The sequence below is a fragment of the Akebia trifoliata genome, chromosome 10 (assembly GCF_017979445.1).
Source record: "Akebia trifoliata isolate Shusen 1 chromosome 10, ASM1797944v1, whole genome shotgun sequence".
NCBI classification, from domain to species: Eukaryota; Viridiplantae; Streptophyta; class Magnoliopsida; order Ranunculales; family Lardizabalaceae; genus Akebia; species Akebia trifoliata.
Window position 1 is genome coordinate 3203939 of NC_141384.1, and position 71571 is coordinate 3275509.

Sequence of the window (71571 nt, forward strand, 5' to 3'; positions counted from 1 at the left end):
CTTGAGAAATCCTTCAAATTTAACGTCCCCGATATTTCCTAATCATAGTCCATGTGCTTCTTCAGAGGATGTAGACTTCCACACTTTGTCAAAAGCAAAATTTTCAGTTAGTAAGGGGACACGTTGGGACCTTAAGGTTTCCCATCTCTACTGCGGAGGCAGCCGCTTCGATCACCTATGTTTGTGCCTCGTTGCTTAGGTTGTTACCAAACCTGCCAACAATTATCTCAACACATTGCCTCAAATCAAGTCCAATTTCTCCAATTTTTACCATTTCGAATTCCCCCTTACTTGGTTCAATCCTCCGAAATCATCCTTAGAAATTATATCGATGCGTTTTCAGAATGATTCCATATTTAAGTATGGAATGGCAGAATGTTGTACCTTCACAATGAAATTGAAATAACTCGGGGGCTTCGAGCGACCTTATATGAACAACATCTAAGTTGTGCAGGGATGCATGCGTACCCACTCTTTGTACGTGTACAATCTGCATTAGAAATCCCGGCCGAAGAACTTCTTAAGCTTTTGAGACATCGAATGATGAACCGAGAATTGAAAACTCTGGGTGATATAATAAGAAAATACGATGGTGGTAATGTTGCCGAGAATGAGAAGAGGATGACATGGAAGTATGCGAGGATATTCGATTCATCTTTTTTTAAGTCGATTCAGACTAAGAATTGTACTTATTTGGTATGCATCTTAGCAAATTTGTCAAACATGGCTGGTGTTCAAGGTGAAAGTATATGGGGGATCGTTCAATTACAAGGTCTTGGTGATTTTATGAAGGATTTCTGTAGGAATTTCGCTCAACAGGTATATGATGCAGTAATGACTAGTAAACGTTCGAAGAACTCGACATTAGATTCAGATGAGGAGCAATGATGGTGTTACTCGTTTGGTCGATACAAGTAGTGGTTTGGTCATTTTATGAAGAAGTATTGGTTTGTGAGTCTATATTTAACATCTTTTCCATCTGTTTATCAAGCAGAAGCAGTGTGATGTATTTAGCTAAGTATCTAATGGGGGATTGTATATGTTATGTGGTTGAAGACTCAAGATATAATGGTATTAGGTTTGTATGTTTTATTGAATCTCATCTGATGATAATTATTGTTTTCTTGATGTTTTATACTCTATCAAAGTTCTGATTTGTTTGAGTTTAGTCCACATCGGACACTCATGGGAATTGTGTCCCACAATTGCTTTCTCAACAGTTTAAATTCCTAGGATTCTTACTTAGTGGAGACAACAAAGGAAATTAGGAGAGCAGGAATTTCCCTACTCAAATGTGTGCTGTTCTTTCAATGAGTTCATGTTTGATCTTTCTTTTTGCTTAAAATGTGGTTTAGTTATTGAAATTTAATTTTCGGTTCTGAATTCTAATTAAAAAAAAAAAATTGGATTTCAGTATGTCATGATCATATATACTTCATTATAATCATCAATATCTACGATCTTATCGGCACCATGAATCATATTTCACCATTTAACTCTATCTATCAAAGAACTAATGCCATGATAATAATAAAAAAAATAAAAAAAAAACAAAATAAAAGGCAAAAATTCTTGATTTTTCTACTCAAAATTGTATAATCTTCTACTTCCCAAAAAAAAAAAAAAATCCTAACGTAGTACATTGGTACTCGAGGTTTGTAAGTTAGGTTAAAGTAGGAAGAATTTTAAGGTTGAAGATCACTGGATTTGGTAAGAAAAATTAAGGATACTTTTTACGCTATAGGTCGAAGATGAGGGCATTTAGGTTATTTTTATTAATTAATTAAAAAGACCGAGGTCAAGGGTTTGCATGTCGTCTTCTTCTCTTTTAAGTGATTTGTCTTTTTTCATGATTTTTGTTTGTTTTTTGTTTATTTTTTTATATCTTATTTTATATTTTATATTTTATTTTGTGGGTTCGGTGATTGGTCTTTCTTTTGTTTTATTTGTTTTTATCTCTTTCTTTGTTTTTTGGAAGGGGAATTTAGATATGACCCTCCTTGTTTTGGTGAATATTTGAGATACCTCCCTCCTATATATTCAAACTTATGATATAATTTTGATTGTAGTCTTATATGGGAGAGTGAAGAAAATGACCAAAATACCTTCATCTTCAATCACTAGCTAAAACCCCTTAATATTTCCCCCAAACCCTTATTCAACCTTGAGTTTTTGGCAACCAGATCACCACTTATTCTCTGTATTTATTCGATTTTCTCTAAAAAATGAGAGAAAATTATTAAGAGCCAAACCAATGGTCCAAAATTTCCTGGGCATTGATGGAGTGGATAGTTTAAGTCTTAACGTCAGGATCATAGCATACCCCACGCTTCAAGGCTGCCCTTGTTGGCCTAGTTTATGGTGACCTTTTTTTAAATTTTTAGAACTCCTTCCATATCTCATACTATAGAGGAGCCCATTTTTTTTTTCTCATAATCGCCTTCTGATGAATCCTACACGTGGGGTTACCTCTGAAACCAAATGTTAAGACCCAAGCCAATGCTCCCAAAATACTTAATTGATGTCTATATCCCTAATTTGTGTATGATACAATAATGGTGTGTAATAAGTAAACTTTGGGGGTGCCAATAGCAGCTCTCTTAAAAAATTGGGTTAGCATCAACTTTTGATGTTATGGTGAGACAGCGAATTGTATACGAGGTATCAAACTTTTTTGTGTGATAGAGACAACCAAATTGCTTTTCCAACATAGCTTTTGGGCCCACCATTGCTTTTCCAACATCACTACAATGGTTTAACAAAACCCTGGGATTCGCAATGGAAATCAAGAGGGCAGGAATTTTTTGTTGGCTGAAATTCTGATTAATCTTGCTTGGATTTTGTTGGGAAAACTACCACACAATGTGTAATATAATCACAACGAAAATTAAACATTTTCCCTCTTTGAGTGACAAAAATAGGCTAAAAGTATCCAACCATTATCAACACTACCATTATACCGAATAATACCAATCTAAGTGCAAGATAATCCAACCAAGAAAAATAAACAATCACAAGCAACAACACAAGATTTTTAACGTGGAAAACCCTTCAAAGTGAAGGTAAAAACCACGGGACTTGTCTCGGTAGTCCACACCAAAATCTTCCACTATCAACAATAATGGGTTACACCAAAGTTCTCTCAAGATCAATCTAGAGGCTCACAAGATTACAATCAACATCAAGAATACATATTCTTGGTTCAACAATACAATAAACATCATCTAATAAAGATGGATTTCACAAGAAAACAAAAAAGGGGAAGGTTTAGGTCTCACCAATGAAATCTCTAAATAGAGATGAGAAAGAGAAGCTAATCTGGAAAAATAACTTGGTAGAGTTGTAGAGTATATTGCAAGGATTCTCTACTCCAAATTTGAGCCAAATCGAGCAACGTTTGCCCTTTAATCTTCTTGCCCTAACTCTCCAAAGTCCACCCCCTTCCTTTTCCCTTTCTTTCAACCTTGCTCTTTTCTTTTCTCCCTTCTTGTAACCCAAAAACAGCAGCCCCAACTAAAGAACTAGTTGCTGTCCCCTATTTTCCTTTTTTTTTTTTTTGTGTTAAGTTGAATGGGCTTTGCCCTTATTCTTTTATTTTATGGGTGGCCCACATGAGGTGGACCCAGCCCAACAAATCTCCCCCTCCATCTCATGTGGGGGGCTCTACCAAGCCCGCTCTTCGCCTACAAGCTTCCAGCTTCTCCTTTGGCAAAATCTTTGTAAACATGTCCGAGCCATTCTCATTAGTATGCACTTTCTCCAACTGTAACTCCTTAGCATCAAGCATATCCCGAATCCAATGATAACGAACATCAATATGCTTGGATCTCGAATGAAACGTCAAGTTCTTGGAAAGATGGATTGCACTTTGACTATCACAATAAACAATGTATTTCCCTTGTTGCAAGCCTAGTTCTTGTAAGAACTTCTTCATCCACAAAGCTTCCTTACAAGCTTCAGTCACTGCAATATACTCAGCTTCCGTGGTGGATAGAGCAACACACTTTTGTAACTTGGACTGCCAAGAAACTGCTCCCCCTGCAAAAGTCATCAAGAGTCCTGAAGTAGACTTCCTGGTATCAACATCTCCTGCCATATCTGCATCTGTATAACCATCCAATACAAGTTCACCATTTCCAAAGCACAAGCACACCCTTGAAGTACCTCTGAGATACCTAAGTATCCATTTCACTGCTTCCCAATGCTCCTTACCCGGATTAGATAGGAATCGACTAACCACTCCGACTGCGTGAGCAATATCTGGCCTCGTACACACCATAGCATACATCAAACTTCCAACTGCGGATGAATAAGGAACTTTGCTCATTTCTTGTTTCTCTTTCTCATTTGAAGGGCATTGCTCGATAGTAAGTTTGAAATGACCTGCAAGTGGAGATGACACGGCTTTGGCTTTACCCATGTTGAATCTTTCGAGAACTTTTTCAATGTAGCTTTCTTGAGATAACCAGAGCTTCCCATTTCTCCTATCACGAGAAATCTTCATGCCAAGAATCTGCTTTGCCGATCCCAAATCTTTCATGGCAAAGGACTTACTAAGCTCTTTCTTCAACTTTTCAACTTTAATAGCATCATGGCCAACAATCAACATATCATCGACATAAAGCAAGAGAATGATGAAATCATCACTAGAATAATGCTTTGTAAACACACAATGATCAGTAGTTGTTTTCTTGTACCCATGGCTCACCATAAAAGAGTCGAACTTCTTGTACCACTGCCTTGGTGCTTGCTTAAGCCCATATAAACTCTTGTTCAGTTTACACACAAGATGCTCTTTTCCTTTGACTTTGAAACCCTCAGGCTGCTCCATAAAAATTTCTTCTTCCAAATCACCATGAAGAAATGCGGTTTTTACATCAAGTTGTTCAATCTCCAAGTTCAAGCGAGCTGCTAAACCAAGAACAACTCGGATAGAGGACATCTTCACCACTGGTGAGAAAATTTCTTCAAAGTCAATACCTTTCTTCTGACTGAAACCTTTCACAACCAACCGAGCCTTGTACTTTTGTGAGCTATTACTTTCAGTCTTCAACCTGTAAACCCATTTATTCTTTAAAACTTTCTTGCCTTGAGGTAACTTTACTAAGTCATAAGTGTGGTTCTCATGTAAGGAATTCATCTCTTCTTGCATGGCTTTCAACCACTCTTTCTTCTTCTCAAGTGAGATAGCTTCTTCGTAAGTTTCTGGCTCTCCTCCGTCAGTAAGCATCACATACTCATGAGGAGGATATCTAGTAGATGGCTGACGCTCTCTTGTAGATCTTCTTAATTCAGTTTCAACAACTGGTTGTGGCTGTTCTTGCTCAATCTGATTTGTTGGCTCAACTTCTTCATCAGCTTGATCATTCTCATCAACATTACCATCATTGTCTTCTTGACCACCTCCCCCATAATCAACATGCACTGGAGGTGGAGCAATTGGTGTCAGATCAACAGAAATGCTAGTGGAGGGATTAGACTTCTCAGCCTTTTCAACATCTTCCCCAACTTGATCTTCAAGAAACACAACATCTCGACTTCTAACAATCTTTTGTTTACTGGATCCCACAACCTATACCCAAACTCTTCATGACCATACCCCAAGAAAATACACGGCTTTGCTTTACCATCAAGCTTGGATCTCTCATCTTTAGGAATGTGAACAAATGCTCTACAACCAAACACTCTCAAATGATCATAAGATACGTCTTTTCCTTTCCAAACTCTATCGGGTACATCACCATTTAGAGGAACTGATGGAGAAAGGTTAATTAAGTCAACTGCAGTTCTCATAGCCTCCCCCCAAAAGGACTTAGGTAGCTTGGCATGTGACAACATACACCTAACCCTTTCTTCAATGGTTCGATTCATCCTTTCAGCTACACCATTATGTTGAGGGGTCTTTATGACAGTCTTCTCAAGCCTGATACCATGATTCTTGCAATAACTCTCAAAAGGACCTCTGTACTCACCCCCATTATCTGCTCGAACACACTTCAACTGTTTTCCAGTTTCTCTTTCAACCTGAGCATGAAAATACTTGAAAGTCTCGAGTACCTGGTCTTTGGATTTCAAAGCAAAAGCCCAAACTTTTCTAGAATGGTCATCAATAAAAGTCACAAAATAAAGAGCACCGCCAAGCGTTCTAGTTTGCATAGTACAAACATCCGTATGAACTAGATCAATAACATTTGGCCTTCTAGTTGGAGGATGTGTATGAAATGCAACTCTATGAGTCTTTCCAATTATGCAATGATCACAAGTCTTCAGAAATGTCATACCTTGCAACTGAGGTACAAATTTCTTTCTAGCAAGAGTTTGAAGTCCCTTCTCGCTGATGTGGCCAAGCCGTTTATGCCAAATATCAACATTTGCTTCTTTCTGAATAGCATTCACCTCTCTTTGCAAAGTGTAGCTTGCGTGACATAGAGAGTATTCAGTTTTTGTCCCTTGGCAACCACTAGAGAACCCCTGGTGAGCTTCCATTTACCTTCACCTAAATGGCTAGTAAAGCCCTCATCATCAAGTTTCCCCAATGAAATCAAGTTGAGACGAATATCTGGAACATGTCTGACATTGCTGAGAATTAATTTGTTGCCGATGTTGGTTTCTAAGTGGATATCACCAATGCCCACAATCTTAGATGCACCACTGTTACCCATTCTGACATTCCCAAAATCACCACTAGTGTAGGATGTGAAGAATTCACTGTGGGAGGTTACATGGAATGAAGCACCCGAATCAACTACCCAATCACTATCCTGGTAGACAAGGTTAACACAACCATCATCGTAAACAATCACTGTATCACCATCATGAATGGCTATGTTTGTTTCTTTTTCATTATTCTTGGCTTCACTTTGTTCCCTTTTCCAGAATCTACACTCTTTCTTCATATGCCCTTGCTTGTTGCAGTGAAAGCAAGTAATGTTTCTTCTCGGTCTAGACTTGGATCTCCCCTTAGAATTATTCCTTCTAAAGTTTGCACGTGGGTTCTTACTTTGGCTTCTTCCTCGCCTATCTTCTTTTTCTGTCATGAGCACCTTAGAAGAAGACTCACCCATTTCTTTTCTTCTAGCATCTTCATTTAACAGACTGTCTTTAACCAAGTCCATGGTCAGTTTGCCATCTGGTGCCGAATTGCTAACTGTCACCACTAAAGTTTCCCAACTCTCAGGCAACGAACTAAGAAGTAAAGATGCTTGGATTTCATCATCAAGATTCATCTTCATGGCTACCAACTTGTTCACTATGCTCTGAAACTGACTTGTATGCTCAACCATGCTGCTCCCATCTTTATATTTCAGGTTAACAAGTCTTCTAATCAAGGCAGTCTTGTTTCTTGCAGTTTTCTTCTCAAAGAGATTTTCTAGCTTTTTCCACAAAACATCGGCTTTAGTTTCATCACAAATTTCCTCAAATACATTTGGATCAACCCACCGTCTAATGTGACCAACAGTTTTTCTATGCATAACTTCCCAATCACCATCAGACATTTCGGCTGGTTTTACATCACCCAATTTAATTGGCTTGTACAAATCCTTGCAATAAAGCAAGTCCTCCATCATACATTTCCAAGTGGAATAGTTGGTTGAATTTAATTTGATCATGCCATCTGTCCCTTCCATTTTTAACACTCAAGAAATTAACTCCAAACAACCTTTGGCTCTGATACCAGTTGTTGGGAAAACTACCACACAATGTGTAATATAATCACAACGAAAATTAAACCTTTTCCCTCTTTGAGTGACAAAAATAGGCTAAAAGTATCCAACCATTATCAACACTACCATTATACCGAATAATACCAATCTAAGTGCAAGATAATCCAACCAAGAAAAATAAACAATCACAAGCAACAACACAAGATTTTTAACGTGGAAAACCCTTCAAAGTGAAGGTAAAAACCACGGGACTTGTCTCGGTAGTCCACACCAAAATCTTCCACTATCAACAATAATGGGTTACACCAAAGTTCTCTCAAGATCAATCTAGAGGCTCACAAGATTACAATCAACATCAAGAATACATATTCTTGGTTCAACAATACAATAAACATCATCTAATAAAGATGGATTTCACAAGAAAACAAAAAAGGGGAAGGTTTAGGTCTCACCAATGAAATCTCTAAATAGAGATGAGAAAGAGAAGCTAATCTGGAAAAATAACTTGGTAGAGTTGTAGAGTATATTGCAAGGATTCTCTACTCCAAATTTGAGTCAAATCGAGCAACGTTTGCCCTTTAATCTTCTTGCCCTAACTCTCCAAAGTCCACCCCCTTCCTTTTCCCTTTCTTTCAACCTTGCTCTTTTCTTTTCTTTCTTCTTGTAACCCAAAAACAGCAGTCCCAACTAAAGAACTAGTTGCTGTCCCCTTTTTTCCTTTTTTTTTTTTTGTGTTAAGTTGAATGGGCTTTGCCCTTATTCTTTTATTTTATGGGTGGCCCACATGAGGTGGACCCAGCCCAACAGATTTGATCTTGAACTTCATGCCTTTTTCTTTGAACTGTGAGGTATTTATAAGCCTCTTCACTAGTCGTTATCGAGACATTGGGTCCAATGTCCGAACTCAACCAACCCCAATATGTAAGGTGTTCATCTTCGATTGGTTTCTTGACCATGGGTGCCTATTAGCTGACCCTGTCATGGCCACACGGCCTCTATGCATTTGCCGCACACACCATCTGTTCGACCGGGCGCCCGTGCCCCTCCCGCATTGGGGTGGTGAGGCTTTGTTATCTCATCGTGCCATTTGAATAGTGCCACATATCACCTCAGGACAACATGTACCCTTAGGTAATTTGCTCCATCTACATTTAACCCCTGTTTGATTGTGCGAGATATTCTCTTTGTCGCAATCAAATAATGCTAGCGAGACGATCATATTCGAGGCATCAAAGGGCCTCGTCCAAGTTACTTATATCTCATCGAGATGCGACTTGATGTTGCATACACAATTCGAGGATCGTGGTGGCTTCCCATTTCCTTTACACATAAAGGGTATGGCCACTTTTTCCTTGATAATAACATGTCTCAGATTCAGTCGTCTTATCCGAGCAAGCTTTTAATTGACGCCTTTAAAAATCAGCACAGTGTCTTCTTGGTTAGCAGTTGTTGGTGGTCATTTAATCCTTATCATGTCGGTGAAAAGTTTTGCAACATATGGCCGAGGCACCTATGACTTCGAGTGACCTTTTATTGGGGACAAAACTATCTTCCGCAGATGCTACTAATTTTCTAGGACCCTAATGTTATCACCAAAACTAAAAACCAATTTATAGTTATCAAAAAAGAAAAAAAAATGTGACCAAATTATAGGCAAACACATAATAGATATATATGGAATAGGGTTAGACATTGTTGTAGATTGTTAGAGGCCTAAAGCAACTCCAACGGTCACTCTATCCACTCCTCTTATTTATACTAGAAGGCGGTATGTGCAAATGCACAGCTGCCCTTGCCACACACAGTCATTTTTCTTCCTCTTGGGTCTTCTTGTGAAAGACAGATGTAATGGTGAAAGGCCCATCTTCTACTATTGATTCAGATGATGAGTACGACAACAATGATACTCGTAATCAAAATATCCACCATTGGACGTCTAATTGAAGTAACAACAATGGAGGAAAGAGAGAAGAGTTCTTGAATTGATATCGATTATTACATTGTTTGTGAAACCGCAAACCTGTAGCAGAGTTGTTGAAAACCTTAACCCAAGATTTTTTTTTTGGGATTGACTAGTTGCACGCCACTAATCATTGGTTGGACACCAACCTTAAAAAATTTCTTAATTTTTGTTTTTTATAACCACTTTTCTAACATACTAATTGCACTTCAATACGTAATCTTTAAGGGTTTAAAATTTATTCATCTTCTTGCAGCTTTGTATTCTCTACTCGTGCTCTACTTTGCTTGTGATTGATTTCACTTGTGTTTGCTTTGGAATCAAAGTATTTCTTTCAAAATGTTTCGAACACATGCAATTTTATTGTAAACATGGTTTAGAATTAGTCAAGTATTCCTTGCAAAAATTACTGAACCAACAAAAACTTCTATGAACATGATTGAGGAAAAATAAAATAAGAAAGAGTGCAATATTGTTTAATTAATTTTGGAATGTAATAATCTAAATGTAGTGCAAAGGAAAATTTTTAAGTGATGGAATGCAATTGGTAATGGGTGGTGTGAAACTAGTTGACCTCTTTTTTTTAATAGTTACTCTTGGTTGATGTCAGATTTGCAAGGAGTAGGGGGAGATGGAGGTGGTACTGGTAAAAAAAAAAAAAAAAAAGATGGATCTAGTTTCTGAGATGTTGGGAGAAGGTCATGTGAAGATGAAGCAAATGAAGAGAGATATGGTAAGGAGATGGTACAGATGCAAATCATGATTTTAAAACTTGTTTTTGTGTCTCATCTCATCCTTGCCGGATACTGAGTTGTCTAGGACGAGTTTTTCGATATGTTTGAGATGTCTCGATCAAAATTTTGAAAAATAAAGGTGGGGTTTTAAGCCTCTGTTTGATAAAATTGACTTGTCTGTCCATCTCATCCATGCTTAATATTGAGATGACTTAGGCAATACGTCTCAGCCTCAGACGGATTTTGAAACCATTATGCAAATGAAGATGAAAATGAACCTATCTTTTACTACTTCAAAATCCCATTTTTTTGGGAAGAAAATGAGGGGGTTTTAGTAATTAGGGTGTGTGATACATAATGGTGTGCAATAAGTAAAATTTGGGGTGACATTAGCAGCTCTCTTAAAAAAAACTGGGTAAGCATCAACTTTTTATGTTATGGCGAGACACCGAATTGTATACAAAGAATCAAACTTTTTTGTGTGATGGTCTGATGGAGAGCCAAATTGCTTTTCCAACATAGCTTTTGGCCCACCATTGTTTTTTTTTAACATTATTACTACAAGGGTTGAAACCTTTGGATTCATAATGGAAATCAAGAGAGCAGGAATTTCTTAGTTCTTACTCAAGAGGTATGCTTTCTCTAACAGATATTTTTTATTTTTAATTTAATGGGTTCGGTGTTTGATCTCCTTCTTTCTTTGTTTAATTCTTGGAATGGGTATTGCTTCTTCAACCCAGCTAACCCGACCCAAAATCCAATTGGATTGGGTTTCTTTTGTCCCCAACTTGCTCTAAGTGCACAGAGGGAAAGGAAGACTTGGGCTACAAACTCGGTTTGGAGTCACTTGGGTTGGGTTGGGTTTGCCTTAGTGAAGTTCAGACTCTAGACCATGGTTTTAAGAATCCGATTATGGGATCGGATCGGTACCCACGGATTCCGGTTTGGCCCACCTATCCTATCCGATTTGGATGGGTCAAGCCCTCTCCAAGCAGTTCAAATTGTTTTGGATGTTAAATTTATTTGGATTTTAAAAATAATTCATTTTTTATGTTATAACATTTATATAAATTCACATATCTCATTTTATATCAATTACATTCTCAATAATTATTTATTACATAGGAAACGATGGTAAGCTAACTTTAATATCATGTTTTTTTTTATTCTTGTCTTCGGGTGTTGACATACCTTTGAAAAGTAGGTAATAAAAAACAGGGTTTTATCCCGACTTATTTAGTATATGTGATTTGTGATGGTATTGCATTTAGGACTGTCAATAGATCGGCCGAACCTTTTTACGTTCAAAAGTTAGAACATAATCCAATCCATCTAAATATCAGGCCAGGCTTAGTAAATAAAACCTTAGTCCAAGCCCGATCCACTTTTACCTACATTCGGATCATTTGCGGGCCGGGCCAAATTCATTTTCAAAAACTATAAAGGTTAGGGGTCATTACTAATTTATAATAAAATTATTATATATTGTATTTAATATGGTACAGTGGGTGGGGCCACTCGCTGGGCCTACAGTAAAAACCCAAACCGGCCCTATTATTAAATGGGCTTATCAAACCCCATAGTTAAATGGACTTAATAACTAAACCTGGTCCATAGCAGACCGGGTCAAAACTTGGCCCATTGACAACTCTAATTGCATGTACAGGGGATTTGGATGAGATATGGTGCTCTAAGAGGCCAGTTGCCTTGCCCCTATTGGTCGGCCTATGGGTCCAGACACCTATCATAAAAATAAAAGTCAATAACAAAACCTTAAAAAGTTATTTACAAAAAATACTATTGATAATGACAAAATATCCATTGCTTTTTATGCGCTAAAAGATAAAATATGTGTGTATATATATATTTGATATCGTGGGTGTCCCCACCCTTCGGATGAGACTATTCTCACGGTCACACGCACCGTCCTCTCAAAAAATCCTATATGCAACAGTTTGAGTCAAGGGTCAACATGACCTTGGAGGGTGGCCCCAAGAAATTCATAGCTTCATGGGGTTTCAAACACAAGAGCTACCTCAATGGCTTGCCACTAGACCAGCCCCTTGGGGTTAAAATATGTGTATATATACATATGACAATAATGTTCTTTAGACAAAAAATGTTTATTTTATATGGAACCAATAAGGTTTTGGAGGTTACTAACATAACATCTATGCTTTTTGTGTGTGTGTGTGTGTTAAAAAACACTAATAACCTATCCAAATTGTTCCAATTGTCAAGCTTTCTGAAAAGATTGGCCGATTTAATCTGATTCTTGGCCGAGTCAAATTCAGCCCTGATTCATTGAGAAAAAACTTTTCCAGTGCCTTCAGATTCAATCAACAATCTCACTTGAGTCAAATCATGCTAAAACCAATGGTCTGCTCAAAATTTAGCCAATTGATTCAACTCTTGAGTTGAAAAGTGAACTTTTTGTTACTTTTTTTCTCTCTCAAGGAAATGGTTATTGTCAATCGACCCTTTTTTTTATATCCTGTATGCAATATGTCATGATAAATGCCATTTTGACTATAGCCGGTGACTTTAAATGCATCGTAACCATCTTTTTTTGCTGAATTATGCTACAATTCATTTAAATAGAAAACAATGGAAATCAATCCACCATAAACCTTCATATAATGCATCATATTAATTAGCTTAATCACTTATGTACCATGTTGAGCTATGTTCTTTGTTTCGATGTTTTATTTCTATATGGAAGTAAGTTTTGAGTTACAAAGTTTTACAATTGGTACTCTATGGGAAGAAACTTCTAACTACTGGCATTGTTTCATCTTTCAATATTGTAATCCTTCTCAGTCTCACAAATCCCTTAATGTCAATGGACCTTCCTCAAAGTATCCACAGTCGGTATGCTGATCTTCCAGAAATAGATCTCTTGGGTTTAAATCGGGAGGATTGGGACGACACTATGTTATGTGGACAAAATAAAGGGATTCGAGTTTACACAATGCTTGATAAGGATGTTGTGGAGTTAGGATCCAAAGTTTTAGGAGAAATCATGCAATTTGTCACAATGGAGAACATGGGTGCCATTATTTTACTCGCGTGGAACTTGAGAAATCCTTCAAATTTAACGTCCCCGATATTTCCTAATCATAGTCCATGTGCTTCTTCAGAGGATGTAGACTTCCACACTTTGTCAAAAGCAAAATTTTCAGTTAGTAAGGGACACGTTGGGACCTTAAGGTTTCCCATCTCTACTGCGGAGGCAGCCGCTTCGATCACCTATGTTTGTGCCTCGTTGCTTAGGTTGTTTACCAAACCTGCCAACAATTATCTCAACACATTGCCTCAAATCAAGTCCAATTTCTCGAATTTTTACCATTTCGAATTCCCCCTTACTTGGTTCAATCCTCCGAAATCATCCTTAGAAATTATATCGATGCGTTTTCAGAATGATTCCATATTTAAGTATGGAATGGCGGGAATGTTGTACCTTCACAATGAAATTGAAATAGCTCGGGGGCTTCGAACGACATTATATGAACAACATCTAAGTTGTACAGGGATGCATGCATACCCACTCTTTGTACGTGTACAATCTGCATTAGAAATCCCGGCTGAAGAACTTCTTAAGCTTTTGAATCGTCGAATGATTAATCGAGAATTGAAAACTCTGGGTGATATAATAAGAAAATACGATGGTGGTAACATTGCAGAGAATGAGAAGAGGATGACATGGAAGTATGCGAGGATATTTGATTCTACATTTTTTAAGCGCATTCAAACTAAGAATTGTAAGGAATTGGTATGCATCTTGGCAAATTTGTCAAACATGGCTGGTGTTCAAGGTGAAAGTATATGGGGGATCGTTCAATTACAAGGTCTAGGTGATTTTTTTAAGGATTTCTGTAGGGATTTCGCTCAGCAGGTATATGATGCAGTAATGACTATTAAACGTTCGGAGAACTCGACATTAGATTCAGATGAGGAGCAGTGATGGGGGTACTCTTTTGACCTTCGGGTTGGAAAAGCCCGATATAACTGGATACAAGTAATGTTTTTGGTCATTTTATGAAGAAGTCTTGGTTTGTGAGTCTATATTTAACATCTTTTCCATTTGTTTATCAAGAAGAAGCAGTATGATGCATTTAGCTAAGTATCTAATGGGGGATTGTATATGTTATGTGGTTGAAGACATTATATCAGGTTTGTATGTTTTATTGAATCTCATCTGATGATAATTATTGTTTTCTTGATGTTTTATACTCTATGGAAGTTCTGATTTGTTGAGTTTAGTTCCACATCGGACAATCATGGCAATTGTGTCCAACAATTGCTTTCTCAACAGTTTAAACTCCTCGGATTCTTACTTGTATCCACTAGATCTAAAATCTTAAAAAGAGTTTAAATCCAACGACTAGAAATCATTCTTAAGAAAATGCTATTATCAATAGATTCACATCATCAATTAAATTGATCTTTTGTGTGCAAGTTCATTAAGGGGTGGATCACATATCCATACGGTCAGTAGGTCCCAAAAATACACATGGCATACAATGGGGGTGCCAACTGACGTTGATTGGATACGACAAACTGTATTGGATCCCTACTCTTTCTTTCTCTCCCCTAACCACTCACTTATTTTTTTTAATACACGTGGCATCATGCCATTGAATCATCGTAATACAAAAATCCCTTAATGGCAAATGCGCACTCCTTTAAAACCCTTGGATTCCTACACCAAAGGAGAGATTAGAACAACAAGAACTTCTTCCTCCAAATGTAATAATTGATCTTCTTCTCTTTTAAGTGATTTTATATTTTTTTCATGATTCTTTGTTTGGTTTTTCATCTTATATATTTTTGTTTTGTGGGTTTGGTATTTGATCTTTGTTTTGTTATACTTTATTTTATTTTATTTTTAGTTTTTAATCTCTTTCTTTGATTCTTGGAAGGGGAATTTAGACATAACCCTTCTTGTTCTAATGAATATTTGAGATACCTCCCTATATTTCAAGCTGATGGCATACCCTTTGACTATATAGTCTTATATGAGAGAGTAACAAAATTGACCGAAGTACTTTCATCTTCAACCTCTTGCCAAAACCCCTTAATATTTCCCCAAAATCCTTATTCAACTTCGAGTTTTTGGCAACTAGATCATGACTTGTTATTTGTATGATTTTATTATTTATTCGATTTTCTCTAAAAAATAAGAGAAAAATTGTTAAGAGCTAAACCAATGATCCAAAAATTCCTAGGTGTTGACAGAGTGGAAAGTTTAAGTCTTAATATAAGGATCGTAGTATACCCCACACTTCAAGGCTACCCTTGTTGGCCCACTTTATGGTGAATCCTTTTTATTTTTAGAACCACTTTCATATCTCATACTATAGAGGAGTCCATTTTTTTTTTTCCCATAATCGCCTTCCGATGAATCCTACACATGGGGTTGTCTCTGATAGCAAATGTTAAGACTTAGAACAATGCTCCTAAAATACCTAATTGATGTGTCTATATCCCTAATTGGTGTATGACATATAATGTTGTGCAATAAATTAAATTTGGGGTGTCAATAGCAATTCTCTTAAAAATTTGGATTAGCATCTGCTTTTTATGTTATGGTGAGACAACGAATTGTATACAAGGTATCAAACTTTTTTTGTGTGATAGAGACAAACAAATTGCTTTTCCAACATAGCTTTTGGGCCCACCATTGCTTTTCCAACGTTACTACGAGGGTTAAAAAACCCTTGGATTCACTATGGAAATCAAGAGGGCAGGAATTTTGTCTTGGCTGAAATTCTGATTAATCTTGCTTGGATAAGATCTTGAAATTCGTGCCTTTTTCTTTGAACTGTGAGGTCTTTATAAGCCTCTTCACTAGTCGATATCGAGACATTGGGGTCCAATGTCCGAAAGCCATGTCGCTCTCTTAGTCTATTGGTTTCTTGACCATTGGCGCCTATTGGCTGACCCTGTCATGGCCACATGGCCTCCATGCATTTGCCACACACACCATCTGTCCAACCGGGCAGCCGTGCCCCTCCCGCCTTGGGGTGGTGAGGCTTTGTCATCTCATCATGCCATTAGAATAGTGCCACATATCACCTCAGGATGGTGTGTACCCTTAGGTATTTTGCTCCATCCACATTTGGCCCATGTTTGATTGCACGAGATATTCTCTTTGTCACAATCAAATAATGCTAGCAAGACGATCATATTCGAGGCATCAAAGGGCCTCGCCAAGTTACTTATATCTCATTGAGATGTGACTTGATGGTGGATACACAATTCGAGGATCGTGGTGGCTTCCCATTTCCCTAACACATAAAGGGTATGGCCACTTTTTCCTTGATAATAACATGTCTCAGATTCAGTCCTCTTAACCGAGCAAGCTTTTAATTGACGCCTTTAAAAATCAGCACAGTGTCCTCTTGGTTAGCAGTTGTTGGTGTTTATTTAATCCTTATCATGTCGGGTAGGGGAAAAGTTTTGCAACATGTGGCCGAGGCACCTGTGACTTCGAGTGACCTTTTATTGGGGACAAAACTATCCTCTGCAGATGCTGCTAATTTTCCTAGGCCCCTAATGTTATCACCAAAACTAAAAACCAATCTTGAGTTGGACACTTTGCCATATGGAATCAAATAGCGAGATTCATTTTCCATGCAATTATGTGCTATAGGTTCCCTTGTCAACAAACACACAACAGGGATCATTACTACCCTTCAGTTGTTGTTCTTTGATTCTGGTTTTCTCTATTTATGAAGTTTGATTGTTTGGGTTTTGTAAATGGAAACAAACTGTTTTTATTGATGATTTTGTTTCAACTTTTAATATCGTAATTATTCACAGTCTTCAAATCCTCAATATCAATGGACCCTCTTAAACAATTCTCTCATTTGTACCAAGATCTCCCAGAGAACTTGTACCCGGAAGGGTTAAGTAAGGAGGATTGGGAGGACACAATGCTATGTGGAAAGGAGAGAGGGATGCAAGTTTACATAATGCCCAATGAGCATATCATCGATCTTGGATCCATAGTTCTAACCAATATCATGCAATCCATAACAGAAGAAACTGTTGGTGCAATAATTTTACTTGCTTGGAACTTGAGAAACCCTTCAAATTTAACGAGTTCGATATTTCCTAATCACAATGGATGAAGGATAGTAGGGGAAACGTTGGGTCCTTACTCTTTCCCATATCTGCTTTGGAGTCGGCAGCTTCGATCACCTATGTTTGTGCCCGCTCCTCAGATTGTTTATGAAACCTGCCGACACTTATCTCGATGGATTGCGTCAAATCAAGTCCAATTTCTCCAATTTTTACCATTTTGAGTTCCCCCTTACTTGGTACCATCCTCCGAAAGCATCCTTAGAAAAAATATCGAGGCATTTTCAGACAAATTCCATATTTAAGTATGGAATGGCAGGAATGTTGTACCTTCACAATGAAATAGAAATAGCTCTGGAACTTCGAACTATGTTATACGAACAACATCTCAGTTGTGCAGGGTTGCATGCATACCCACTCTTTGTTGGTGTACAATCTGCTTTAGAAATTCCAGCTGAAGAACTCATTAAGCTATTGGATCGTTGTCGATCGACAGGAAGAGGTTTGAAAACTCTAGCCAAGATAATAAACAAGTATGATGGAGATAACGTTTCAGAGAATGAAAAGAGGATGACATTGAATTATGCGAGGATATTTGATAAGTTGTTTTTTTTGGGCATTCGAACTAAGTATTGTGCGGAATTGGTATGTATCTTGGCTTATTTGTCGAATTTGGTTGGTGTTCAAGGTGAGAGTGTCTTGGGGATTTTTCATGTAGCAAAAATTGGTGAAGAAGATAAGCAACACTACAAGGCTGTTGCACAGAAGATATACAATGCAAAATTGAGTAGCAGAACTACGGAAAGCTGAAATTCATTTTCGGTCAATAGGTCCTTGGAACTGGAATATTATAGACGCAGTATGATGTATTTAGTGAAGTATGCTATGTGGATGTTATATATGTTAAGTGATTTAAGACTCAGTATATAATGGTAGTAGGTTTGTATGGTTTCTTGAAACTCATCTGATGATTACTAAATTGTGGTTTTCTTGGTGTTTTATGGAGATAAGTTCTGCTCTTCTTTAAATGTTCTTAATTATATAAATCAAATTTGAAGATGGCCCAGCATAGTCAATGAAGAACCATGGTTTAAAGATTTGTCTTGGACCAAGTTGACTAGACTAATACTCAGGCATGTGCAGTCCTCTCCCCCACACGCACCGGCTAAGTTCTGGGATAAATTCTTGAGGGTAGTCTCTAAGAGGCAATTCGAACTCAAGATCTCTGCCTCCTGAGGCATGGTCCTAGCCATCTCGCCAACCATTTGGGGTTATTAGCTTAAGGTGGAAACTTGGGTTGGTCATACTTGAACTTGACCTTAGGTTCTGTGTGGGCATAGCTAGCTTGGGTTCTGTCTTTGGTCCGGGCATAGGAATTGGGCAATCTGATTTGCCCGAAACTGAATTTAATATGGTTATAATTTAAAAATATTTTCTTGTATCTTAGTTTTTTCACGTTAATTATATTTTTTTGATAACCATGTATCCTTGTAAACAATGGACTGGGCTCATATCTGGGCTTTTCCCAGTCCATAAACTGTGGTCTAGTCCAACGATTAGTCACGGGGCATGTGCAATGCCTGCACATCACATGCACCAGGTAAGTGAGGGTGCACCCTTGCAGGTGGCCCTTGAGGAATTAATGCTCATACTGAGTATCGAACTCACGACCTACATCATTGTATTATGACTACCAATAAGTGAATTAAGATGGTAACTCTAGTTAATCGTCATTTTCTCTAGTCTTTTTAAAATTTGCTTATAATTTTATATATGTAAATTGTGGAACACAATTTTAGGACAAAAAATTGTAAATTTTAAGTTCTTTTTACGTACCACTTATGTTTATATAAGCCCTTATCATTGCTAAATTATCTATATTAATGGGGACTAAATTTACCCAACTTGGGGTGGGTTGAGCATTTCAAGCTTGATATCGGGTTGGGCACGGGCATGAGTTGATCCCCAACCCGCCTAAGTTGCAGCCCTAGGTTAACCGGGTTAGGTTTATATATTTCAAAAAATAATCAAATTTTATTGATTTAAACGTTCATGATCTTGTACAGAAATTAGATTTTGCAATTAAGCATCTATATTAATCCATCTTATTTTAATAGAAACTTATTATTCTCTTAAATTATATGAAAATTATTCTTCACATTTTTTTGGGTTGTCAATGGTTTGGGTTCGGATGGGATAGGTGCCGATTTGGTACCATTCAGATATGGATTGGATCAGAGGACTCAGGAGTGATCCAAATAAGCTTTGGATCTAACTCTTATAGGATTGGGTTTGACCAGATCTAAATATTCGGATGCAAACCCGATCCAATATCCAAAGAATCCGAATAATGTCCAATCCAATTTAATATACAAAACCTAAACAATCTTCCCTATTTTTAAACAAAATATATAAATATAGGCCCTTCTTGGTATGTTGCAAATCATTTGCAAATGCAAATAATTTTCTGGAATCAATTTTACTGCTGCTTGGTTACATGATGCAAATGATTTGCATTGCAAAAAAAATTGCATGGACTGCCTAAATTCTTAAGTAATTTCAGCAAAAGATTTGTGACAAAAAAAGTACTACAAATCATTTGCAAAATCCCAATGAAATATAGTAGAAAAGGGTGGTCAAATGAAAAGCAGTTCAAACTCACTTTTCTGACTTGAAGTTGCACAAAAGTTCAGTTATAACGAGAGGCGTTGCCCTTGATAAGCCATCATCATTTCTTTGAGTTAGACCAGTTGGTAGTCCATCTTATATGAACACTTATCTGAGAGGTTAGCTATAACAAATCCTGCAAAAACCTAGATTACATGGGACCCATTATTAGGTTTCCTTTGATTGATTGGATTAAAAAAAAAAAAAAAAAAATCACTAAACACAAAATTACATCAATGCAGCCAAGGGTTTACCTGGATGGATCCAAAGATGTAGACTGCGGAAAAGTGGCGTCCATGGAGGACCATATCCGCAACCATTGCGAGGGGTATCGTGAGGGACATGCCCAAGGTTGCAACTAAAGGCGTCGTCCAAACCACAGAAAGGGCCCTAAATCATTTGGTGAGGATAGATGTATTTAGAGTACATGACATAAAAAAAGAAACGATACTCATTATGGGCAAAGAGGCAGCTGAGGATACCACAGATAATCTGAAAGAACGCTTCCCACTAAGCCGTTTAACAGCACGACTTCTTCAATGGATGTCGAGTGTGGAAATGTGAATTTGGGTTCAATTCCCACACTGGTCAGTGGCCACACTGCATCAAACAATTTAAAACTATGTAACAAATGGACCATATTGAGAGAGAAAAAAAAAAAAAAACAATTCAGGTGCAATAAACAGGTTGTAACAATGTATTTTATCAATCCACACTTAAAAGAAATAATGAGAGGGTGGTTTCATTGGAACAGATAACTAAAGCATGCAATAACATTAATAATGCCAAAACCTCAAACTAGGTATAAAATCTACAAAAGTAACCCCATTGAACTCTTACTGTTTCCATCTACCTCTTAAGTAATTTTTTCAAATCCAATCTACAATTTTAGAACCAAAACATCATCAAAGATCTTTCACTTCTTACCGAGCCACCAAAGGCCAAGAAGGGTGAATAATCCGATGTACCCAAAGAACTTTTGCACATCAACCTTTTCTTCTTCAGACCCAGCGCATCTCTTTAGTAGTACTGCAATAAGTAATCAAACATCCAAGCATTCAACACTCTAGTGATCCCAAAGGGTGGTAAATATCATAGAAGCTGGGATAAAATGTTCCACCCGTAAATAAGCCATATGTCAATGCTGCAAGAAGACCAAAAATGTCCCCAACTATGGAGTGCTTCGTAATTCTAGGGAGCAAGAAAAGAAAAGGGTTAGGTTGAGAGAAAAATTGAAACAAAATATTATAAAATTTTGAAAACTAGAGTTACCCAGAGATGCTCTGTGGTTCATCAGTTGCCCAAGTTTTTCCGATCGTGGTCATGGCAACACCAGCCATGCTGATAAACACAGCAACAACCTTTGTCACGGTTAAAGAATCTTGGCCCAGGAATGCCCCAAAGAAAAGTGTAAAGAGGCCTGATGTAGACGACAAGACTGTAGTACTTGCAACACTTGTGTTCGCCAGTGCAGCATTGGATAGATACTGTATAAAGGCAACGAAACTTGTAACATACTGTACATAAACCAATACAGAGGATGCTTAAGCAATGGAGAACTCTTAATGTGTGCATCTCAATTGACTGTGAGCCTGGTATTCCAACAGAATGGCAAGGTACACATGGTGCATGTGCAAAGATGGAACCTATGTTACCAGGTTCACTAATATAGTAGTGAACAGAACTGGTACAAACCAAACTGGTTCGAGGTTCGGTTTGTAGTGAGTTTGTCAAAAACAGCAAACCTAACAGACCCCCTTATTTTGGTGAATTTTAGAGATGCCCCCATGATTTGGTCAATATTAGAGATACCCCTTATTTTAGAAATCCCAAGATTTGGTCAATATTAAAGATACCCCTTTTTATTTTTAAACTAATGATATGCCCCTTTGACCTGAGTCTTCTTCTATGAGATTAACCAATGTTGTTAAATAGCATATGCGACCATGTGCAACCAGCACATGCTGTTCACATATGCGATTTCGCACATCGCATATGCTGCAAAAAAAAATTGTAAAAAAAATGCAGAAAAATAGGCCATCGCATACTTTTGTGTGCGATATATTGTAGTATGCCATTGCATATAGACAAATAACATATTTTGGAGGTATGCGACCACATTTGACAACACTGAGATTAACATAAATGACTAAAATATCCTCCTTGAACTACCTCTACGAATTGGGTTCGTTCAAGAGTGGCAAACCATGAACTCGAATTTAAACCAACGAATTAGGTAACATAGGGTGGAACCCACCATTGGACTTGTCACACCTAGGCAACCTCCAAGGCTGATAAGTTGACACAATACAATGCCTAATCATTTGATCAATTACATTCTTTTGGAAGGTGAAATGTACAGAAAGCATTCCACTCATAAAACAAATCAAAATCGAAATATCAAACAGTGGGATGACTCAATCATGTCAACTCTCGCATTGGAGATCTTCCATGAGGGAGGGTTGAATGGTGGGTCCATCCCCATGTGACAAAGGATACCCTAAATAATAGAAGATCAAATTAAGAAATATCTTACCTCAGTTGTAAACCATATAGGAGCAATATAAAAGCTACGCTTGGCGATTTCCCACGAATTGAGTTCACAATTCTGTCTCTGAAAGTTGAAATCATCTTCACTACTTTTAGCAAGCAATGGCTGTCCCTCTTCTTTTCTACTAAGATCCATGTCACTAATCAGACAGGTTCTCATTTCGGTTTCGAGACTCTGGGGCATTTCATTAATTCTAAGGGGGGTATCCAGACCAATAGAAGAGCTCATAGTTGAGTTTGCATCTATTAACTTCTTCAATGAACTAGTAGCCAGGAAGCTACATATCCAGTCTTTGAGTGCTGCTATTGGTAGATAGATCACCAAAAGAGAGGCCCCTAGATAAGTGACTGCAAATGGTTGCCTGTACTCCAAAAAAATTCTCTGCGAAGCATGAGCATCATTAAGTTTAAAATCCTTATCTTGAGGTAACAATGACTCCATATTTCAATTTTTTACAGAAAGGGAAGAAATAGAGTTATGAAATACGAATTTAAGTAGAAAACAGTTCAAAAGTAATCAGATATATAGGTGCTAACAGAGAAAGAAGTTAGAACAAAAGGGTCAGGAAGAACCTTAAGAAAATGTATTCGATCTTCTCCACACAAGTTTCGTGAGAGTTTAATTGTTGTTAAAACGAGACCCATTCAATTATGTAGGTTCTCTTCCTTCTTTCTACCGATGTAAAAGTTTTACGAGGACCATAAAACAATATACACATGTTGATTGAAGGTGCCAACTTAGCTAAATTGGTAAGGTTTGTGAGTGTGGGTTCAAAACCCACCTTCACCCACTATGCTTTGTCCCAAACATTGGGGTCAGCCACATGAATCCTATTTCTATTTTCTCCATTAAACTCTATCTAGACCCATATCTTTAGTCAAGTCAAGTGTCTTGAGATCTTTCTTAATACTTCAACTAGCGTCATATTTGGCCTTCCCATCGCCCTTTTGGAGGGTTCAACATGCACCAAAGCTCTCAATTACTTATAATTAATAACGTCAAATAAATCCTTATAATTTTAAAAACTTCATGAACCATCATCATCATGATCATCAAACCTTCAACATATGAACCCATTGTAGATAAAATCAAAGTTATAAAATAAATTTGATGAATTGGCATCATACTCTTTAGAGAAATAGACTATAACAGATAATCCAAGCCCGAAATTACTCAAGAAAGCATAAAATTAAGTAATATTTGGAAGAAAAAAAAAAAAAAGAATTGGACTTCAATCTACTGTAAATTCTCTAGTGTTTTTATTTTTTATTTTAAGCTCACTATGTAGCATGTACCGACCATTTCAACAACTAAAGTGAAAATATTTATCAAGAAAACCCAAAAAAAACAGCTTGTAAACCCAAAACTACATAAAAATAAATAAAAATACTTAAAGGGGTAAAACATGAGAGCTCACCTGGGTAACTTCTGCAGATGCAACCCATATGAACACAACAGTACCAATTAAGAACAACCCAGTTCTGTATCTCCAACCCATTAACAAACTAAACACCAAAAACCCAAAAAGAATCAGAAATTCTTCTAATTTTCTCTATCCTCTCTGTTCCAAGAAAAAGTTCCACTGTTCTATTTAATTTGAATTATGTTCTTTCTTGGTTTTTCCCCCACCTACTTCAATCTCTGATGATTGAAGAAGAAAAACAAGATAAACCCAAAAAAAAAAAAAAATTCAAAACAGATTGGTTTTGGATTCAAGAAAACGTACAAAAATTGGGGTCAAAGAAGGGATGGTTTGCTGTCAACGAAGAATGTGTTTTCTCTCACCCTTGTTTAAGTCAAATGCCAACTTAAGGTGTACGTTTTATTCCGAACAGACGAAGTTACAAAAATGCCCTTTACAGTTGGGAATTGCAGGCCGAGACCGTAGGGACTGTTTGGAAATCCAAAATGAGTCCTCATCAAGGCCAATCATGGTTGGTTTGGTATGACCTTTTCAAACATTTCTTGTCAAGTTTGTTGGCTCATGGATTTAACATTTAAATCATAAAAAAAACTAATTCTAAGTTTTGTCGAAACCAAGTTTAAAAAGGCAAAAGTGACCACATTTTAAACCTTACTTATTTGGATTTTGTGCTTAAAATTAATTCTAATTTAATTTTGAAAGTGACCTATTTTTTTCTTCTTTCTTCTCGTGGTATCCTCACCATTCGGGTGAGGCTAATCCCACGGTCACACGTACCGCTCCCTCGAAAAATCCTAAGTGCAACTGGTCGAGTCAAGGATCAACCAGACTAGTTCTTGATTACCTAATACCAGTTGCACGATGACTTGAAAAAAAAAAAAAACAGTTGCACCTCATTGATATATGATTGTGCTCCAAAAAAAGAAAAAGAAAATGCATTATTTTACTTTTTCTTGAAAATCGCAGAGAGGTTAAAATACTACCATAGCTTCATAAAATCTATATTCAATTTTCAAAATTTTATGATCTCCAAAAGGGGTTTAAGCCCCCTCGTTAGCCACTTATAAGGATTTATCTTGGCCTAACTAGTATGTCTGCTTTGTGGGGTATTTCATGGATCCAAAGGATTTAGACGAGATGTGACACTCTAAGAGACTAGTTGCCTCACCCATGCTTACTAGGCCTACAGTTCTCGACATCCCATCATTAAAATAAAAAAAAAAAACTATTAATAAGGGTTCTTTGTTTCCAATTTTTTAGTAAAATTTTCTCATGAGGTATAACTAGCACGTATATGATGAATTTTTTTTTGAAAAGGCAATAAAATAAAATAAATAAATAAACATTCTTTTAAGATTTGAGTGTAATCAATACTAGGTATTCTACAACTGATCGATCCCATTTTGAAATACGTTTTAAAGTATAACCAATTCTAATGAAAATAAATAATATGAAAGATTATATTTCATAATACCCTTATATATTTTATTTTTTAGTAAAAAAGATAAGGATATATTAGTCTTTTACATAATAAATATATATATTATGTCCTTAATACATGCATCTATTATGTTAACATTAATTGTCAAAACATCTATTACAAAGAAGACATTTAAATCTAGAGTAATGCTCAGGTGACACAACAGTTCTATAGTGATTCTCACAATTCTAACGTGGCTTAATATCCACATCATCCACTTAATGAGTCAGCAGTCACGTCATCTTTTATTATTAAAAAAATAGAAATTTGGTGAAGAAGCTAAAATATAAAATAGAACTTGGTGAAGAAGCTAACATCTTCTCCTCTTCTCTCCTTGCTAAGAGAAGAAACTTGGTGAAAAAGCTAAAAAAACAGAAACTCGAATTAATCGTTGCTGTGATATAGTGAAGAACGGGGTTCATTGTTCGTGATGAATGCTTCAAACTTCAATGGAGCTTTCGAGATTTAACGAGATGACAAGACGAGAGAGAGAGAGAGAGAGTGGAGCTTTTGTTCAACGTCATTAATGGAGTTTTCAATGGTAAAACCCAAAAGGCCAAAAGAAAAGACAAACAAATACGTGATGAGTCATAAATCCTTGAGTATTTGAGCTTGTTAACTTCAATCTAAAAAACAAGGAGAGAAAAGGAGAAGATTGGAGATGACTTCATCTAAGAAACAAGAAGTGAAGAGGAGAAAATGTTAGTTTCCTTACAAAGTTTCTGTTTTTTTTTTAGCTTATTCGCCAAGTTTCTATTTTTATTTATATATATATTAAAAGATGACGTGGTTGCTGACTCATTAAGTGGATGACATGGATATTAAGCCACATCAAAATTGTGAGAATCACAGTAGAACTACTGTGTCACATTACTCTTAAATCTAAATACTAAAATGCCCTTAATATTTACTATGTAAACAAACATTTATTATAAGACAAAATGGTTATGGGCTTTATTGAAAAGTGAGTTTAATAGAGAATGCTATCGTCTCCATAAGGTCTTGGACATTAGCATTACCATATATATGGGTCAAGTTCCGTAGACAACCTTCTTGACAAAGTGTTTTATCTTATATGGGTTAAAAGTTTCGGAATGTTCTGCTTTTTTGTGATGATGATCTCTATGGTGAGGAAATCATCATCACAAAAATCTGCCCACTTTGAAATTTATAACCCTAGTTTATAAGTTAAAGAATTGTGGACCGTTAATTTTTTACTGTTAGTCTGTAACCACTTTTGATGGGGTTAGAAGTTAATGAATGAGCTAATTTTTTGTGAGGATGATCTCCCCACCATATAGATCATTCTTACAAAAACTTAGCTCATTCCAAAACTTTTTAGTCATGTAAGGCAAAACTTTGTCTAGAACGTTGCCCACAATTTTGTCTATTGAACGTTATCATATATATATATGAGCGATTAAAATAGGCCCTATTGATATTGTAAAATGACCTTTGTAAGCTCAACTCAAGATAGTAGACCACTAAATCATTTTTTCCTCCTGGTTTGCATATGATATGCCCTAATCAAGAAGGTCCTCATTGTGAAGGAAAAGAAGAAGAAGAATTATAAGTATGATGTAATTTTTAACTTGGGGATTTATTATTATTATTTTTGAAAATAAAACAGTTGAAAAATGGACTCATGGCTATAGTAATATTATGCTTTGCTTATTATATTTTAACTAGAGAATGCAAATGACTGAAAAATGAAAAATGTGAATGAACATAAAGTTACTGTTAATTTCAACCCATTGACCTTATCTTACAAGCTTATTACTTGTCATCAATCCAACATCATCGATTAATGACGTTGGTCGAGACAATGAAATTAGTATAGAGTTTGATGGATTCAAAGTTGAAATTACTATCATCAACCACATAACAACATATAACATAAAAACATACAAACCTACAAGCATTATATCTGAGTCTTCAACCACATAACATAAAACATCCCCATTGGATACTTAGCTAAATACATTGTACGTAGATAATGATACTTGGGTCGGTCGCCATTGAAGACAAATATGACAAGACTCACTAACATTAAATCAACATTTTTTCGCAATTTTGCTACTCAATATTGCATCATAAATCCACTGAGCAACAACCTTGTAGTATTGCTTATCACTTTCACCAAGATTTGTTATATGAACAATCCCCAATACACTGTCACCTTGAACACCAACCAAATTCGACAAATAAGCCAAGATACATACCAATTCGGCACAATTCTTAGTTTTAATGCCCCAAAAATATGACGAATCGAATATCCTCGCATACTTCCATGTCATCCTCTTTACATTCTCCGCAACGTTTTCACCATCATACTTTCTTATTACATTGGCCAGTGTTTCCAAAGCTCTTTGCGTCATTCGATGATCCAACATCTTAATGAGTTCATCAACCGGGACTTCTAACGCACGCTGTACACCAACAAAGAGTGGGTATGCATGCATCCCAGCACAACGGAGATGTTGCTCATATAACAACGTTCGAAGTTCCTGAGCTATTTTAATTTCATTATGAAGATACAACATTCCGCCATTCCATACTTATATAAGGAATTGTTCCAAAAAATCTTCGTGATAGATTCTAAACAGGCTTTTGGAGGATAGTACCAAGTGAGGGGGAATTCAAAATGGTAAAAAAGGGAGAAGTTCGACTTGATTTGATCCAATCCATTGAGATAAGTGTTGGCAGGTTTTGTAAACAACCTAAGCAACGAGGCACAAACGTAGGTGATCGAAGCTGCTGACTCCAAAGCAGAGATGGGAAACCATAAGGACCCAGCATTTCCCCTACTTTCCTCTATCCATTGTTGATGTTTCACCGATGAATAAATGTCTAAATCCTCTTGTGAGGTACATGGGCTGTGATTAGGAAATATCGGGCACGTTAAATCTGAAGGGTTTCTCAAGTTCCAAGCAAGTAAAATTATTGCACCAACAGTTTCTTCGGTCATCGATTGCATGATATTGTTTAAAACTATGGAGCCAAGATCAACTATAAGCTCATCAGGTATTGTGTAAACTTGTATCCCTCTCTCCTTTCCACATAGCATTGTGTCATCCCAGTCCTCCTTACTAACCCCTTCCATGTACAAGTACTCTGGGAGACCATGGGACAATTCGGGCAACATTGGGAGAATTTGCAGACTGCGAATAATTACGATATTAAAAGTTGAAGCAACATGATTAGTAAAAATTGTTTGTTTCAATTTACAAAACCCAACAATCAAACTTCATAAATAGAGAAAACATGAATAAAAAAACAGCATTTGAAGAGTTGCTAATTGTCCTGTGGAATTGTGTTTGTAGACTATCAATGGGCCTGGCCTGCTGTGAATAGAGCTGGGCCAATCCTATTTAATTATTATATTAGGCTGAGCAGGCTCGAGAGTCAAACCCAGACCGGCCTAATTCACAGCAGGCTAGGCCCATTGATAATTCTTCTAAGGGTCTGTAGGATTGTATGAAATTCGTTTTCACTGGAAAATGAATTTCGTGAGAAAATGTGGCACATAGAAAAGAGTCGTGCTGGAGTAACATTAAAATCGACATCGTTTCACATGTTGGTGTGCATAGAACCATAGATGCTTCTCATTCCTATCTCGATGAAAACCATCTATGGTTATGTGCTGACATCCACATCAGCAATGTGTGAAACGATGTCAATTTCAATGTTACTTCAGCACTTCCCTATAGGCAAAGGGGTCCAATATTGGTTTTTAGTTTTGGGGATCCTAGAGGGAAAATCTCTTTAGGATGGAATTCATTTGCAAGGGAAAATTCCCATACCCATTCCCTGCAATCAAACACACCCTTTGGGTGTGTATGGTTAATGTGAAAAGAATGTTCAAATAAAAATCCATTTTCTAAAATTTATTTTCTGGAAACAATATTTTCCTAATTAAACATATGAAAATGCTTTCCTTCTCTTAGTGCACCTGAGGCGAGTTGAGGACTACTTACAGTTACACCCATTCCAACCGGATTTTGGGTCGGGTTACTTGGGTTGCAAAAACAATGTAGCTTCGTTTTCAAAGTTTCTTTTTTTTTTTTTAATTATTTTCCTCCCATTGTTTTAGATATTAGAAGGCAAAAAAAAAAAAAAAGAGCAGAAAATCGAATAAATAATAAAATCATATAGAGAACTATTGGTTATCTGGTTGCCAAAAACTCGAGTAGAATAAGGGATCAATGGTTTCGGAAAACAAATTAAGGGGTTTTGGCAAGTGATTGAAGAAGAAGGCATTTCGGTCATTTTATGTTACTCTCATATATAAGACCACAGTCAAAGCGTATGCCATCTGTCTGCAAATTCAGGGAGGTATCTCAAATATTCACCAAAACAAGGAGAGTTATGTCTAAATTACCCTTCCAACAAACAAAGCAACAGATCCAAAACATCAAAACCCATTAGAAATTTAAAAAAAAAAAAAAAAAATTAACCAAACAAACAAACAAAGAATCTTGGAAAAAGAATAATCCACTCTGAAAGAAGATCATAGATTACCTCTCTTCTGAGTTCTGATCTCTTCTTTGGTGTAGGAATCCTAGGGTTTTAACCCCTTCAGTTTAAATAACAGTAATTTTGGGAAACCAACGGCCTTTTTCCGTCGAAAAATGTACCCCCTTCAGGTTAAATAACAGTAATTTTGGGAAACCAACCGTCTTTTTACGTCGAAAACGTCTACAATGTACAAACTCCCAAGTCCCAAGTAAAACTTCATTAGAAAGAAAAATATATTACTGTCTCACTGTAATACTAAAAGTTTGATGATACCCCCAGTTGTTACAATTCCCTATATCATTGTAACAGAAAATCTTGATGTCATATCTAGTTTGATGACATACCCACATATCCTCTTGGTCCTGACCGTCTATGTTTTATTAAATTTGAGATTCCCTTGACTCTGGTTAACTATATTTTGACCAAGAATAATGATAATGTACACGGTAAATCATACGCGATCTCTACACAGCTGATGTAACAAGGGCACAGAACCACAAATCTTTTTCTTGCGTATCCCAAAGAAAAAAATCTATGATTTTGTGTCCTTGCCACGTCAACTGCGTATGAATATGGCTTTAAAAATTCGTCCGAGACCGAGAGTTATTGCCCAAGTCATCTCGGTATCAAGCATGGATGAGACGGATGGACAAATCAATTTTTCGGATGAGATTTAAAACCCCAAAGAAGAATTGACCAATATGTCCCTCATTTTCCAACATGAAACTATACTGTTCAAATGAATGGCTGAGATTGAATGGTGTTCTCAATCTGATAACATGCATCCCTTGACCTCGGTCTGTTCTAATCAACTAATGAAAATGACCTAAAAACCAATGTTTTAAGAAAAAAAAGGACCCTTGATTTTTCTTTCCAAATTTAGTCATGTCACCATCTTGGGTAAAATCATTTTACTCTCATCTTCAACATTAAAATTCTACATACTTCAACCTAACCTCAATTAAACCTCAAGAACTAGATAGGATTTTTGATAAGTAGAAGATTATGGAATTTTGGATAGAAAAATCAAGAATTTTCACCATTTTAATTTGTTTTGTTTTGTTTCTATTATTATGGCATTTGTTCTGGACAGAGTTGAATGATGAGATAAGATTCATAGTGTGAATAAACACTTACTACGGAAAGTGGTTCTATTTTCCAAACTAAAATCTTAATCCTTAATTATTTGAAAAATATCTTAAAGCACCTTCTATAGTTTATAAAATTTGAAAAAAAAAATTTATTATGAAGGTTTTTCCCTCCAAAACCATGAAACCCTGCCTGCTACTTTGATAATGATGTGTGTTCATAGATAATGAAAACAATAACAATGTGTTCATGACATGCCAAAGTTAAGGATTTTAGGGAAAAAGTCGTCTTTTTGTAGGATTTCATTGTTTCTTCGTGGGTTCTGTTGTACTTTTGGTATAAATTCTTTCTGGATTTTCTTGTAATATGGGATATGATGTGTAACTTAGGGGCAACCTAGAGTCATGTTGGGAGTCCTATGTGGTGGCGTCTTTTTGATTTATCTATTTTACTTTTTTTATGACGGGGTATCCGAACTTACGTCCGACTAGGTGGATCAGAAGAGCGAGGGCCCATGCACCGCCCGCACATTACATGCACTAGGTAAGTGAGGAAGCACCCTCACGGGTGGCCCTGAGGAAATATTGATCATACTGGGTATTGAACTCACAACCTACGGACTCTCACCGCTTATTCTATAACCAACCACATTTGGAAAAAAAAAAATCAATCTCTAGAAAACACCAAGAAAATAACAATTTACTTTGCATCAAATGAGATCAATAAACCATATAAACATACTACCACATATTCATATAACAGATGAAAAATATGTTAAATAGATTCATAAATTCAACCAAGACTTCTTCAAAAAAACAAATAAACACATTACTTATGACCTGCTATTTCGGTTTGTTTTGGTTGCCCTCAATTAGAAACTTTAGTTGAGTTACTCAAATTTTTGCAAGTCAATACTGCATCATATATCCCATGAGCGAAAACCCTGAAATTTTCCTTGATAGATTGATCTGCTAGTTGAACAATCTCCAAGACATTCTCATCTTGAACACCAACCAAATTTGACAAATATGCTAAGATATATACCAATTCCTTGCATTTCTTAGTCTGAATGCTCTTAAAAAAAAAAAAAACGAAGAATCGAACATCCTGGCTTACTTCCATGTCATTCTCTTTTCTTTCTCCGCAACATTATCACCATCGTACTTTCTTATCATCTCCCCCAAAGTTTTCAAAGCTCTTATTGTCATATGATGATCCAAGATCTTAATAAGTACTTCAGCCTGGAGTTCTAAAGCAGACTGTACACCGACAAAGAGTTGGGTATGCATGCATTCCTGCATAACTGAGATGCAATTCATTTAATGTCATACGAAGCTCCCGAGCTAATTTGATTTCATTGTGGAGGTACAACATCCATATTTAAATAAGGGAATAATCTTAAAATTTCTTGAGATAACATCCAATGAGGTTTCCGGAGGATTGAACCAAGTAAGGGGGAATTTGAAATGGTAAAAATTAGGAGAATTTGGCCTTGATCCGATGCAATGAGTTGAGATAATTGTTGGCGGGTTTGGTAAAAAAAACTGAGCAATGAAGCACAAACATAGGTGATCGAAGCGGCTGCCTCCAAAGCAGAGATGGGAAAACTTAAGGTCCCAACCTTTCCCGTACTAACCACCAATTTTTCTTTCGACAATGTATGAATGTATACATCCGTTGAAGAGGCACATGGGCTAAGATTAGGAAATATTGGGTACGTTAAATTTTTAGGATTTCTCAAGTTCCATGCAAGTAATATGATGGCACCCATGTTCTCATCTGTCAAAAATTGCATGATATCTCTTAAAACTACAGATCCTAGCTACACGACTTCTTTATCAAGCAATGTGTGAACTCGTATCCCTTGATGGTTTCCACATACCATATCGTCGTCCCAATCAACCCGACCCATGCCCCTTTGAGGGGGGATCATTGACATTGGTGGATTTGATTTGTAGGCCTAGAAGGATTACAACATTGAAAAGTGAAACATTAGTAGTAAAAGAACAGTTACTTAGATACACAATATCTTTGATAGTGTATCTCATGCATCTTAATACAATGCAGGGGCGAGTTTAGAGTGGGGCACTTGTCCCCACAAGAGTTTTCAGATTCTATGGATTAATGTGCTATTGTGACAGGTTTTTAGCTGTGGACAAAGAAATCTGTCACTATTGCCCCCACAACTATTTTTTTCACTCTTAGTTGCCCCCATATGAGCAAAAGCCTGACTCCACCCTATACAATGCATCTTATTCTCTAAAACTAATAGCTAATAAAGAGAGAAATTTGAAATCGAATAGCTAATAAAATTCAGAGAGAGACGCCAACGCTCTGCAATTTATGTCAGAGTTGGTGTGGCATTAGTAAAAATTGGTGTGCAATAGCAGCTCTCAAAATAAAACTACAAAAAGGTCAAAAGTTTTTTACTGTCTCACGCTCATACAAAAAGTTTGATGTTACCCATAGTTTTTACTATTTGCTATATCACTGTAACAGCAAAATTTGATGCCATGCCTAATTTGATGAAATAGGCATACATATCTCCTCTTGATCCTGACCATCCATGTTTTATTGCTTGACCTCTGTCTTCTCTAAATCAACTAATGTAACACGACCTAAATACCCTCATCTTAACCCAAGCTGAAAAATAACCCTTGATTTTTTATTTCCAAAAAAATATCATCTTCAACATCTTTGGGAAAAATCATTTTATGCCCTCATCTTCATCTTCAAACTTAAGACTCGTTCCATTTCAAAGTTGAATGGGGAGACAAAATTCATGATGCCAACCCTAATAGTTGGATGGTTTTGATCAAGTTGATCGTTAGTCATTATAAAAGAAATGAAATGAAGAAGAAGAAGATGATGATGAGGAGGAGGAGGAGGAGGAGGAGAAGGATATTCAAATTTGGGACGATATGTTGAGAAGAGGTTGTTTTGATTGAAGTGTTGACAGAGAGAATATCAACCGTTGGATCAGATCAAATTTTGAATAAATCAAAGGTTAACATCAATCTTCCAATATTTTACTACTATTTTTTAATTAGAACCCAATGCGTATGTCAAGGAAATTGCATGATTTGTAATTAGCTCGGCATCATAATGAATTGAGCTGTGATTTTCTGACTCAAACAAGGAAAAAGATCTACAAATCTGTGCACTTGCCATGTCAGTCTAATGAATTCCGTTGATGTACACAATTTGCAGAGACTTTTCAATTACTTTTTTTTTTTTTTTTTTTTACGACATTTCAATAATTGTCATAGAGTATAAGCACATTTTGTGTCATAGTAATTAAATGGGAAAGTGAAAATTACCGGTAATATATTTTATAATAAAGCAAAATATCGCTAATTATTTGAAAAATAATTCTTTATAAAATCACAAGTTACAATTAATTTTTCGAAATTGATGGTCAACAGAGAATCAAAATACAAATAACATTAATAGGAATTTAGAGAGAAAACATGCTTTGTGTCCACAGCAGCAAGGAATCTCACAGAGCAAAATACATAAAGAAACCCTTCGGGCTGAGCCCACTACGCATCGGGAAAGGTCCCTTTTGATAGTGCCTTGCCTCTTGAAATCCAAACCCAAAAAGAATATTAGACATCTCACAACAATTTCTATTATGTAAAAATACATCACACAACAGGAGACAACCCCATTTTTTTGGAACAAAACAATTTGCCCGGATAGATATAGTAATATAAATTCTTTTTCCTTTTTTTTTTTTTTTTTTCCCTGTGAGCATAGATGTATGATCAGATAATTTTTTTAAACACGAGAGCAGAGCATCGTCGATTATCAAGATTAAGATGTGAAAACGAGCAAGCGTTGATATTTATGTTGGCACAACAGAACATATTAGAGAAAGAATAGAAGCCAAAATTGAAGAGGGGTTTTTAAGTTGTACAAGAGTACTGGGGTACAAGTACACTTCTTCGTTTAACCAAGTCATGAAGATCGTGAACAATCTTAAACACCGCGTCTGGCCGTGACAGCTTCAAACAATTCTGAGACATGGTCTTGAGCTCATCTGCTTTTGGACCGAACCATTGGGCAACAATGTTGGCTATTCGTTTTGGTGATTTTGAGAACTTCCCACATCCATTTTCCACCACATATGGAACATTTCCGACTTCCTGTAAAAGCAAATCATGGTAGTAATTAGTCAACACATGTGCATAGAAGAATAAATGTTCTATGTTGCATTAAAAAGGATAACTAAAAAGGAATGGTTTGGTCACCCGTGCGATTCCAAGCCATTCAGAGACCCGCCACATTGCATGTTTAGGTGTCCAAGGGTTATTGTTTCCATCAAATAGGTGTAGTAACATATATCCCATTGCTCATAAGCAAGAATTGGATTAGCCATCCAATGTGTTTAACCCAAAAGATTCTCTCTTTTTTTTAATGAATGTATGAGTTGATCATGATTACCATCAAAGCATTATCCAAAAAATTTAGGGTCGGCAGAAATAATCTTATTCTCCATTTAATTCTGTCTAAAACGATGTATTTTGTTGACTCAAATGTGTTCATATCTGTTCTCACTACCTCAATTCACATCCTTTTGATCTTCGTTGTTCATGCTCAAATCATCTCAACCAACTTTTCCCTTGTTCATCACCTATGGGAGATACTCCTATTGACATCACTTAGACGGGATAATGGAATTTAGCCAAGCTATAATATATAAATAAATAATAGATAGAAACAATATATATAATAAAACACAACGGTGGACCCCACTTCTCTTGTCCCCCTACATAAAGAGGAGTTGGGATTGAATGTCAGTACGAATCTCAATGAATTTTTTTAACTTTATTGTCTTCCCTCTTCTCTTCCTTCCCAAGATTGCCCTTCAAACTTTATTCTCTTTCCTCCTCTATTTCCCTTTCCAATCATACCCCTACAACTTTATTGTCTTTCCTCTACTACCCCTTTTTCAATAATACCCCTCCAACTTTATTGCTGACATAAGCACGGACACTAGTATATTTGATAAAATAAGATTTCTTGGTATAAGAGGGCCAACATGTCTCAAACAAGGAAATCTGACAACCAAATTTTCACAAAATGGAATGTCCTTGTCACACAGATTGCAACCATCCAATCAATATAAACTTGTCTCTAAACTATTCACCATATTCTTTTCCAATCCCATCACAAAAACACATGCACTATTTCTCAGTTTTGAAGATCCAATGTGCCTTTGCTATAACTGTTCAACTTGTATATGGCATTGTGAGAGATTTCAGAGCTTATCTTGTTAGAATTCTAAGACTTGCTTTGAAAATTTTCTTATCAAGAAAAGTTTCTCTCATATTTAGATTGTTTCTTGTCATTGTATTTTCAAGTGTAGTTCCGTAGTTCAGAAAAGAGTTTTACAAGAAAAAAATTGTCCCTGGAAGGCAAGGACTAAGCAATTCAATTTAACCAAAAACATCTATCAGCAAAAAACAGCAGATAAACAGTATCACGAAACTAAACTGATGGATTACGCTCGAGTGGAGACATGGACCAAAAATTACCTGCCCAGCAATGTAATCATTGAGAATTATAGGGAGGCCCCGTATCATGGCTTCTGCAATAGTCCCTGGTCCTGCCTGCAAATGTCAACTTACGGCACATTATTACAATATGAGCAATAATTAAATTTTAAAACAGAGGTTTCTGCCACCTTCACAAGAGATTTACCTTCGTAATGATGCAATCACAAGCACCCATGCATTCTTCTATTTTAGTGACGAACCCCTTCACCTGAAATTTTGTAGACCAACTTTTTTATAAGACATTGCAAATTATTGACAAAAAGAAGAATACAGGACACACAATTTTAAGGAATTAGAAGGTGGCATGTGCAAACGCACATGTACCAAAAGGGCTTATTTATAACTTAAAATATTGATTAGAGGGTTTTTGAGGATTATAAAGTAAAAAATGATACTTTAGAAATTTTGAAAACTAACCAACGTGAGGGATGCAATTTTCTTGCTTTTTCGACCCAAGTGACCCTGATTATATTAACTTTAAATATAGAAGTGGGGGCATTTCTGGCCACTCAAATTATGGTGTCAAACCACTTCTACTCTGCCTTGTCTCATTATAATGGTAAAGATAATATATAATGGCTTTGATACTCATCAATAGATAGACCACACATGGGATGGGCAATAGAGATTAAAATATGCACACCCACACACACACACACAGATACACACTTGGCAATAAGAAATAAATCTACACTACGAAATTAGTCTTTCGGTTAATCTAAGAAGGAATGAAAATTCTAAATAAATCCAAAGCTACGTTGATCCTCTCAAATCTTCAAACAGGTCATTTCATCAGAACAAAAACTAAATTAAGAAAACGAAAAATAAGTGTAACAGCTCAGAGTTGCACTTGATGTCGGAACTGAACTAAAACAGGCAAAACACAAGGTATGCACACTATGTTATGTACGGTACCTGAACAGGAATCTTCCAGTTGATCGAAAGTAACCTATTGGTAAGCTTTTTATTGCGGCCACAGATCACAAGGATCTGACCCATTGGTTCCCCAAGTTCTTCGTCATACAATGAATTCCCAAGTGCTCGAGCAGTAGCCTCAATGGGACCCATACCCTCACCTCCTCCCATCAGTAACACAGCAGGGAGATCGTCATCCATTCCCAGTTTCCTCTTTAGTTCGTCCTGGACATAGAGGAGGAAAGCAACCAAATTTAATTAACGTCGTACACTTCAATCATATTAAGGAAACAACCAAACACGAGGAAATCCAAGGCAATATTTAGACCTTCCACAAGGAAGGTGCACCAATGACGTATAATACACATGTACACAAAGGGAAGATCCAACACCCAAGAATCCCACTATAGGAGATCTCCTAAGCTAGCAATCGCATGATCCTTGATCATTGCCTTTCTTCGAGTACAAAAAAAAAAGAAGATAAAATGTTGGAGAAAATTGGAAATCAAAGAGAAAAAGTGAGGAGAAAATTTAGAAAATCGATCCAAAGCACAAGAAATGATGCTGTCTTTAAACCAATATTTGCCTCCACCAGGTGAAACGTGATCGACAACGGGTTACCGGCAAAATCGGTTCCAGGATACAATGGATAGAATCTGAATTCTTGTACTGACTTGTCGAATCTAATCACACTCCTCCAAACACCAAAATTTTGAATTGATCTAATAAGAGCACTTGTGGGGAAGAGTTTAAAACACATAATTTTTTTAAAAATTTATGTGTTTAAATTTGAGTACAAAGAATGAAAACAACACTCTTTAAATAGTTTATCAAAGGATGTCTTGGACACCCTTTGAAAATGAAAAACCAGTTGCCAAAGGAATCCTTTGGTTCAAAAGGTGTGAGGCAAAGGGTGCAAATAAAAGATTTTTTCTTTTAATTAATAAATAAAAAAAACCCAAAGAGGTGGTTACGAACGTTGAAGCAAAACCAAAGTTTACAATTTTTTAGAAAACAAAAGACAAGTCTTTTGGAGACAACAGTTTCGCAACCGGTTATATTAAAATATTTAAAAAATTTACAACATAAAACTCGGTAGAAAGATTAAACCGATCAGGTCAAGTCTTTTTTTCCTTTTTTGATGGGTAAGTTGGACTTGAACCCACGACCTCAAAGTTGTTTGCAATGTGTCAACTCTTGGGCTGGCAGATTTCATATTCGGATTCCACTGATAGGTCCAAGCCACAACACACATCATGCGTGCTCTAGCCCATGGTAGACTATCCTTATGTTCTATCTGAGAAGTACCTTAGATTTCCTCATCAGATGTTATAGAGCAAGAATAACTAGGACATGATAGGTAGAATAAGTATCAAAATATATTCGAAAGAAAGATGGTCAACCTTTGGTCGAACAGGCTTAACAAAAGAAGGTCGCACCGGAAGACCATAGACCTTAATCTGAGAGGGCTGTAGTCCAGCTTTCGATGCCCTCTTTTCCACCTCTGCCGTCGGGCAGTAACATCTGGTTACAAGCTTATGAAACCTGAACACAATAGGAAGAATATACAAGATGACATACTACTACGACTACACAAATAGGACTGAAGATGAAACACTCATATGTGGAGATCTTACCATGTAGGATGACAAGTGCTTAAATCTGTGACTACTGTCGTAAATACTATCTTTTTCAGAAACCCCTTTGCTCTCAAGATACGAAGTGGAACATGTTGCATTAGAGGATGCACACTGATAATAATATCAGGCTTGTATTTCATTAGTCCATTTGCAACCTCTCTGTACAAATAAATAACAAAATATCAAGAAATATTGAAATACTTGTAACACCTGCAGTACATTCCTTGCAGCAATTGATGTGATCATATTGTGGCACAAATTGCTTCCATGGTAAAACTTAAAAGAGAAGTCCTGATTTTCAATGCTTTTTGGATTTGATTCATTGCCCAGTAGATTCATTCCTTATTTTCAATTTAGTTGAAATTTCTATAGATATGGTGCGTCATTAATTAAAAAGAGAGTAGATGTCACCATAGGAAACATAAATGAATGAACAGGGATTTTCATTATGTATATATTTTATTATCCATTAGTCATATCATCTTGATTTGGAAATGAGTCTTTTGAATTGATACAAATAATATAACAAAATTTGTACCAATTAGGGTGCTGTTTTGAACTTGGTTCGTGAAACAATATCACAAGGTTGTGGGGATGAGGTGTATTAAATAGAGAAGAGTTTATTGGATTGCTCCATAAACAAGGTAGATGCCTACATTAATACCTTCCATCATTATTCTGCCTTATAAGGTTCCATTATCACCTGAACTAGTAAACTAAGGACTACATCCCATGATCTACTTGTACATTGAACTCTCTTGGACATGCTACACTACATGTTTTGCTTGTAAGATTGAACACCGTAAGATCCTACAAGCGCCTACATCAAGTCCAGACTTATGATAGCATATCACATTAGAGACTAAATAATGGAAAAAAAAAAAAAATACTGCATGGAGAACAGTTGAGTTGAATACTCCATGGCCTGAGAAATATAGAAATGGCTTACAATAATAACTCGAACCTTATTTATAAAGATTATAGAGTGTTTTAATCATTTGAAAAAAAAAAAGGACAGAATACTTGCAACACCTACTTGGAGATACTACACTACATCTCCTACTTCTAGATTGAATTTTTATAAGCACCTATCAATCTAAGTACTTACATTAAGAGCTCTTGCTCACTTGTAACGACCTACCTATACTACCCTTTTAACACCTCAGAAAATCATAATAATATGGCCCCAAAACTGCCCATAGATTATCCTTCAAGATAGAATAGAAACCCCATAGGTGTTAGCTTGAGGAAAACATGTCTCTATTCAGAGGCTTCAAGCGAGCTAAATATAAGTTTGAAGGAATCAGTTCAACTAGTTTCATGTTTCAATTATCTCAGATCTGATGCAATAACAAATTATATAAAAATTGGAAGGTACGACAAAGAAAGAAGACCACCATAAGCCAAATTCCTTGAGAAATTGTCTAGATGAGAAAAATTATAAGCTTCCGTTTGAGTTAAAAAGCATAGGTCTTTTGGAAGGATTTCTCTTCAAGAAAATATTTTATAATATTTGTGAGGAGCACAACATAGCCAAGATTCCTCTTGCATCAGCATATTCTACACATTATATGTCAAGAGATAGAACAAAGAAATTTTTTTTTGGAACAACTGAACAAAATCTTCAATATTCTATCCACATTGTGGCTTACCCTAAGACACCAGAGATATAGTCTGTTCAATTTCAATTACTTCTCTTGAATTGTTTGTGATAGATTTTGAACGTTAGGAGGTGGAAACAAGTCCCGAGGACATCGCTTCTTTCAGAATTTACTATTAAGGAACTGATGATTTCATAATGAACATAATGGAAAAAACTTTGAAGTGCCCATCTCGCTTCAAAATTTCGGTAGAACCCTCTCCTTTAGATCACACATGGTGTCTCCAAGGAGGTATTCCAAATATTAACAAAAAAGTAGGCACATGAAATAAACGCAAAAAGCTACATGTCATATTATGAGGAGGGTTCATACTCGAACATAATAAACCAGTTAGATGGCAATAATAGATGGGTTTGGTACTTCGGTTTTGATTTCAATCACTATCAATAAAGACGGCAAGAAAACATTATGGATATTTTTGGAAAACTAGAACAGGATACCAAGAAATGTCATGTATGATGAAGAAGAGCCTCACCGAGCTATAAATGCCGAAGTTGCGGCAAAATTGGACTGATGCACCAAACGTGGAGCGGTCCCGTAATAAGTCATTTTCCAGAGTGGCCCATGTTTCACCAAGAAGCTGTAGCTCCTCGGCAATTGGTTAAACGGCCATGGGGTGTGATCGGACCACAAATCCGTAACAAACACCTATACCACAACAAACACACATTACGCTATCCACAAATGGTGGAATTACTAAATCCTAGATACTAATACATTGGAACCTTTTCACAATAGCGCAATCTATCGAAATAATACCTCATACTCATCTCCAAATTCTTCGTTAAAGGTTGCTTTGATGGCTTCTGCTGAAGCTCGATGACCACCACCTGTATCACTCATCAAAATAAGAACTTTTTTTGATTTCTTCTTCTTGACATCATTCAAGCTCACCCCCTCGTCCTCCAATACACCACACCCATCCCCTCTCAATCCATTATCCTCTGAAGACGCTCGAACTGAAGCGAACCCAATTGGGATCCTTTCACAGTGCAATCTAATAGCCCTATTGAAATCATTCAAAACCCTTTGAATCCTTGAAGAATTTCTACTCAAACCCAATGAAGCAAACACCTTGGGCTCATTATTCTCACCAACTAAACCTCCAAATCCACCAAAATACAAGGAATTGGATGAAATTGAAGAATAACCATTTGACCCCAAGTTGTAAAAAGCTTTAGAATTGAAGGAAAAGCAATCCCACTTTGGAAAATCAAGGAAAAAATTTATGAGGTCTTGAGTTACAGCTGAAGAAGGCATGGTTTTGTGCTGTAGGTGTGATAAGAACTCAATACATTAGTTCATGGAGGTCGTTTTCATGAAAAAGGAGATATGGGTTTTACTCACTACAGAAGATAAAGAAAGAAGGGAAGAAAGCAAGTTAGATAAAATGCAGTGTAAGATGAAGAGATGACTCTGACAGCATATGAGAGAGAGAGAGAGAAGGGTGGGGGGATTGAAGCCACAGAGAGAGAATTTGGTCTGAGGACATTACAGGGAATTTAAACTCCCAAAACCAGAGAAAGAAGGACTAAGCCACTATGGAGAAATTGGTCAGATTGTAGAAAATTTTCACACGTGACTGGTGCAGGTGCTGTGTATGTTTGAAATGCCCCTCCATGTTTTGGTGACTATTTGAAATACCCATATGGTTTCAAATTGATGACATGTTTCTTGACCTCAGTCTTTTCAAAGTGACAAATTAAAAATGAATTAAAAAGCCTTCATATTCAACCTCTAACCCAAAATTCTTTACATCTTTAACCTGGGTAAAAATAAATCATCTTCATCTTCAATCTTAAAATCCTAATTCCTTTGACTTTCAAACGTGACAAACAATGAGGAAGTGGAAAACTATGGATGTCTAGGAAGAAAAATCAAGTGTTTTCTTCAAGAGGTTGAAAACAATTGATCGAACACGAGGTTAAAAATAACTAACCCTTGAGGTTGAATAGCTTGAAGATATTGCTTTTTAAGAAGAAAAATCAAAGGGTTTTTTCTATTGAGGGCATTTAGGTCATTTACACTAATGTCGGTCTTTATATCTTTAACCTTTGGATTAAAAAAAATCACCTTCATCTTCAATCTTAAGATCCTAATTTTTTTTAAACTTTCAAATGCTAGAAACAATGAGGAAGTAGACAACGATAGATTCCCAAAAAGAAAAATCAAGTATTTTCTTCAAGAAGTTGAAAATCATTGATCGAACACGAGGTTAAACTTAATTGACCCTTTAAGTTGAAGAGCTTGAAGATGTTGGTTTTTGGAAGAAAAAAAATCAAGGATTTTTTTATTGAGGGCATTTAGGTCATTTATACTAATCTTCATAAGTAGATTGAAGTCAAGAAGCAATTCATCTTTTTGAAAACAAGGGGGTATTTTAAATATTCACCAAAACATGGAGGGTTATGTCCAAATAACCCAAATTATGACCATAACCTTTCATGTGTTACATGTGTCACCTTTCATGTGTTACATGTGTCATGAGTTGTGATCCTTGGACCGGCCATCATGAATCATATTTGCTACGTGGGAATGTTTGGAGGAATTGTGTTATTTGATCATGAAATGGAGGACTAAAGCCTATACAAACGATCACGTTGTTTTCATGTAAGAAAAAAAGGCAAAGTGAAGACACCGCCCACTGCCTCTCCACATGATGCACAGGAAGTGTTTTGGGACTATCACCTAAATCCAAGGAACATATGTGGGCCTATACATATTTAATTTGGGCCTTAAAGTAGACAAAAGAGCATTATTTGGGCCATGTGTCTTTGCCCGTTCCCTGGCCTGATAATCGACCCAAGATTGGAACTCATAAGTAACTACTATAACTCTGAACTTGAGTCTAATTATGAGCCTCGATAAGATTCATGGGCTTAGAGGGGCTCGTAATGTTTTTATGGGCTAATGGTGTTTGGATTAAAGATGTTCGCCTTAGAATTTGATCTTGTCGCTCTAATCGGATAATAGTCTTTTTGTATATAATTTTTTGATATATTTTTTTTAATATTAATGAATGTTCCATTGCACAATAGCCAAGGGATTCCTACAATTTGAACTAGAGGCAAATAATTAATCATTTTTAGGAGTACTTTTGAAAAGTCCAAAATTATGTAGGGTGCTAACATCTTCATGAAGTCTTGAACGTTATTTTTAATATATATAAATTATTAAAAAAATAAAACTGTTAAAATTTATAAATAAATAAATTCCCATTAAATAATAATGAGATAGAATCATCAGATTTATACATATAAGAAAAATAACAAACTCCATATTGTGGGGTATATGGATCTTCTATGACATTGCCTTTGGCACATGAGCTATTATCTCCCATCGGTCCTGAGCCATTCGATCTGATGTTCGGCCCATTTTCTTCATGTTGGTATCCTTTGGCAATACATTTAGTGTTTGAACTGCTAAGAACGATGATCAATATCTAGTATGATAAGCATAAATCACAATGTGAAAAAAATGGGTAAATTTGATGTCAAGATCTGTCGAATTTGCTTGTATTTAGCCAAACTCGATGGACATTGACGTTGAATTTACCCCCTTTTTCACATGTGATATATATGGGGAAAAAAACAATTGTGCACACTATGCTTCATGCTACAATTGGTGGAATAAGTGCGTTTCGTATAGAAAATTTTTCATGCAATTAAAGACAACATGGATATAGCACATCAACTCCAAAATATTTTACAACTTTTCAAATCTCTTTTTTTTATAGTAAGTCCTTAAATTTTTTTCTAAAGGAAATTGATTTTAAAAAGACCCATTATTAATTCCAATAGATTTTAAGAGATTTTACAAACTTATCAAATCTTTCTTCATTAATAATCCATGGTCACAACTAACATGTAATATATATTGAACATTCCTTCTTTTTTTTTGTCATTTTTACATTCAATAAGTTTCCTTTTTTGCTCAAATTCCATGAGCAAACAATTCTATTATGAAACATGACGTGAAATATTGCCTATAATGACGTAGCCATCCTTGTAATAAGGAGGATAACTTACATATTTGAGATATTTATGAAAATGTGATTAACTTTTGATAAATTTACGATTCTAACTCACTATTCATTTTAATTACCAAAACATGGACCGGCAACGAATTTGGTGGTTTTAAAGCGACATATTCACTTTTAACTTGTGAAATTATTACTTTAAAACCTCCAAATTCGTTACCCATTCACGTTTTGGTAATTAAAATGACAGTGAGCCGAAATCCTATATTCGTCAAAAGTTTATCATGAAATAGTAATTATGAAATTCATCTTCATGAAATAGACCTTGTATAGCTAGAATGTCCAATATTATGATGTTCCCTCACACAAGGATAAGATGCAAAAGTGAATAAAAATAAAAATATAACAAACCCTACTTTCTTTATTTGACTAGTGGAAACACATAATGCAATTGAAACCAGGAAAAAATTTCAGTGGCTACAAATCCTTGCTTGATTAGCGCAAAAATAAAAGAAAAAAAGAAAACATCTTAGGATATGGAGGAAACTCCAATGGATCCAAGCAAAGTCCAAACTAAAATTTTATAAAATTAAAAAAAAATCCAACAAGGTAGAGACTTATACATGGATGAGATATATATCTCAACTTTTTTAAGATTGCAGATTCAGCATTGACAACTATAGGAGGAAACCTTGATTTTTTTAGGTACTTATTGTAACAAAATGAAGCCGATCCAAGAACAATATTAAGGAAATAAATAAAGATGGAATCACATAAAAAAAAAAAAAGAACAATAATGAATGCACATAGTAGATCATATACGGTCTGAATGCGACTGATATGACAAGGGCACTGTACCACAAATCTTTTTCCTTATTTTTCTTGTGTATCCCAAAGAAAAAGATCTATGAGTCTATGCCCTTGCCACATGAACCGCATGGAGACCACGTGCATTTATCACGACTCTAAAAAATAAAAAACATAGACATTTACAAGGTTCCCTCATGATTGAGATATGTATATGGATTCACATCAATTCATAGTGTCTTTGTTACATATTACATACTTTCACCAAATAAAGATAAATATATATAGGGTGGTGTTGGGAGGCCTTAAAGAGAGTCAAACATTTTTTCAATGTATGAGTTAGAAGTTTTAGAATGGATTGATTTTTGGTGGGGATGATCTCTGCACCATAGAGATTATCCTCACAAAAAATCAGCCCATTTCGAAACTTCTAACCCCTATTTTGAAAATGTTTGACACGATGTTTGGCTTTTTTTAGAGCCTCCGAACGCCACCCATATATATATAAACGTAATTAGGGTTTTACGTAATAATAGTGAAAATTCGGATGATAATTCTTGATCAGTGAAAAATTATGGAATGTTGTGCCCATTTTTAATTGGTAACCATTTTTATGAGTTCAATAACTCGGTGAACCCAGGTTTTTGGTTTCATCACCTAAAGACTTTACCAAATAAACTAATTGGCACCTACAAAACACCATTAAAAATATTCCCTTCATTATTTTGATTGGTCGGTGGAGAAATTAAGTGCATATGTAAGGGAGGGAGAAAAAAAAAGTGTTTTAATTAAATTAGCATGAGATATATTCAAGTACTAGGGAACTTTTGTAATTTTAAAAATTATTTAATGTAGATTTTGACATGCAATACCAACAATTCTCTTTATCGTAATAGTGAAGTAATGGAGTTAGTCTATACTTGATCCTTTTTCTTGTGAGTGAACTTCTATTTTGTGAGCTGAAAATGAGTTATTTACGATTCCGGATCACTGTTCATTTTAATTAACAAAATGTAAACAATCACGTTTTCGTTAAAGTGAAATTGTCACTTTCAACTTGCGAAATTTTCACTTTAAACCTATGAAATATTCGCATTAGAAGCTTTTGAATTCGTTATCATTCACGTTTTGGTAATTAAAATGAACAGTGAGTTGGAATCATAAATTCGTCAAAAGTTGATCATTTTTTTTTGTAAATATCTCTTTTCTTATTCTCTATAGTGCACCAACTTGTCGGCCCCATATGAATGTCATATTAGATTAGTGTAAAACGACATTTTGGTGATCCCACTCTTCGTCGTGGAGGCAATGGTTTCATAAACGTTTGCCACGCATCTTGAATTTCATAAAGTGCAACCCAATTACTAGTGCTCATAGCTTTTTGGAAGAAAATGCCCCCATCACCCTTTGTGCCCTGAAGTGGAAAAATTTGAGGTCTATATGACTGCACATGGAAGTAAGGACTGAAAAAAGTGGTTTTCGAGTGTATGATTGTGCAAGCTTTTGAAAGTCATTTTGTCAACCAAAGCGATTTCCCCGTTGGACGGAAAAACCAATTCTCGTGTGCTTCGAGAAGTTTCAAGCTGCAATCCAACAGTGAAATTCATTTGATAATCATTGTTTTTTCCGAGGAATTCGTAATCCATTAAAAAGGAATTATTCACAATAAATCCTACCCTTATCTACATATCATGGATAATTTCTCCTTTATTTTGTTGGAAAAAAAAAATGACTTCCATGTGTTTTTGCAAAAAGCACTAGAATGGTAAAGATCCCTAAGTGAGGGAGACACCTAAAATCTAATGATTTCACACATGGTTTCAATGGAGTGCTTGTCTTTCCTAATATCTAAGGAGAGCTGCTATTGGCACCTCAACTTTTACTTATTACACCTCAATTAAAAATAAAGAAAATAAGTGAATGATTAAGAATAAGTAAAAGTTGGAGTGCCAATAGAAGGTCTCTTGTTTTTCTTGCTATATTTCTATATTTTTGGGTTTGAAATATTATATGAACCTAATCATAGTTGTAAACAACTACATAAATTGTTTGAGCCGAGTGTAATAATGTTTTGTAACGTTGAGATTATAATTTGAGCCAAACATTAGACATGTTTGAAGAGTGTGTTTTAATCTTTAATTAGAGTGTGATAAATAATTAAAAAATTTGGGATGCAATAAGTAAAAGTTGGGGTGCCAATAATATCTCTCGAATTAAATTATGATTAATTGCAAAGTTGACTCCACTAGAAGCTAAGGTGTATGGAGGCAACTTTCAAATTGATTCTTTCAAGAACTCATCCATGACTTGTTCTACATCAGGAATTAACTAATATGCTGATCAAATCAATAATGAATGAAATCACATAAATTTTCAACTTAGCTTAAAAGTAAAACCATGACCATTACTCATACATTATTTTAGGGATGATTCAGACCAAATCCCCGGTTAATTAAATATTAAAAAGGGTATTTCTTTGGGTTCAGGTGTCAAAGGGTAGATTTGATTTGGTTTCAAAAGGAAGCGAAATCGAAACCATTAAATTTGATCGGTTTTGATTCTCAAATTAACTGAATTGGAATCGTCAAAATTTTAAAATAATTATAATTCTAGATTCGTATAAATTCCAATTCTCAATCTGTTCAATTCCAATAGATCCAATTGTAATTGATTCCAATAAAAAGGATCCAGATTAGGATTTTCGCTTTAGATTCTATCTCAATTCTGAAAAGATGGGTAGCTTTACACTTGTAAGGGAGGGAAGTGGGAGGAATCACATTCCCTGATTCAGACTCAATTGATCTTTAATTTTTAGAGTTGCCATTGGCACTCCCAACTTTTACTTATTACATCATTATTAAAAATAAAGAAAATAAGTAAATGATTGAGAATAAATAAAAGTTGGGATGTCAATAGAATTGCTCTTCTGATTTTTTTTTAGCAAAATTACTAATTTTTGGGATTTTAAGATATTATTTGAACTTAATCATAATTGTAAATAATTAGTGAAATTGTTTGAACGAATGTTAAAATGTTTTGTAATATGTTGCAACGATACTTTTAACAAAATTTTGTAATGTTTGAATGGTGTGTTTGAATCTTTAATTGGGCTGTGATAAATAATCTAAGAACTTGGCATGTAATAAGTAAAAATTCGGGTGTCAATAGAAGCTCTCTGAGTTTGAGAAATTCTGTTGCTACACCAACTTTTGCTAAGAGCACCCTTATTCAAATGTAAATCACCATAGAATTAGCACACATCTTGAGGTGTTTTTAGTAAAAGTTGGTGGGGGGCAATAGAAGCTCCTTTGTTTTTTTTATGTTTTTAAAAATTAAATGCCACGTGGCATTTCGTACGGATGAAGTGATAACCCATAGTAGGGGCATTTCCATGTGACCAGGAGATCAAGGACAAGTCCTGCCAAATCTGACAAAAGGTCTTTAGTAGGGATCACTTGATCTCGAGCATCGGACGGTCCAAAGTATGCCAAGGCCGCCGCCTCACAACAGCGACTGTATCAGAAGAAAGAAAGACTCTGCAGTGGGGGACCACATAATTGGGCCCACAGTTCATGAAGGACTAAATTGCGCCGTCGTTGACAGGGCACTCAGCTAACAAACAACGGCTTCGAAATTTCAAAAATGAAAAGAAATTAATTGACTTAGTCGCTATATTACTGAAATGACCTGAATACCCCTCGACTCACACTTTTCTCGCTGATGTAAGATATTTTCCTTACGAATTTAACAGGTCTCTTCGGCCCACATGATCACATTGGCAATCAAACACATCAGCCTTCTTAATTTCAAAGAAAAATCTCATTAAAAAAATCAATAAAAACAATTTTAGCATTACCTAGGGGGTTGAAAATGGAAAGCTAAAAGGACAGAGGTAGCAAGGAACTTTTTTTGATGCCCTTAAATACCCTTTAATTTAAGATATTTTTATATTTTTAATTAATTGCATATCCCATTTCCCCTCTTTTCAATACTCGTTAGATCGATTATAAGTTCAATTTGATTCTCATCAAATTGATCCTAGATCGATTTAAAATAGAATTGACAATGAATTGGATTGGTATTAGATCAATATCAAATTGATACCAATACAAATTTATTATTATATGATCTAGGTCTGATTAATAAAATTTTGAATTAAATTCTATCCGATTAAATATTCACTCAATCCAGCCGATTAAATGCTATTTACAAGTATGATTTTGTAGTTTATGTTAATAAAGCACAAATAAAGTTTAATTTTATGTATTAATCCACCGTTAGTTCAAAGAGTATGTATTATGTAATTAATTATTTTTTTAATGAAAAATTAAATTCTATTTGGATATGTATTCGATTAGGTTGGGGTTAATTCAAAACTAATCAAAAAATTTATCAGATTTATAATTTTCAATTAAAATCCGATCCAAAAATCCAAATTTTATATTCGAATCTTATTTTTGCAAATCAAAAGGGATTGCGAATTGAATAAAATTCAACCCTATATTATCTGGTTCATCGATTTGATCAATACGAATTCAAGTTTAGAGTTTGTGCTTTTTCAATCTAAAATGAACTCGATTCATAAGGGTAGATAGAGAAAATTTGTTCTTGGATTTGCTTTGATTTCTTAATTGGGTGTGTAACTTGATTCCTCTTGTGCATATATTATAATTCAAGTATACAAATTATAATTATAAAATTTTAAGTTAAATAGAAATAAATTAGTAAAATAATTTAAATTTTAAATATAAATAATTAAAAAATATTTGTTTCGTTGAACTCGAGTGGATTCGTCCTTCGCTTGATTTTACGAATCAACCGTGAACTACTTCACTTCGTCCCCATTCGTGATTCGGAACAGTAGAAATGTATTGGGTAACGTAGATCTGACCCTTTTAAAAGGATAATTTAGACATTTCAAATGGGATGTTATAAAAGTCAAATGTCAAGACTGCTAAAAACTAAATTTTCAAATGGGACATATTTCTAATACGACATCAGTACTTGTCTTAAAAGTCTACATTTACGGCAACAATAATTTAAAAAGAGAGCTTCTATTGCCACACCAACTTTTACTAACAGTACCCCAAGACATCCGTTAACCCTTTAGCGATTTACATATGAATTGAGGTACTGTTAAAAAAAGTTGATGTGGCAATATAATATCTTTTTAAAAATAATTCATTTTTTCTCCCTCATAAACTTTTGTTCAGTAAAATAATTCGCATTCGAAGCAAACCTGAACACTACAATTAGATAATAATGAAATAAACACATTACCTAGAAACAAAATCTTAATCGAAAAGGATCATAATTAAGAATTCTTGGATGAAACAGTAACAATTTTCCCCAAAAAAAGCATTTTTTTACGGATCGATAGATTGCTGCTTTGGTGAATGTAACGGAAACAGAGTCAAAAGCTCCGGCGGATCTGACCCTCTCGGAGTACTTAACGGTGACGGATGCAAATAAAAACACTTTTCATTAATCGCCTTCTCCTCCTCCACCGAAGTCGCCGGAGATGAGCTTCCAGAAATCTGGAACTGGCCGGAGAACAATGTGTCAGATCCTAATGGAGTCACTGGACTCTGAATCGGCGAGTCGATCAGGTGAGTTAAACTATGAGCTTGCCTAGGCGAGGATGAGTTGGGAGAATTGCGGAGCGATGTGAGGCCCAGCTTGATTTCGAGCTTTCTCATGTTCTGTCTCCTCTCTTGGAGTTTGAACACCGATCTACGAGGCCCAACAATTTCTCCGGAGTTCGAAGATCTCACAGAGGATCTGGCCGGAATTGTGATCGGAAGTTTCTCCGTCGAGTTGTCGTCAGCACCTGTGAGTTTCTGGACAAGCTCCCTGAACGTGTGCGCGTCCGCCTGAACAAAGGTCGTCGGCACCATTGATTGTGCTGCCGATGAAGATCCTGGCGATGATTGACCGTACGAGTATCTCTCCATTTAAGAGAGAGAGAGAGAGAGAGAGGTGAAATTAAAAGGAGGGATCTCTCATGGTTGCATAATTAAATTTGTAGGGAGAGGGAGAGACAAAAGAAAGTAAATAAGAAGATTTGTTTATATAGAGAGAGAAAAGAGAAGAAAAAAGTGTGTAGCTGTGTCTAAGGTGTGGAAAGTGTTGTGGGCGGTTTTAATTTTCATGACTTGGACAAAGGAAGGTGGAGGTTGGGGTTTGAGAAAACAAATTTGCTGCTCTACTTAGTAGCTGTTTAGATTTTTTTTAACAAATCATCAACGAACATGTGGCATACATGACGAACCAAAGGAAATGATATTATAACAAACAGACAATCTAGAGAAGAATAATAATTTTTTGACGCCTTTTATGATATACACTCCCATCATAGAACCGTAGATCATTCTCTATGTATCCCAAGGAAATGATCTACGATTATACGATGGGAGCATATGTCAAAGTATTACAACTCTTAAAGAGAAAGTCAAATGAGTTGATTTAGACATATTGAAGAAATACTAGTTATAGATCTAAGTAGAAGAAATATTCTAGTTGATGATTTTGAAAGAATAAGAATACTCTTACACTCATGGTTTTAAAACTCTGTTTCACGTCTCATCTTGTCCAGGCATGATACCAAGTCATCTTAGATGAGTTTTTTGATATGTTTAAGACGTCTTGTTCAAAAAAATTGAATGTGAGGTTTTAAATATTGATTAAAAAAATGACTTATGAGTTGGTCTTATTCAACTTTGATACCGAATTAACTCGAGCGATACATCTCATATCGGAAGAGTTCTAAAACCTCTAAAACCATACTTACAATCTATTTGAATTGAGAAAAAAAAAGAGATAAAAGAAAGTAACTTTCTCTCTATTCTATTTGAATAGATAAATGAGAAAAGAATAGAATAGGAAATAATTTGTTCTATTTTCTCACATTTTCTTTTCAAATCCCTCATTTGGGAAAAATCGAACAAAATTGACCAATTTTATCTACTACCTTCTCTCCATTACACTGCTCTTCTCTCTTCACTTAACTTCCCAAACAAGATAAATGGAGGAAAACTAATTCCTTTCTCTTCATTTCTTTCAATTCAAATGGAAAAAAGCAAAAGTAAATGTAACACTTTTCATTTTCTCTAACACTATTAGATCCCCTAACTAACGTAACCACTACAATAATTCAACGAGACGTTCTTTCAGCCCCTTGATTGGTTGGCAAATTCATGTTGTCTAAAGTGCAAAATGTTACTTTTGCAATATAATACTCTTTAATTGTTTTTCTAACAATTTTGGATCCCTAAGCAATGTAACCACTACAATAATTCAATTCGAAGTGCTTTCACCCTTTGATTGGTAGGCCAATTCATGTTGGCTAAAGTGCAAAAGCTTACCTTATTCTTCTTCTTTTATTTTATTTTTTTTTTTTGGAATTTGAAGTTAGAGAATTCTTAATGCTTAGGGGAACCTTCGTCAAAGAGTAATGATAATTTGACACCCCCACTTGATATGCTCAAAATACCCTCCTGAGGTGGGATGTGCTAGAAACCTAGATTTTCTTTCATTGGGATTGGGATACATAGTTACATTAATTTATGGGGATTTGTACTACTATATCCCGTGGCATAAAATTTATGGTTCTAGCACATGCCACGTCACGAGAGTATTTTGAGTATGCCAACGAGGGAGTCAGATTATTAAGATTCTTTATCAAATGAGCTAGAGTTTGCTTTGTGTCGAGTTAGGGGGCTCAAAGTTTGTGGTCGAGTTTAGATGACATGAATTTATTATATAGGACTAATTGACTAATGAGGGTTTGTGATTATAAACTTACAAAATGTTGTAGGGAAATGATAATGTCAACCTATTATCATCATCTAGTCTTTGAAATTGGTAATGTATGAATCTCTTACCATCGTTGTTGAGTTTAGTCCCACATCGGACACAACTTACCTTGACTCTCTTCTTAGAAGATCCTGGGCCTCTCCACTCATTGCCAATTGATTTTGAGTTGGACCCCCAATATTTTCGATCATAAACTATTTGGACGTAACAACCAAAAAAGGTAATAGGAACATCATAAAGTGACTTCCTATGCCATTGCGCTCAACACTACGTTGATATGGTAGTGTGCTGATAACCATTGATTTTTATCATTATACATATCTTGAGGAAAAAGATCTATGGTTATCTACACATCGTCACGTCATGCCATGTTGAGTGTAGTGGCGTAGGAAATCACTTTAGAACCACTTAAGGTTCTAATGAAGTTAGGGAGCTTCTCAAGCTTCGAATTAAATAATCACGAACTTCCTAGGGAGCAACTCGAAACCAATGAGATGGTGACATGTGGACGAGACAAACAGGCTACTTAGTGAATCACTTTTCCATATGAAAAAAAAAACCCATACTTTTTCATCCCATATGTCACTAATTCTTAGGTTTGTTGGACACTTATAAAATTATCCTTTAATAATAAGTGCTAATCATCTATTAGTTAGGTATCTTAGATGGAACGAATTTCCTCCCACTTAATTTATCTATTTTTCGGCCTCTAATCGAGGGCCAATTAGGGACCACCATTTGTACATATTATTAAGTATTGGGGCTTCAAAACCAAACAAAATTTTTTTATTTATTTTTTCATTATGAAAATATTGATTTTTTTAATTTTTTATTTTTGTTAATATTCTCCTTCTTTTGGTACATAGGGGTTGAGACTAGTATTTTGTACAACTTTTCAATTTAAATTGTACAATTTCTCAATTGTTATATTTGTTTTACATGTGAGATTGTTGGTACCATGCTTTGAGATATAGATTTTTTAATACTAATCAATGTGTGTCTGACCGATCACTCGACAAAATATCGTGCATCATGAAATTATAAAGGACAAAAAAAAAAAAAAGGATTTCAAGTTTTCGAGGTCTAGGACATGTATAAGAAATTGTGAATCACTCTCATCTTATCCGTGGACGATGTGAATATTGTTCGAACCACATTAAAACTTCTCGTGTTATTTGTGTATTTTCTTTTATCTTTTATTGCTTTCGTGATTTGATCAAGAACTACTTTCTTGGGGCCAACATAATCATCTTGATTTCACATGATGTCATTCACGACTAAAGTCACAAAGATGACAAATGACACATCTGAAAAATGTGAAACTTTGATCATTCATCATTTCCTCTTTATAATCTTCAAGATACTATGGAATCAGTTTTTGTTATAAAGTGGGCTTCTGTGCATGATTCAGAAAATCTAATATTCAGTATAAGTATCTTTCAGATAAAATCATTTCCTGTAGAATATAAGACACTTTCCTCTCTTATATCTCTTGGGTTAATTTCCTTTGTGATAGGATGTAAAGGTAAAGTCCATTGAAGATAAGCTCAGAGCTTCAGACTCATCATCGAGTTTTGGCAGTTTCGGGACCACTTAACAACAACACTTGGAAGGTTTTTTTTTTTTTTTTTTAAATAAATTGAGAGACATATTCTATTGCCATACCAACTTTTACTAAGAGCACCCTGATTCATGTGATAGTAAAGAAGAATTTAACACAAATCTTGGGGTTGCTCTTATTAAAAATTGGTGTGGCAATAGAATCTCTTCAAATTAAATCTTGACAACAACCTCTTAGATAGTTTTTCTTGACTAATGATAAATTAATGCTCTTGACGTGACATGTGCACAGAATTATAGATTTTTTTCCTTGTGTATCTGAAGAATTGACACTCTTGACATGGCATGTGCATAGAACCATAGATCTTTTTTCCTTGTGTATCCCGAAGAAAAAGATCTATGATTTTGTGCACTGTCACATCAAGAGCGTCAGTCTTAATGCATTAGTTTGTCGTGACTTTTTTTTTTAAACCTATTGAACCTCTTCAAACTAGCTTGTTTTCAATGTCTCATTGAAACTCCCAATTTTTCTTTCCAATACCTATCATCTTCAACTTCTCCAACATGCTATCTTATTCTCAATGGTTGAAGGAGATGGAAATTTTAGATTGAATTTAAGTATGAGGGTTTTTTTGTTTTCTTTTATTTTGAGAGAGGGGAGTGGGGTTGAAGGCAAGAGTACATTAGTCATTTTATGTTAGACCCTCATGACATGCCCGAGTCGTCGACAGAAATGTCACAAGTTTGAAAACAAAGGAGTACGTCTAATTTTCACCAAAATCTAGAAATTTTCACCAAAATCGAGAAGGATTCTTCTAAATTATCCAACCTTAAAATAGTGTTATCATGTAACATCAAAAATAATAATTATACTTGGATATGTGACCATATTTACATTATTAGAAGTATTATATGGTTGTTTTTCATGTTGGATGTGATAAACAAGCGTGCTTTGTGTCCTCATGTTTCTTGTTCCAACTAGAGATAGCACTATAAAAAGTGGCCGAAGACTTGGCAATCTTAAAAGCATAAGCGTATGAGGTATACTTTTAACCTCTCTTAACAATAAATAAATAAATAATGTTTGGCCGGTGCCTCTAGAAGTGATTTTTAACTCTGAACTCTAGACTTACTACCTAATGTAATTGCAACCATGGTTTAAAATATTGAAATGTATTTGTCGATACATATTGTTATTGGTCAAGATCGATACGAAACATTGACTGTAGAATCCTAAATGTTATGGGAATATATCATATTGTTTGATTGATATCGTATTAATTTTTTCATTGACCAAAACATTCACTTGATATGACATTTTAAATCTTTATCCCTACCCTTCAGGGGAGACTAATCCCACAGTCACACACACCGCCCCTTGGGAAAGTCCTACGAGCAACTAGCTAATTGAGTCAAGGGTCAATAGGACCTGGAGGGTGGCCCCAAGAAATTCATAGTTTCGTGGGGGTTCGAACACTTGACCTACCCTTCCTTAGGAGCTTATCAAGTCTCGGCTTGCCACTAGGCCAACCCCTTGGGGTTCACCATTGACACAATCTACATAACATGTTTATAGATAATCTAGACTACTAATAATATAGTTATTAACTAATTCGATTGAATAATTAGGTACACGACAATTTTGATCATTCTTTTAATTATACATAATTCATTAATATCAATATCAATATATAGCATGTCAAACAATAACAAGAAAACAATTTTAGTTGGTGTGATTGCCATGTACTTGGCATGCAAATTTGAATTTATTGTAATTTTAAGTCTTTAAAAAATATGCCTTACTCTCCCAAAAATCTTAGTATAATCCACATGCAACGTTTTACTAATATAGAAAAAAAGATTAGAAAAACAGATCAAATACAATAATTAATTGGCATGATTTTAGATATCAAATTCTTGTCTCAATTCATCTCATTTATTGGGATGAGTCGAAAGAGAGAAAGGATTTTTGCAAACAGATGATCCAAAAAGAACAAAAAAAAAGTAGATAAAGAAAGTAAAAAATGACAAATATCGGCCATAGCATCTTGTCTCGTTCGCAAACTTTATCAAGATAACTCAAGCTAGTCATCTTAGACTAGAATCATTTTCAAAACCATGCTAATTAGGAGAATATGTTTAGTTCTTTTTTTGATTTTTCCTCAAAATAAAAATAAGGTCCTACTTAATTTGCGCTGCGAAACTTTGTAGAAGCAAAATTTTGCATTATGCACAAATTTATGTCTTTTTGTGAGTAGAGTTCTTGAAAATATCTCATGCAATATTTTTGGAATGCTTCGTTACTTGCATATATAGTAACCAAAAACTCCATCTTTTAAAAAAAATTCTTGTTTAAAACATGTTTTGTACCTCTAATGATTAAAATAATAATAAAATTTTTTTGACCTTTTCAACAACAAAAAAACACATTTGAAAGTTTAAAACACAACTTTTACGTTTTAAACATATTTTTTTTATAAAATAAAAATAAAAGTAATCTAATATTTTTGTAGGTCTATGGTTAATTTCTTTGGCCTTATGATTGTTTGTACTTTCGTTCATTGTTTAATGTAAGATTTGATAATAATGCTTGATGCTATAATTTTTTTTTTCAATAGTGTGTCATTTTGTTCAAAATATACTTGATGGTTAGATTTTTTTTTTTTTTTTTTTAAATCATCGTAAAATGCACAATTAGGTGTAGAAACATGTTATCATACATAGATATTCAATAATATTTTTTTTCACTCAAAAATATGTTGTAAATTTAGAATAAATATCTAATGTATTATACTTTACATTATGAATACATTTTTTTACATAAAAATATGTAATCATAATTAAAGAGATCTCTAAAGGGAAACGTTCAGAGGCCCTAAAGAGAGCCAAACATAAATTAGGATTAGAAGTTTTGGAATGAGCTGATTGAAAAGATTATCCTCATCAAAAATCAGCTCATTCTGAAATTTCTAACCCTAGTTTACAAATTGAAGAATCTTGGACTATCCTATTTTTGTAAACCACTTTTAATGAGATTAGAAGTAAGGGGTGGCAATGGGTTAGGTCATGTCGAGTTGAGATAAGGGTATTATGAAAATTTATCGAACCCAAACCAGACCCATTTAATAATCATGGAAAAAACCTAAACCCAAACCCAACCCACATATAAATAGATATATCTAACCCAACCCATATATAACTTGTTTAATAAAATTCTAATCTTTATTGAAAATAATAAATTATATTTTCACCACCAAAAATAAAAAATCATAACTAAAAATAAATCTACACAACCATAAACCAAGTTCATTAGTAAAAGTAACTTTCTTTTGATTTTTTTTTTGTTCAAACTTCTTATAATTTCGTCATTTACAATCATATGGCACAAAATCATGTTTTTGGATGTCATAAGTAAATGAGGTCAGAAAATTTTCCTTACTAACGTAGCAGGGAAAGTGTTTTTCATTATTATTATATATTTCGGGGTAAGCAAAGTGTATTTAATTATTACATAGACATACTAGCTATCCACATGGATCATCATACTACGAATCAAACATTGCATGCCTCTAGATGTCAATGAAAAACTAGATTAAAAAAATATTAATATAAATAAATAATTTAGTAAGGAAAGTATTTTTTCTCTCCAAAATATATTAAAACACCCTAATATATATATAAATGTTCTAGGAAATTCTTGTAAAAAAAATTGGTAACTTAAATTTTTTAAAAATAATTATTGATATATTTAAAACTACACATTAATGACAAAATAACTAAACGTGTCAAAATGGGTTGATGCCCCTAACCAGAACCCAACCCATTTAATAATCGTGTTAGATGAGTTGACACTAATATGACCCAAACCCCCTAATTTCGTGTCGTTTCGAATTGTGCTCACAGGCCGTGTTAAGATTGCCACCCCTAGTTAGAAGTTTTGGAATGGGTTGATTTTTAGTGAGGATGATCTCCTCATTATAAAGATCATCATCACTAAAAATTAGCAGCCCTATTCCTAAACTTCGAAACCCATACATTGAAAAAATGTTTAGCACAATGTTTGGCTTTCTTTAAGGTCTTTGAACGCCAACCTATATATATCATTTTTTTTTCCTGATTTGTTCTCATTTATTTACCTTTTTATCCAAAATTTTCCCTTGTCGTTTTAAACCTGTTCTCTGACTTGGTGACTATGGTTACTGGTAAATGTAAAAAAAATTAATAATAATAATTAAAAAATATTTACATTTAAAATTGATTGGTGAGAGTAAATATTTAGAGATCTATTATTTTCACCCCAACTTTTACTTACTACACCATGATTAAAAATAAGTGAATGATTGTGAATAAGTAATAGTTGTGATGCCAATAAAAGCTCTCTCATTTTTTTGTCCAAAACGTGTGCAACTTATGTTCAAATTTCAATTTCGATGCACTATTCATTCTAATTCCCAAAACATGCATTTCAAGTGAATTCAACACTTTTATAATCAATGAATTCACTGGTATATCAATGAATTAGTATATATTAAAAGTGTACTCACTAGTTCGTAAGTCATAAAAATGGTGAATGCATGTTTTGAGAATTAAAATGAATAGTGTACCGATCTTGGAGTTTCGTCACATTTAGCGCACAAAATGGAGATTCACCCATTTTGTTTTGCTAGATTTATATTTTTCAATTTTAGGATTTTATATAGATTTAATTGTAATTGTAAAAGTACTTTATTTTTAGTAACTTTTCAGTACACATGGTGTCGTACTATTGATTCATTGACTTGGCACATAACTTTCAAAACAAAAAATCTCTGTTCTGTAAACAACTACTAAAATTGTTTGAATTAGTGTTATAATGTTTTGATTATAATTTGAGCCCGACCTTTGTAATGTTTGAAGAGTGCGTTTCAATCCTTAATTGATGTGTGATAAATGATTTGAGGAATTGGGTGTGAAAAATAAAAATTAGCGTGCCAATAACAATTCTCATATTTAATTTTATAAGAGTAGTGTTAAAGGCATCCCAATTATTAAATAGGGTGCCCCCACGCTATAATCAATTATTTTAGTCTTATATGGGTTTAAAGTTTTGGAATGACTGATTTTTGGTGAGATTAGTCATTTCAAAACTTATAACTCCATTAAAAGTGATTTACATAAAATAAATTGGACAATTTATGATTTGTTAACATTTTTTTATGGGGTTAGAAGTTTTGGATTGGGCTGATTTTTTGTGACGATCCCCACGAACAAGATAAGAACAATTTGACTATGATGTGGGGTGCTCTTAGTAATAATTGGGGTGTCTTTAACACTACCCATTTTATAATAGCAACTTCGTCGTATTAAGCAAGCATTCTAATGCAAGTTGTGCACCTCCGTCGTCACCTCGTAGTTATCTTTGAAAACGAGCGGAATTTCAACAAGGCAAGTTAGACCAGCTGCTGCTCTTATATTGCAGAAGAACAAAAACAACACCATAAGAGATTTTTTTTTTTTTTGGTTCTTTTTTTATATATATTATTAGGGTTTTTATTTGGTTTTGCGTGCAGAGAGAGAGAGAGATGTCGAGCTGTGCATGTGGCAGACCTGTAATATTTGTGAAAATTCCGTCGAGAAGAAGAATAATCGATGCCATTGTACCCTCTTTAGGTACTAATAAGAGGAGATCTGGTTTTAGGGTTTGTGGGGTGAGAGCTTCAATGGTGGATTCTTATGAAAGCTCTTCCAACTTCGTTAAGCGTATGGAGAAGGCCTGGTTAATCTCTCAAGTACGATTTTTTAATTTCTTCTAATTCGCACTTTCTAGGGTTATTAGATTGATTTAGATCTTTTGCGATCGAGATTGATTATTGTTTTTTTTGCAAATTATTAATAGCTCAATTTCTCAAATTTGATTGTTTGATTGTAGATTCAGATTAAATTTGTATTTAAAAAAAAGAATTCTGGATAAAAAAATTGTTTGCTGTTACTGCTTGCGAATTAATTTGACAAGCATCAGAGATATTTCTTGCTAGAAATTTAAGGATCAGTAAGCCGAAACAAAGGAGGAATTCTTAATTTTTTTTTCCCTGTTTTTTGAGGTCAATAGAGCTACCTTTAAAGAAAAAGAAAAAGAAAAAAAAAAGAAGCAAAACAGGAACAAAAGAAAGAAGGCAACGCACAAAGGAAGTGTTTTTTGTGAGAAGAGCAATTGTGATCATCAATCAATTTAAGGCTAAAATTCATTTTCTTTTTGGGTTTTCTGGACCTTATAATCGAACCCAAAATTCATTTAAATTCTAGATTTTTTTCTACCCTATTGTCAAGCCACTTTTATCTTATTCTATATTCTGTTGCAGTAGTTATCCTACAAGTCCCAAAGTTCTGCTCATCAAGAAGAATTTTAGGACCAAATAGCTTGATTTTATGATAATGAGAGGATACCAAGTAGCTTCCTGTATCACCTTTTCTACAATCAAGAGAATACCATGCTGAGGAAAACTAATACCATGTCCCTCTAGGGTTTATAGCCCAAGATCATATTTATCAAAAAAAAAAAAGGCCGCTTTTTTATCCAATCAATAGCCATTGAATTCTCAAATTTAAATGATCAGATTTTGCTATCTTGTCAATGTGGCGCTTTATCAACTGTTGAAAACTGTTAGATGGATCTACAAAAAAAAGTGCTACAGATGATATGTTCCCTAAGTGACAAGAATGTAGACTAGCTTTCAAGAATGATGGGCCTCTAGAAACTTTTTTTTATTGACTTCTCTATTTGCTTTTAGTGTAGGCCATGGCCTGAATATATATATTTCAACAGAGTTGTTTTTGGTCTCTAGGACTGATAAAGGAAACATGTTTGGTTCATAACGTTGCATGGTTGCCAACCCAATTGATTGGATTTGGTACAGTTTGGGGTTTCAAATACAACTAGATCTGACCAAACGTCCACACAAGTTCTAATCAGCCTGACATAAAACTAGGAAGAGCCAAGAATTGGTAAAAGACGGTTGGGTTGGGTGGACCCGAATTATCACCATTACTAGAATTGTTGAACTTCAGTTCCTTGGTAGCAACCTTTGCTTATGGTTGAGTTGGCCCTCGGAACAGGAAAAAAAAGTCTTAAAACAACATTCTTCAACAAAATGAGAACTACAAATTTGATGCAGCGACTTGAAAACTGAACCAGATTGATTGGTAGAACCTGGTTGGACCAGAATCTTCAGGTCAAGGCTTGACACAGAGGTGCTCTATATTTCTAGGGAACTAGGTCAGATGAGAAAGGAAGAAGTAAGGCACCTAAGATATCCTTGATATGCTAAAAAGTACCAACACATATCATTGAAGTCCCATAACTTGTGATATTATTTGCAGGAGTCTCCTCCCAAGCTGCAGTTTCCACTCTGGAGTCTCGTTCCCTCCCCGTGTCCTAAAAATATTCACTTAAACTGGGTGTGGAATGTAGGTACAATTATCTGCTCACATAGCTAAGTTCTCCCCTGCACTTGCTCCAACATATTGCAACTAAGATTGTGGCATGTGAATTGCTACTTCCTAGTAAATGAACAAGTATAGTTCAGCATTGTAAACTGGGATGAAAGTAAAAAAGACTTGGAAAGATAAAATTAGAAACAATAGGAGTAGCTCTAATAGGTGCGAACTAAAAGTCAGCAGAAATGGTTTGGGCATGTTCAACAAAGGATGATTACAACCCTAATTACAAGAAATATTCAAGCTGAATGTCCTACAAGAGAGAGGAATACCCAAAAGAACTTAGATGAGAGATAGTGAAAGTAGATATGAACTCACTCTCAATAACATAAGGCATAGGATGGGGTGGAAAGGAGGAACATGATTCATTTAGCAAACACCAGAACTTTGGGATAAGATGTTGTTGTGTCGTAGCCAGTCCAGTCCAACCTGGTTCTAACCAGTCTGACCAAGCTTTGAATGTTTGGTGGCTAGCCCAGTTTCTAGGAAATGGTTTATTTAATAGTATGGGCTGAGCGGCTACTTACTCTTCAAGCTTCCAAGTTAAGCACAAGTGTGTGCGTTCTCGAGTTAAGTACATAAGTGGATTGAGGTAACTATTTGGGATGCATTGGAGTATGGCTGACTTAAGCTATGTTGAGGGGATTAGCTTGAGCTCTGCATGGGCACTATGCAATAAGAGACTAGGTTCATGACACACTGCTGAACCTGAAGTGTATGATATTTTTCATTGGTTTGTGGGTGCAATGGCTAACCAAATGAGTCTTGATTCCAAAAACTGGACTTGGTTCAGGTTTAAGGTGGCCCATAAACGATGTAATAGATCCCAGAACCAACAAACTTGGATTCTTTATGTGAGTCAAATGTTATTAGCCTATTGAGTTATTGGCATTTTATAACAGGTATTGCTTTTATGATCCATTGTCATAGCCTTATTCTAATTTTTTTTTTCCCTTTCCCATGTCCATGATGCATGCAGCAACCAAGGCCAATTGCTTGTTCTTCTTGCAACTCAAATGGGCATGTTGAGTGCAAATGGTGTAGAGGTACAGGTTTCTTCATTCTTGGAGATAATATGCTGTGTGAAGTGCCTTCTAGAAACACTACCTGTGTTATCTGTGCTGGAAAGGTAAAATATAAGCACTTTCACCTCTCTAAACTTCTGTATCCATTCCTTAACTTACTCTGCAAGACTTGCTTCTTCTGTAAACGAAAATAACAAAACTTTGCTTTGTTCCTTCTTCAAGGGCTTAATGTGCTGCTCTGACTGTAAAGGATCGGGCTTTCGTGCTAAATGGTTGGGAGAGCCTCCCCCTCCCAAGTAGCATCGCAGTTTTTGTTGGAGTTGTTGAAAAGCATAGAGAATTGGACTCACTGAAAAGTTTCAAGAGACTCTCATTTATGGTCTGAGTTCTTCTTGGTTGGAGGTTTTAACATCTTGTTAAGGCTATAATCAAAATCCTGTATCACATGTGAAACATCAGTCTTGTATTGGTTCATAATTTGGTGTAGAAAGTTTGTTGACCCTAAATTTCCAATGAACTCGGTACTTAGAGAAAGGTTTTGTAATTTGTTTCGAAAGCAAACACTGATTGGGTGAAGAATGTGGGATTCAAATAAATTGATTATGCGCTACCTAGAAGCGAGAAATTTTTGTTATTACCACAGAAAGCTTGATATCACTGCCTGAAAAAGCCTTAATGGTACCATAATTTAGACCTGTTTTGATGGCAAAAGGGTGAGTCCAACATTGAAGCGGCCAGGCTGATTCAAAATTTTGGAGGAACCCTCATTCATGATACGTAGTTGTTTATGTTTATGTCACGCCCCTACTTTCTCATTAATATTTGTGATACCTCCTTGGAGATGCCACGTGTGATCTAAAGGACCCACAAGAATTTTGATAAGAATGATGATGAGTGGGTCCCATGGAGATAGTTGACTCCATTTGATGATCATGACCACCTGATCTTTAATCATCAAAACATATTGAGATGATCATAAGACAAAGAATCATACCTTTTCCCTAAAGGAGGGGGCATTTAATAATAGTTTATGTAGATGGATGAGAGCCATACAAATTTTGGTAGAGAAGAGAATGGTAATCACACAAAAGAGTTGTATCCCCTCTCTCACCTCCACTTCTCCTTATCTTTTTCTTCCAAGCAGATATGGAAGAAGAAAATGCAGAACAACATTTGCCAAAAAACAAGATATTGAAAATTTGAAAATCAAACAAGAGCCCATCCTTCGTTTGAGAGTCCCAAACGTCTTTCTCGCTCGATCTGCTATTGCTGTTCTTGGCTTGGGATTCATTGATGCTGGGTACTCTCTTCTCTCTCAACTTGTTAGTTGTTAAAATTAGAGGTTAGAATTAGAATTTGGAGATATCCATTATATTATTTTATTTTATTTTGAAAAAAAATATCATTTATATATTAGGATTTCCACTTTGCAACAAATGAAGAATTTTACTTGATTGTAAGAGCATACTCTCACCATAGTTAACAATTCAGAGACTATTTTTTTTTTTTTTTCTAAGCAGGCAAGGGATTAGTGGTTAATGGAGTTGAAGATGGGTTCAATGGGATTTGAGCCTAGGTCACGGGAAAAAATTAAGATTATAAAGATGACAATTTTAAGCAATAAAACATAACTATTAGAGAATTATGATCTGGGACAATCCCTTCATGGTAGATTTTTTTCCAAAATTTTGGAAAATTGGGCCAATTTTGTGATTGTTCAACGCTTAATTATTTATGAGTAATTTACAAATTTACTATGACTCCTACCTTGAACGAGGGACCAAAATAATTCACAAATTTTTGTAAACCTCTATTTGAACATCTATATTTGGTTGAAAATCTTAAGAGCTCACAATATTTTCAGGTATAGTGGGGATTGGTCAAGGATTGGAGCGATTTCTAAAGAAAGTGAGGATTTGTTGAAGATTGCAGCATTTGTGGTTGTACCAATTTGTCTCTTTCTTATATTTTCTTTCTCCAAAGAACAAGACGACTCTTGATTATTTTAGATAGAAATATTATCTCTGTATAAGTAGATGAATAATATAACATTGAAATTGTCATAATTTATTTCACTCCATTGCTTTGACGAGTCCTAACGTGTTCTTTGAGATATTAGTTGAGTACATTAAAAGCCTTAAGAGAAAAGAATGCCTAACTTGCTAAGTTGGTCAAAGTACGAAAATGTTGATACCACACGACCTAGCTTCAAAATTGGCCTTCACCTACTAATTACTGACCATTAATCCCGCTTGCCTAACAAAAGTCAAGAGACTGTCCCCAAACTTACAATATAATGACTTCAGATCGTTATATTTTTAAATTACACCACAAATGAAATTGTTGTTAATGGTTGTTGAAAGGGGGCAAACGTACGTCTCTGAAGGGTTTATTTGTAATTTGAAATATTAATCAAAGGGTGGTTTTACAACTTACATGGTAAAAAGGATATTTTTATAATTTTGAAAATTAATCAACGTTGTGGATTGCAATTTTCTTGATTTTTGACAAAAATGATTTTTTTTATATAAAGTTTAAATGTTAAGGTGGGGGCATTTTTGAAATTCAAAATTTGGTGTCGAACCACTTCTACCATGCTTTCTCTCATTATAATAGTAAAGATATTATCGTATTCACCTCTCGGGGTTTTGGTAGAACTTTAAGACTTTCCTTTCATTTTGGTCTTATGTTAGAGATTTTTCCAAAATTACCAAAATGTGCTCACCGTCAATAAAATATTTTACCATTTCAACCTAAAGATTCCACTTCCTTCAACCATTGAAGCTCGAGAACAAGATATGGTTTTGGAGGATTTTGAAAATGATAGGTTTTGGAGAAGAAAAATCAAAAGACATGCTTGAAGAGGTTCAATGGGGGTTTTTCTATAATAAAAAAAAATAAAAAAAAACCTTCGAGGTCTAAAGTTGAAACCATGGGTTTTGATGAAAAGAAAATCAAGGTTTTCGTCACCAGGTCAAAGATTAGGGCATTTTGGTCATTTCAATTAAGGCCTGATCCTTGAGGGGTCTCAACCTGTTTGCCTTGTATCTGCCTAGCCTGTAACCAAATTACTCACTACATCTATTTAAATTAAGAAATGCAAATTAATTGCCCAGTCTGGGATTAACTAACCATTTCATTAGTATATATAGTTTTGCAAACTACAATGTGAACCACCCCATTACATAAAATTATAAGGGCAAGATCATACTTCTCTATCGTATATATGACAAGCCCATGGACCATCAAATTCTTAAACACGTAGGGGAACCCATACGCCAATTCATGAGCACTAGCGTGGCCCTGTAGTGGGCAAGTGCCCCAGCGACGACAAACACATGGAAGATCTGATGGCTATGCCCGGCAATATCAAATGAACCGGGCTTCCAACGCTCTGGTATCCGACTCAAATAGAACACCACCCCCATTGCATAGGCCAAAGCCATGATAAGCTCATAGGCCAGGGACACAAAAATGAAATCATGACCCCAATAAAGAACAATGGCATGGGCAGTTGGAATCACACCAGAGAAGCCCATAGCGAGGAAGAGATATGCCCTGAAATGGCGGAAACGAGAGGTGGAAAGTGCTGGGGCGAGTAGGGTGATGATTGTGAGGATCCCGAGGATGGTAATGGAAGTAAGGTAGATGAACGATGAATTGGGATGACAGTAAAAGACATAGTAAATGGGAGAGAAAAATGAGGAAATGATCATGAATGTGATACCAGCATAATCGAGGCGCCAAAAGAAGTAGTTGAAGCGGCGAGAGTGACACGCAAGAAGGTGAGAGAGTGAGCTGCACACCAAGCAAACCATGGCCCCGCCCAAGAACACGAACCATGGCCATCCGGGAATGTTCGACTCACTGCCAACTCCTTCCATGTGGAGGATTAAGTCCTGTTAAATCAGTAAGTTAACTTGTATTAGAGCCTTCCCTTCTTATATTAGCTTACCATGAGAATATGTACTTGGAGGACAACAGAGATAGATACATACATTCAGCTTGGTTGAAGGAAATTAAGCATTTATTATGTAAAAAACTAAAGTGGTGATAATCGGACTCCCCTCTAACATACTCCCCTAGCATGACAGTACATAGAACAATAAATTTGTTCCTGAAGATAGACAATTGCACATCCCATGATTATGTGCAATTGTGCATCCCGAGAAAAAAAATTCTCTGATTTTATGCACTGCCATGCTAAGGGAGTATGTTAGAGAGAGAGTTAGAAAATTACTACTCAAAAAATTAACATATCCTATCTTTTTTACTAAAAAACAAAATGGACAAAGATATTATTGAAAAGTAAATATGGTGGAGAATGCTTACGTCCTCATGAGGTCTTGGATGTTAGCATTCCCCTTCTGATAAATATCCTCGAGATGTATGTCGTTGGGATACACATAAATATAAACCATTGGATTTCGTGTTTATAAAGTCAGGATTTTCTTGTGAGGCATTTTTAATGAGTCACCGAAACTCGATCCATAATTCGTGCATGTAAGCAAATTAAATATAAAAGATATAATAGATAGTCTCTATAGTTATTTCCTCTATTAATATGAACGATGTAAATTTTCAATGCTTCATGCGGACATCAGCATCTTCCACAACTTTGACTATCCAAATTCTTTTTTAAAATACATTTATTATTTTACTTTTAGTCAAGTTTTGAGTTTACTCAACGAGTTTTAAAAATATTATAAAAAAAATTATTAATAAAGTATATCATAAAATGATAAGTTTAATCTTATGTATAAGTATTATTTTTAATTAAGATGGAGAATTGATTCAACACGCAATGATTTAAATATTTGATTTAAAAAAGAGCATAAATTTTTATTTTTTTAATAAATCCCCAAAAATCAATCCAAACCCATTAGGGCCTAACTTGGGCTATCCAACTTCGGCCCAAAGGGACTAGGACTGGTTTAGGGCCCATCCAAGCCCGGCCCAAATCCTCCCAAAGAGAACCCAAACTCTTTAATTCCATAATGATTATATGCACGCCCATCCCAATCCAGCTAAATGAAAAGTGTGAAAACGACAGTCAACATTTCTTCCACAACGAATAATAAACACAAATTTTTATTATTTTTATTATTTTTATTATTTTTATTATCTTCTTTTTAATTTTTGTATTTCTATTAGAAGATTAATAATTTATTTCCATTATAGAAAAAGAAAAGAGGACTTACTGGTAATAAATTATCCGTGTTGTTCTTCATCATCATCTGTTTCTGATTCGATCTAATAAAAAATCATCAAAATTAAACATAAATCAATAATTTAACAACTAAATAAACTAAAATTTCAAACTTGAAGAAAAGATAAAAAAACAGACCTTGAGGAACCAAAGATTAGATTTCCAACTCCAGAAGTAGTTTTCATCCAACTCAACACCGTCAGAGCTAGAAAAATAAAGAATCCCCCCAAATGCCTGTAAAATAAAATCCAATAAAAATCGAAAAAAAAAAACAAAAAAAACTAAAATTCAAGAAAATGTGGAATCGAAACAAAATCTTGATCTTACGTCCAGATATTTAATGTTTCGTTGTGCCAAGAAAAAACACTAAGAAATGCCTCTTTTAATGGCCATTCGGCCCTATAATAATCTAAGATGAACTCGTTGTCTTTCAGATACTCTGGCAAGGCTTCGAATTTCACTAATCTTCGATTAAATCTTTCCTTCTTCATTGCTATTGGTGTGTTCTTGAGATCAATCTTCTTCGATTCTTCGTTCTTTCCTGTAAAATTGCCCTTTCTTCTGAAAAATTTCCCATTCATCGTAGCTCCGGCTTTGGATTCCGGCCAATTACCGGAACCTCGCCGGGAAATTCTCCTTTTTATACTGGTTCCGGCGATATCTGACCGATCAGGTCGACTATTACCGGAAATCACACTAATTCAAGTGTCGAATTTGAGTTTTTTATGTGAATTTAAAGGAGAGGTATCGAAGGAGACTGCGAAGAAAGCGTGACAACTTTGGAGGGCGAGCGAAGACTGATTGTCACAAGTTTTATATTTCTACTTATACACCCTTGGAAATTTGATAAATTAGTATGCTAAACTTATAATTCTTTAAAATTCGGATAAACCCAAATTACTTTGTTTAGGGCTTGTTTGGAAGGTAAGTGCCAATAGTTGGAATTGGAGTAACTCTCTAAAAAATTGCACATTTGGTTGTTTCCAAGAGTTGGAGTTGGAATCATCAAAGGATAACAAATGTAGAATATCAGTGGTATCAATTAGCATGGGGTAACGTAGGAGTCACGATTAGCAGTGCAACTTGGTCCAGCTCAAATCGAGAACCGAGCCAAATCAATAGGTTCGGGTTGGTTTAATTTGATTTGGAACAAGTTTCAGTCCAATTGTTGGTTGGAAAAATGTAGAACCAACCAATTTAGTTCAATCCTCTGTTCAGAACTAGTAAAGAATAGATCCGATTATAAAATAAATAATTATTTATTAAATTTGTTACAAAAATTATATATAACCGATTTTTATACCCAAAAGCGTGAAGAATAGAAATAGTTTAGATTAACAAATCTATATAACTAAAAGACTTGACTTTTAATATGTAGATGGGGCATTACTTTTAGAGTCGATAATCTGACACCCCCATCACAAGATCATAGATCATTTGCCTTTGGATACACAAGAAAAAGATTTTATGATTTTGCTTATTTCGAGGCAAATAATCTATGGATTTGTGATGGGGTGTAGAGGGGGCATTAGAAAATCATTATTCTTACTTTTAGGTCGTGTATCAAGTATTGATTGTCGAGTCCATTTAATGGGGGCATCAATCGTAATCATAGACCAATTAAATCAATTGATTTGACAACTATAGTATGTGAATTAAGATGACATAGTATGCCATAGACCCCACCAACTTGATAACTCCTTGTGTAAGGTTGATTGATACATTGTATGATCTAGTTATTGGGGAAAGATGTACAGATACTTTGAACTATTATAAAACTTACTCGTTATTGACAAAATTATTCATTCAAGATCACTCGTACAAAATGAGCTGATAATGTGTTAGATGTGACCGAGTAGGTTAGCACACTTCTTACATGTCACCTAATTTAGATGTGTATCAATATTAGTAAAATTATTCTTAATGACCTAAAAACATCATTACTCTTTAACATGATTGCAAATTGTAAAAGAGTCGTGCTGGAGTGATCTCAAGATTGTACCTCATATCACACATCTTGATGTGAAAGTGTATAAAAATCATAGATGCATTTTATCAGTATCCCGATGAAAAGCATCTATATTTTTTATACACTTTCACGTTAGGATGTGCAACAAGAGGTACAATCTTGACGTCACTTCGGAGCTTTAAGTGTAAAATTGCACTGTAAGTCTGTATGGGAATAAAACCCAACTTTTAGGCTCCTAATAAAATTCCATTAAGTGGTATTAGTCCAACTATCCTTACTAAGATAGTGAGGAGAAAAAGGTTTTATTAAGTCTCATCCACACATGTGTAAAACATGTCATTGAGATTCGTAACAAATCTTGATGTCTTGTTTGCACATTTCGAGGTCTTTTTGACGGTGGAAAAGGCTTAGTAAGGCTTTTTTCCTCACTATCTTAGTAAGGAAGGGTTTCTCAAATGTTCTTAGTTGCTTATATTCCAGAAATCACATATATCTCTGGACGTTTGAAGAAAAAAGAATGGTGGTTGAACGTGAGATGACGCTTAAGATTAGTCCAGCCATATCCGTCAATATTTTGAGGAATATTTGATATGCCCCTTATGTTTTTAAAATTATGAAATATCACCTTGACTTTGGTCTACACAGGAAGATTTATATAAAATGAAAGAAATACCCTTATCTTCAACCACAAGCCAAATACTATTTTTCTCTAAAAAATAGTTTCCTTCAAACTGTTAAACTTATAGGTGTAAACTAGTTTTAACTTATCACCAACCCCATTTTCA

General features: G+C 35.2%; 7 protein-coding genes across 8 annotated transcripts; 3 read left to right on the forward strand and 4 right to left on the reverse strand.

The window, feature by feature from the left end:
* The first annotated feature begins 10869 nt into the window (after nt 1-10869).
* Nucleotides 10870-14593, forward strand: LOC147392774 (uncharacterized). The gene is made up of 2 exons (XM_086454942.1): nt 10870-10989; nt 13179-14593. Exon 2 carries the CDS (start codon nt 13195-13197, stop codon nt 14320-14322), a length of 1128 nt encoding a protein of 375 aa, XP_086311068.1. The 5' UTR covers nt 10870-10989; nt 13179-13194; the 3' UTR covers nt 14323-14593.
* Nucleotides 14594-19869: 5276 nt separating this feature from the next.
* LOC147392775 (putative vacuolar membrane protein YML018C) lies at nt 19870-24449 on the reverse strand. Its single transcript, XM_086456709.1, has 8 exons — nt 24080-24449; nt 22648-23043; nt 21384-21598; nt 21232-21302; nt 21039-21140; nt 20594-20711; nt 20366-20501; nt 19870-20257 (listed from the first exon to the last, which is right to left on the reverse strand). Exons 1-8 carry the CDS (start codon nt 24158-24160, stop codon nt 20186-20188), a joined length of 1191 nt encoding a protein of 396 aa, XP_086312835.1. The 5' UTR covers nt 24161-24449; the 3' UTR covers nt 19870-20185.
* A 10525-nt stretch (nt 24450-34974) lies between these two features.
* On the reverse strand, nt 34975-42535 carry LOC147392776 (monogalactosyldiacylglycerol synthase, chloroplastic-like). The gene is made up of 8 exons (XM_086456415.1): nt 41709-42535; nt 41425-41597; nt 39286-39447; nt 39052-39193; nt 37649-37873; nt 36879-36941; nt 36713-36787; nt 34975-35320 (listed from the first exon to the last, which is right to left on the reverse strand). Exons 1-8 carry the CDS (start codon nt 42207-42209, stop codon nt 35081-35083), a joined length of 1581 nt encoding a protein of 526 aa, XP_086312541.1. The 5' UTR covers nt 42210-42535; the 3' UTR covers nt 34975-35080.
* An 8210-nt stretch (nt 42536-50745) lies between these two features.
* Nucleotides 50746-51906, reverse strand: LOC147392777 (VQ motif-containing protein 31-like). Its single transcript, XM_086456280.1, has one exon. It carries the CDS (start codon nt 51687-51689, stop codon nt 51102-51104), a length of 588 nt encoding a protein of 195 aa, XP_086312406.1. The 5' UTR covers nt 51690-51906; the 3' UTR covers nt 50746-51101.
* An 8566-nt stretch (nt 51907-60472) lies between these two features.
* LOC147392778 (DnaJ/Hsp40 cysteine-rich domain superfamily protein) lies at nt 60473-65686 on the forward strand. Of its 2 annotated transcripts, none has more exons than XM_086455690.1 (4): nt 60473-60878; nt 63563-63712; nt 63831-64950; nt 65473-65686. In XM_086455690.1, exons 1-3 carry the CDS (start codon nt 60672-60674, stop codon nt 63906-63908), a joined length of 435 nt encoding a protein of 144 aa, XP_086311816.1. In that variant the 5' UTR covers nt 60473-60671; the 3' UTR covers nt 63909-64950; nt 65473-65686. The 2 variants fall into 2 exon arrangements, with proteins under 2 accessions (XP_086311816.1, XP_086311817.1); XM_086455691.1 differs by having other exon boundaries at nt 63831-64908; nt 65479-65686.
* On the forward strand, nt 64649-65686 carry LOC147392779 (DNA-directed RNA polymerase subunit beta). Its single transcript, XM_086455692.1, has 2 exons — nt 64649-64908; nt 65473-65686. The coding sequence occupies exons 1-2, from the start codon at nt 64649-64651 to the stop codon at nt 65606-65608; spliced, it is 396 nt and encodes a 131-aa protein (XP_086311818.1). The 3' UTR covers nt 65609-65686.
* Nucleotides 65687-66726: 1040 nt separating this feature from the next.
* On the reverse strand, nt 66727-69612 carry LOC147392780 (heptahelical transmembrane protein 3-like). Its single transcript, XM_086455688.1, has 4 exons — nt 69145-69612; nt 68956-69051; nt 68810-68861; nt 66727-67507 (listed from the first exon to the last, which is right to left on the reverse strand). Exons 1-4 carry the CDS (start codon nt 69396-69398, stop codon nt 66854-66856), a joined length of 1056 nt encoding a protein of 351 aa, XP_086311814.1. The 5' UTR covers nt 69399-69612; the 3' UTR covers nt 66727-66853.
* Between the last annotated feature and the right edge of the window lie 1959 nt (nt 69613-71571).

Excerpts from the sequence above, each read along its gene's own strand:
- LOC147392779 (XM_086455692.1), top strand. The coding sequence starts at position 64,649 with ATGAGAGCCATACAAATTTTGGTAGAGAAGAGAATGGTAATCACACAA. Across the intron at positions 64,909-65,472 it reads TTGGGATTCATTGATGCTGG|GTATAGTGGGGATTGGTCAA; the intron begins GTACTCTCTTCT and ends CAATATTTTCAG.
- LOC147392780 (XM_086455688.1), bottom strand. The coding sequence starts at position 69,398 with ATGAATGGGAAATTTTTCAGAAGAAAGGGCAATTTTACAGGAAAGAAC. Across the intron at positions 68,862-68,955 it reads CTAATCTTTGGTTCCTCAAG|ATCGAATCAGAAACAGATGA; the intron begins GTCTGTTTTTTT and ends ATTTTTTATTAG. Across the intron at positions 67,508-68,809 it reads ACACGGATAATTTATTACCA|GACTTAATCCTCCACATGGA; the intron begins GTAAGTCCTCTT and ends CTGATTTAACAG.
- LOC147392775 (XM_086456709.1), bottom strand. The coding sequence starts at position 24,160 with ATGGGTTGGAGATACAGAACTGGGTTGTTCTTAATTGGTACTGTTGTG. Across the intron at positions 23,044-24,079 it reads CATCTGCAGAAGTTACCCAG|AGAATTTTTTTGGAGTACAG; the intron begins GTGAGCTCTCAT and ends CATGCTTCGCAG. Across the intron at positions 20,502-20,593 it reads GTTCTTTCAGATTATCTGTG|GGCCCTTTCTGTGGTTTGGA; the intron begins GTATCCTCAGCT and ends CAAATGATTTAG.
- LOC147392777 (XM_086456280.1), bottom strand. The coding sequence starts at position 51,689 with ATGGAGAGATACTCGTACGGTCAATCATCGCCAGGATCTTCATCGGCA.
- LOC147392778 (XM_086455690.1), top strand. The coding sequence starts at position 60,672 with ATGTCGAGCTGTGCATGTGGCAGACCTGTAATATTTGTGAAAATTCCG. Across the intron at positions 60,879-63,562 it reads AGGCCTGGTTAATCTCTCAA|CAACCAAGGCCAATTGCTTG; the intron begins GTACGATTTTTT and ends TGATGCATGCAG. Across the intron at positions 63,713-63,830 it reads GTGTTATCTGTGCTGGAAAG|GGCTTAATGTGCTGCTCTGA; the intron begins GTAAAATATAAG and ends TCCTTCTTCAAG.
- LOC147392776 (XM_086456415.1), bottom strand. The coding sequence starts at position 42,209 with ATGCCTTCTTCAGCTGTAACTCAAGACCTCATAAATTTTTTCCTTGAT. Across the intron at positions 41,598-41,708 it reads AATTTGGAGATGAGTATGAG|GTGTTTGTTACGGATTTGTG; the intron begins GTATTATTTCGA and ends GTTGTGGTATAG. Across the intron at positions 39,448-41,424 it reads ACTTCGGCATTTATAGCTCG|AGAGGTTGCAAATGGACTAA; the intron begins GTGAGGCTCTTC and ends TTATTTGTACAG.
- LOC147392774 (XM_086454942.1), top strand. The coding sequence starts at position 13,195 with ATGTCAATGGACCTTCCTCAAAGTATCCACAGTCGGTATGCTGATCTT.